Below are 54,166 nucleotides of genomic sequence, written 5' to 3' on the forward strand. Positions count from 1 at the left end.
CAGACAATCTGGCATCTCATGTGGATCCCACATTCCACCGCCCTTCTTGTTTGCTTGTCCTCCTCTCCGCTTATCAATTTCAAATCTTTCAATTGGATTGTTTAGTTCACATAGATAGAGATTATTTTAATAATTTATTTTTTTATTTTTTTATTTATAAATAATTAAAAATTTTATAATATAAAAAATAATTTTTATTATTTTTATTTTAAATATTAAAATATTATAAAAATAATTTTAATTTTATTATAATTATATCTTTATTTATTAATTTTTTTAAAATTAAAAAATCTTATTTTTTGTTAATATAATAAAATAAAAAATATTTTAGAATAATTATATTTAAGAATATTTAACTAAAATAATATACTAGAATCTATTATCTCTAACCAAACAGTAATTATTTATATGTATTAATTTTATTAAATATAATAATAATTTATATCTAATAATCTTCTAATTAATATATCTCAAAGATAATATTTTAATTTTGATAGTAAAATATTACACAAACTAAATGCATCTTAATTATTACAAAAATTCCTCCTTAAAAAATATTATACCTAAACCAGTTAACATATATTAAAATTATAATCTAAAATGGAGAGATTTTATTTATAAAAGAGTATGAGTTCAAATTATGAAATTGATAATTTAATTCAAAATTTTATTAACTCAAAATAATGATTGATTTCAAAGAGATAATTCAATTTGAATAAAATTTTTTGTTATCAAAACAAAAACAAAATTTTATATAAAAAAAAAAATTGATATGTTAACCGAATGAATAAGTTTAAGCCATTGATTACCCCCATGAGCAGCATAAGTGTTATTAGTTTTGGATCCTAAAATGGAGATTTTGGGTGTAAAATTCCACGAATTTATATCAAAATTAAAATTTAATTTATTTAATATAATAATTATAAAAAAAAATTATTACATCATCCAAAGAAAAATTTGCGGTACATCTGGAGGAGGGATCCCGTTAAAAAAATAAATAAATAAATTTAAGCCATCGATGAAGCAGCAGAACTAGAATTCAGTCAGCCATCGAGATTCTCTCTGGAGTGGGAATGTCTGATTCTTTTCTTAACAGAAGATTTTCTGGGCACAGTTTCCTACATATGTCACTTTTACTTTTTCTTAATTATTCAGTGTGTTCTTTGACTGGTCAACATTCTTGACTCCTAGCTCTGGTCCCTCTGATTTCTCCCGGTCCCACCTTCATGTTCATGTTCCACCGGCGCGATCATCAAATTATCCTTATCTTTTAACAAAAATAATTTCGAGTAAATTTCTCAACATAATTTTTAATAGTGCATTAAAATGTGTGCAAAAACGCGAAGCTGTGTCTTCATTATTGAAAACAAACCCATGACAAACAAGGGAAACAAGGAGGGCGCTAGAGATTGAGGTAGCCAAAGGGAATTTCACAGAATCCAAAGGCAATCTAAGTGGGTTCAATGATTGTTTGTCTATTATTTTTCCCACTTCTGACAGACGATGGCCGGGTAGAATTCTGGTTGGAAACATTGATTTTCTCGCCATTCCAAGAATCTTGGTCCATAAATAGAAATTTTCCCGAGAAAAAAAAAAAATTAAAATACGAACCCTTTGATCTCATGTTTGTTTGGTTATTGGTTAATCATGATATGAGTGGATCGCATGTCGATTGCCTAGTTTTCTCTATTGATCCATGTGTGAATAATATAAAATTAAAAATGTGCTTGAATTATTTTCTTATGTTTTTTAAGCCTTTTTATGATTAATTTCTTAAAGAATGGCTCTTGAAAGATTGAATAATATCATTTTGGATGATTGAAAGGTAATAAAATTTCATTTCTCTTGCAATTTACGAAAATATAGAAAGGTTTCAACTAGACATTTATATAGTTATCCACTGAGACTGGAATCAAAGTTGGTCAAATATACTTGTGAAGTGAAACTTTGGCAGTGTTTTTAATGACAAGAGGTCAAAAAACCGTATTTACGCTAGATCAGTTGTTTAGAGTTGAATTAATTATATTGAATAGATAAATTTTGGAATCTAGTTATTACTAATCTTATAACTATTATATCAAATAATTTAATATTCTAAATTAATATAATATCTATAAATCTCAAACCCAAGCCGGTGTGAAACTATTTAATAATTATATGTATGATAGTGGAATTGCATATCGTATCGTATATTAAAAAATTAATTTTCATATCATATATCGAGTATTGTATCGTATTGTATGATACAACTTTAAAAAAATTAAAATAATAAAAAATCTAATTGACATATTATTATTTTTAAAAAATCACAAATACCTTTGAAAATTTAAAATTTTTTATATACACTCATATTATATTATATTTTTCTTAAAAAATATATATATCATATGATATGTTTACTATACATATTAGTTTGATAAATTTAATGGTATATATTATTTTTTATTTATATAATATTATATAATATATATTTGGTATGATATAATATTGTAAATTTAATTCTATATTTCACCGTTCAAACTAAGGCTTAGAAGACAGTGAAACACTAAAAGACAAACAAATTGATGCCCGACCTTGATGAGCACCACGATGTGACCATTTAGATACCCTACCCACATGACTGATTATATTTCTTTTCTCTTTATGAAATACAAATTATCAATCCATTTCCATACAAATTAAAATGGCTTGTCCATCGGTCCTTTATTTATTTGGCAAAAAATTAAGAGGGTCTAAATAATGAATGCTCTGTTGGATTAAACCAAACATCCAAAAATTGTTCTGATTGAACATCAAAATTTATCAAAAGAAGTTTGGTGATATTAACAAGTGAGAAAAAAAAATGTTCTCAAATGGACCACAGACGGTGTGGGAGATGTGTGACACAAAGAATAGCATTAAAGCAAAATCCAGGGTGGGTTGATTCATGCTATAATACATTTTATTTAGGAAAAATACCATAAATTATCTTCCTGTTTTTTAAAGACCTTCAAATTTTGAACAACTTCTTTCATATTTTTATAAAAAAGTCCTTCAAATTTTGAAAATTGTGTCACGATGCTCCTTTATCTTATGTTTTATACAGTATGTTGACGAGATTTTTTGTCCTCAACTTCGAACATTATGTTATCTGTGTGATATAAAATTAAAAGTGTATAATTATTTATATATATATATATATATATATATATATATATATATATATATATATATAAAATAATTTATTTATACAAATTAAAATGACAATATTTAATTGAATAATTTTTAAATAAGAGAAAATATATATAATTATATTCTTAATTATAAATTATTATTTTAATTTATATAAATTAATTATATATATATAATAAAATTATTTGTATCTATTTTAAATATATAAATAAATACATTTTTATATGTATTATCATATAATTAAGTTAATTTAAATTAAAAATAAAATAATATTTAATTTTATATATATATATATATATATATATATATATATATATATATATATAATAAGTATATATATAAAATTTTATTAGTAAAATAAATTTCGTGCATAATTTTTTCGATATTCGTGGAACACAAGGGAGAAGGTAGGGACCACAAAGGCGAGGGCCAAACATAGTTGCTTCCAGGCGATAAAGGGACCCACAATAGAGGGGATAAGCTATGGAGGTGGCTAAGTAAGCCAAACATGAATCCGTTTCGTTTAGTTGCAGAAATAAGAGAGAGAAGAACTGGAATTTTCTGAGGAGAAAATATCCTCGATCTACTCGTACGAAATCTCATCGTTAACCACTCCTTTACTCTCTTCTCTTTCTATGCAAGCATATTCTCACCTCCTCCCCCTTGCCTTTATATATATATTCACAGCTCTCCCCTTATTTTCTTGACTTTCCTTTGCATGAATCTTCAATCAATATTTCTCTTCTAGCTTACTCGTTCTTTTTCTTTTATCTATCTCTCTCTCTATCAGTTTATATCAGCGCAAAATTCTGAGTTTGAAGAGTGTGCGATTTGTATTGTTGCATGGATGGATGCCTCAAATGGACAACACCAAGTAGGAAATATATGAGATTACTAGTTTTCATTTCTTTGTTAACAACTTTACCTTTTGTTTTTTCTTCTTCTTCCTTTTTTCCTTTTTATGGTTCTTTTTAACTTACTTGGTGCTTTGGGATTCTGGGTTTAATTGGGAAAGATGTGTTATTTTGTTATAATGGAGTTATTATTGTTACTTACTTTGGCGTCTATAAAGGGAGAACAAATTTTTGACAAAGAAAAAGAAAATTTTGAGCTTTGTGTTGAAATTTTCGTTTGTGATTTCAAGTCTAACATCAGCGTAAAAATTGAAAACGAATTTCAAGTCTACTAGCTTGTTTTGGTTTGTTTTTTGTGTATGTATAAAATAAACCACTAAATGAGATTAATTTATGGCATTTCTTTGATCTAATGCAAGTTGAATTGTTATTGATTCATTCAGGAAATGGCCTCTCATTCACTGGAGAACATGTTGGCTTGTTCAAAAGCACAACAAGAAAGGAAGCCAAGGCCTCAACCGGAGCTAGCTCTAAAATGTCCAAGGTGTGATTCAACCAACACAAAATTTTGCTACTACAACAACTACAGCCTCACTCAACCCAGATACTTCTGCAAATCTTGCAGAAGGTACTGGACCAAAGGCGGCACTCTGAGGAATGTTCCAGTGGGTGGAGGCTGCAGGAAGAACAAAAGATCATCATCATCATCATCATCAAAGAGATCCCAAGAACAATCTATCACTTCTCCCATCACCAACCCTCTCACCAATCTCAGTTATGACTCAAACGACCTCACTCTTGCATTTGCTCGCCTCCAAAAACAAGCCAGTGGGCAATTAGGGTTTGATGAGCCTGATTTTTCTATTTTGGGCAATCCCACAAACACCCATTGCACTGATACCATTCTTGGAAACCCTAATATTAACAACTCTTGTGCTTCATCTCCAGCCTTCCTTGATGCTCTCAGGAGTGGATTTCTCGAAACCCAGAACAATTATCAGAATCTGTATTACGGGTTTGGGAATGGGCAAAGTATGGGAGATGTAGATAACAATAATGTTGGTGGTGTTGGCTTCAGTGGGGAAATGTTGCTGCCATATCCAGAAATGGCAAGTACTAATGCAACAACAACAGCTGTGACAGTCACAACAATGAAACAAGAGCCTTGCTATAACAGAGAAAGTGAAAATTCTAGGGTTCTGTGGGGATTTCCATGGCAGCAGCTTAATGCAGATCATCATCATGGGAACATGGGTGGTGAAATTGATTTAGCAAAAGAAAGCTGGAATGGACTCAATTCAACTTGGCATGGACTGGTTAATAGCCCTTTAATGTGAAAACAAACAAGGCATAGAAATTCTTGTTTTATCAGATCTCCACTTCATTTTCATTTCCCATTTGTTTTTTAATTAAATTTTTTTGTTTTCTAGTATAAACTATAGGCTCTATAGGAGATATGAGATTTGCTAGGCAAAGAAGTGAAGTGATATAACATGAAATGTAGTATCTTTGAGAAAAGAGTGAATGAGTGAGAGTGATGTTTCATGGTTTATGCATTCTGAACTCTCTGAAATTCTCAAACTGTTGTTGGATTTGTTTGCAGTGAAATTTGGAATTTTCTTTTGGTGTTTTCAATATATTCTACATGATTGCTTCTTATTTTGATGTTGATTCTTAGGATTAATAATAATCATATGATAATGGGTTCGTTGGGATTTCCTTCTATACAAGTATTGGAAATTCTGTGTGGCATGAGCACCAATTTCGGGATGGACTTTTGCCTCTCTCCTCTCACCAAATCCAAGTTAAAAGATTTGGGCATGACTAATTGTTCAGTAATCATCCAAGCAATGGTTTGGATGGTAAATAGGTGAGCTTTCAAGATGGGAAGTTTGGATTCAAGTCTTTCTAAGTGACATATCAAAATAATATTTTTAATTTATTTAATTTAGTGATTATAGAATCGGTTACTAGATTTAAACTTTAACTTATTCGGTTTGTTAAGTTTTAAAGAAACGATTCGATTCGGATGAAATTTCTTGTTAAATATAAATTATTCTGTAATCAATTTAAATATTATTCTAGCCTTCCAAGAAAACGGTCAATATTAAATTTTGCTTTTTGATAAATTTATTGAAACATCACTACTTTTTTAGGTTTATATGAATGTTTAAAAAATAAAGGTGAATTTGAGTTAACTTAAATTTTAATAAGGGTCAATTAGTGCTCCATTGGAATCTAAAATGACTAGCTTCAAACCAAGCTAAAGAAGAAGAAGAAGAATCAGTAGAGAAGGAGTATTGGAGATAAAGAAAAGTCATTGTCAATGAGACAATCTCTGATGCCAACATTGATCTCAAGATAGGTTTAAATTTGATAAATTGAAATTACTTCAATTCGAATTCGACTTACTTCATTCAAATAGTGAGTCAAACTCAAACTAAATCAATTCGAATCTAATATTTTCTAAAAGATTGGTATATAATTAGACAAAATCTTTGATGAAAATTTCCAAAGTTAATATAAAATTGTTAAGTCATAAGATTCCACATTCTTAATTGAAAAGTGGGGCTCGTAAAATCTTCTTTTAGCATTTGAATATGGTAAATAGCTGTAAATTTTGAATTTCACGTTGAGACAACAGAATAGATTTGTCAATCAAATGATCAATTTGAAATTTTCAATTCTTAATTGTTTCGAGATATTGTATAAAGCAGTGATGAGAAGCTTGACACATAGAGTCAGAAGCTTTTCTACTTAAAAGGACAAATTTACCCTTGAAAAGGTGGGCCAACAGGTTGGTAAATCAAAGTCCAACTTAAGCATAGTGTTGGACCCGAACCACACTGACTCAGGCTCGGCTTAATTCGACTCAACTAGAATTCTTATAATTCGAATTTGAATCAAGTTTGAGTTAGGAAATTCAACTGGTTTGAAAACAAACATAATTCGAATTAAAGAGAATTCGACTAGGTTTGACTTACAAGTCAGGTAAATAGTTTGATTTAGTTCGAACTTGACTCGTGATTTGATTTGAATGACGTTAAGTAATTGTTGAATGACGTTGTTTGGTCAATGAATTAGTAATTCGAACCATAAATCTGAACTATATATTCGAGTCATAGATTTAAACTATAAATTCAAATCAAACTCGAATTGAATCATTTTTATTCAAATTGAACTCGAACCACCTTTAATGTTAACTCAACTAATTCAAACCGAATTATTTTTCATTTAAACTAAATTCGAATAAAAAAGTGTTTAAACTCAACTCGGTTTATATCCACCCCTAAAAAGACACTTCTCAAAAACATTTTTGTTATCAATTTCAAGTTTGAGAAGTGACTACTGCTCCCATCTAATATGATTAATAATCCTTATTTTTATTTTATATAAATTTAACCTTAATAAAATTAATAGAACAAATGTTATATCTGTACCCTCTATTGTATTTTATATTTTTGTTTTAATTATTACACAATCTAACTCTAATTTTTCATAATTTTTGAAATATTTTCTTTTATTTCAAATATTCATTTTATCTAAATTATAAGGTAATTGTGATATAATCTTAGTGAAATAATAAAACGATGTGTACATATTTTTTAGTATATAATTAGGTATACAGATAACGTGTTATCATATAATTAAATTATTTTAAATTAAGAATAAATAAAACTCAATCAAATGATGACATATCATCTATGTACCTGATTGTATATTAAAAAAGCGTATACAAAGCATTACTAACATCATATTAAACTTAATTGACCATATTAGATTACATTGTATAAAATTGAACTGTACTGACAGCAATACATTACAATTTACAGTATTGAAAACAAATGCCACCAACCATATCTGCAATTTAGTCATTTGGGGGTCAAAACGGTAGCTCCAATACTAAGCAACAAAAACAAAATAAGACCCCGGGGTAAGCTTTTGCTCCAATACTAAGCAACAAAAACAAAATAAGACACTAAGGGTTAGTTTGAATGCTTAAACGACAAGACCTCTTGTGAAAACCCAAAATTCGACTAACATGATCTCTCTTACATGTGAAGAAGTTGTACTGTTTAATTTTGGATTGAATAATAAAGTGCTACAATAAAATGAAACCCTAAATTATTCGGTGCAGTGGTTATGAGTCCAGTCACTATATTAAGATTTATCTGTCTTATAAAGTCAAGTCGGGTTCTCCGATCATTAAAAAAAAAATTCATCTCGAATAGGAGAACAACTTCGCCTGGAGACTTACCTATCCGATGAAGTCAGATCGGGCTTCCCAGTCATCAAAAGAAAAAAAACAAAAACAAAATAAAGATTTTTCATCTCAAACAGGAGAAACATAAATCTTCATTAAACAAAATTCTCTAATACCAAAAATCATCTTTCAAGAAGCCACTCACATAAACGAAAAGATCAAATTCGAAAATATTCACTTTAAGGCAGTACATATAAAATGTAAAAGGGAAAAATTGATAGGGATTTGGGGAAATAAACTACTCAAATTTGACGTGAATGTTCATGACCTTGGTTTCTCCTTCTTCTCTTTGAAGAGGGCTAGAAGAGACACACCTGAAACTTTTACAACCTTAAATCTGACCCCAGGAATATCTCCAACAGCATGCCCCTTACGACCGAATCCCGCAATTAGCACTTCGTCCTGCATACCCACCATACAAGAAACATCATAATGTGGCTTAAGAAATCGACTTGCTTTCAACTTTCAAACCCAAAGTTACATTAAATCCCAAACAATTCTTACATTTTCTTCAATGTAGTTCAAACAACCATCATTTGGAACAAAAGCTGCAATCTTCTTTCCATTCTTAATTAGCTGGACTCTTGCACATTTTCTAATAGCAGAATTTGGTTGTTTTGCTTCAATACCACTGCAATACTCAGCCAGCCAAAGTACTGTCACCGATTATGTAAAAAAACTATAACTTTAAAGCATGATTTACTACGTGACCAAGAGATTTCACCCTACATTTTCTCAAGAACAATGCCTTTGGCGTGAGAGGAGCCAGCAAATGGCTTCTTCCACTCATTGCCGAGGTTGGACTTTTTATATGCCTTATCAGCCCACCTTTGGTTTCTCCGGTGGGTCTTCAACTTGCGACCAGCTCCCATTCCGCGTGTCTTCCTGCAAACAGTTTATCCATCCAATATGAAAAATGAATGCCAAATTTCCCTATATGACACACTTAGTTTTCTTTTTCTTTTGTTTATTCAAACACAGGAATTAATCAAATCCAAATTGAATCATCTTCCCTTATATAACACACATGAACATCTTGAACACTGCCTTCAACCCCTAATGACCAAACCTAAACAAGTCTTTTCCCTAATTCTGACTTTTGATATGCATTAAAAAATAAATAAAATTAAAAGTACAAAGCGGCCTCAGAGATATTGTTGGATAAGAATCATCAAATGGAGTTAAGAGCACCCCATCAAGTGTAGCAAATATTAACCCGCCATAGTAATTTGATGTTTTCATTCATACACACTCATCAAACAAGTCTAGTATCAAAATATAAAAACATGTTAGATGTTACAATAAACACAAAATTCACAGGCTCTCTATTTTCCATAAACATACATATAAGGAAAATAAACAATTGTTCCCGCAAAGTTGAAAACGGGTTAAGCAAAAATCCTTACCCCATGGTTGCTGTATGATGAAGCCTATGCGACTCTGACGAAAAAGCTTGAAAGGTTGAGCCGTTGAGAGCTGCAGTAAGAAAATACTACTAAAGCCGCGATCACTATGTCAAAAACCCTAATTTTTGGATTTATTAAAAAGCCGACAAGTTCCCTAGGCCTTTTGTTCAGTTGTTTGCAGAGCGCCCCTTACATTTCGTAGTCGTTGTTTGTTTGGGCCTGTTGCAGCCCAGCATGAATGAGACCTGTTTGTTCTTTTGACGGAGTTAATATTTAGAAACTTTTGTGCAAAATAACTGTGTCCCACCAAGATTTGATGAAAAACATTCTAACCCCTTCAGTTTCAAAAAACCAAAAATTTAACCGTCTTTTGCTTTCATTATTGAGTTCTGTTTGGTTTTCTCATAAATGATTATTTTTTTAATTAAAATTACAAAACTATTATCAATACTTAATAAAAATATCAAATTATTAATATATTTTTATTAATTTAAAATTTTATTATTTAAACTCTTAAAAATATGAAGACTCTAATTAAGTTTAAAATGTTAGATTTTGTTAGGTTTTTGAGAGTATAACTATTACTTTTTGAAATTATTGAGGGACATTAAAATTTTAAAATTTTTAAAAGCACCTCAAACATTTTTCAAATTATCAAAAACCCTCATAAAAATTTTTAACAACTCTAATATATTAAGAAAATGACAATTTACCCCAAATATATGTCAGTATGAAAAGGAAGAATAAGTAAAATAATACATACAAAATGACTTTTCTACTCGTTTAATTAACAGAATTCACTAATGAAAGTATAAAATGGATGAAAATTTAATTTTTTTTAACTTAAAATTGGTGGGATTTTGTCATTTCAACAAACCCTGCCTGGGAAATGCGTTTTGGCCAGATTTATAATTAAAAAAATTCTCTTAGGATAAATACCATGTGTCACTTGATAAGTTTTTGCAAGTTATAAAGGCTCCAAATCAATAATGAATTCATGAGCTTGAGTGGGGCTAAATGAGGCCATTGCCTAAAACACTTTTACGAATTTGTTTACGAGGAGAAGTATATACATAAATAATATACATAAATAATAATATATTATCATATGATTAAATAAAATTAAATTAAAAATAAATAATACATAATTATATAATAATATGTCATTATTTATATACAAAATTATATATATTATTTATACATATAGTTTTATTGTTATTTTATATGTATTTATGATGAAATTTTTAACTTATTTATTATTATGTCAATTAAAAGACTCTCAACTAATAAACTAGAAGTAATGTTATATGCACAAATAATGACGTATCATCATATAATTTAATAGTTAAAAATTAAAAAAAAAATACTCAATTGTATAATAATGTATCATTATTTATATATAAAATTGTATACATAGTTTCATGGCTCGTTAAATATACGATAGAGAGATGTACAAGGCCCTTTTGTCTTGCTCTAAAATGTAAACATAATATTCAACCCGTATTCATATTAGCTTGCATTTCGGTATAATTAAAATTAATTATTTCTGAGGAATATCCATCTTATTTCTACACTGAAGTACAGTTTTAATCCCCCATTAGATGCTGTGATTTCTCAAAACATACATATGTTCTACAATCCCAAGCATGTGAAACTCCAGTTCTTGCATATTAATACATTATGCACTACTACAGTAGAAAACATCCATGACTAGGCCAAGAAATAAGTACAATAAGCTAAGTACTGTTAACAGATTACTAATAAGGATATTTGCAGAGTGCCCATTTTCACTTCATCACAAAATAAATTAGCTGTTTGGGTGGATTGAAGTATCTGTCTAAAGTAGCAAATATGGACCATTTAGATAGGATTGGTGAAAGAAAACTTGAGGCTAATGCAACACTGCAAGAAAGTAGGAAACATGTTCTACCTGCTGTGTTGTTTCTATTTCTGTGGTTTCTTCCACAGCACTCCGATTTTCTTAAGCATGTTTCCATTCTTCTTCTTCAGCAGATCATCATCAATATATTCAGACAACGGTGGGCTTATTTTTCCAGTGACATGGTTATAGTTGCTGTCAAATGAGCCAAATGTCCCATTGTTTGCTCCTGAGAGCAGAGCAGCAGCTGCCTCTGCAGCCTTCCTCCATTGATCAGACTGCACTTTTAGCCTTCTCAACTCTGCCTCCGCTTCAGAATTTGCTGCCTGTGCTGCCTCAAGCTCCTCAGTTACTCTTGCAGTCCTCCTGTTACTCTTATCTGCCTCCTCCATCGCAAGCCCAAGCTTCGTGAGAGCCTCTTCCTCTGCAGCCCTAGCTGCAGCTACTTCAGAATCCACCTCAGTATTCACTTTATGCATGTCCGTTTCCCATTTGCTAATTTCCAGCTTCAGCATCTCATTCTCCTCAGAAAAATTCTGTAGTTGTGTCTCCTTATCCATTAAATTTGCCTTCAAATCTAACACAGCTTTCTTAAGTTTCGTAAAGTCATTGTCCAGTTCAGATTCTCCTTGGCCCGATATGGTTTTCTTGAGTTTCATACGTAGGTCCTCATTCTCCTCGGAAATTCCCTGCAATTCAGTTTCCTTATCTATTTGGTTTGCTTTCAACTCTTCAATGTCAGATTTTGTTTTATTCAGCCCGGCTTCCAGTTCAGCCATTCTTAGGCCTATCCCAGATTTTATCTGCTCCACCAGCTCATAAGCACTTTTTATCTGCACTGTGCTCTGGATTTGTTCTTCAAGGAAGTTGGACTCACTAATTTCTAGAGCACACCATAACCGTTCAACCTCTGACTTCAAAGTATGAATCTCATCTTCAAGATGCTTTGATTCCAGGGTCTTTCGGTTTTCTTCTATTTCTTGTTTTGGATCATGAACACCCACAAAATTTTGAGAAGGGTTTCTACCAGCATTATTCTGGTCTGCTTCAAGTTTGCTAACAAGCCCTTCTAACAAGTTTACTCGTGCTCTTGACTGGTCTAATTCTGAAGCAATGGAGTTGTATGCTTCAATGGCTTTCATACCATCTGACCTGAGAGCCTCTACCGTTGATTTAGCAGTTCCAAGTTGCACCAGAGTTTCACTGGCCAATTGTTCGGCCTGAATTTCTGACTCTTTGCCGTCCCTTAGCTGGTTTTTCATGTTCTCCACGAGGGAAAGAGTTTCTATCAGATTTCCTTTCAAGCTTTGAAGCTCCACATGTGCAGATTCTGAGTGTTTGGTCTGTGCATCCTCAGATTCAGCTACCATTTCAAGCTGAGCCTTAAGATGTTGAATCTCATTCAAGACAGATGTCAAGGCATCTGAGTCGATCAAGTGCTGCTTCTGCACACCCTCAAGCTCAGACTGCCATGATTGATCCTGCTCTTGTGATATCTTCTGAAGCTCACTAAGGCGAGCTCCCTCAGATGCAGATAGCTCTAGAAGCTGCTTCTGGAATTCATCTAGCTTTGAAGACACAGCCAACAATTGCCTCTTGGAATCCTCTGCATCTTGCTGTGCTTGATTCTTGCAAGACTCGGATGAACTCAACTGATCCTTTGCCTTCTTCAAATCCTCCTGAAGTTGAGAAATCTGAGATTCCAATTCAGATATTCTGCTTGGTCGCTTCCTCTGGAGCCAAAAAAAAAAAAAAAAAATGAAGAACGCTTAGAATTATTCGGCAAATTCCATAACCAGCTTAATAATATAATATAACTAGCAATGCAAACATATCAACCTCAAAGTCTAAAACCGCGACATTGAAGTTCATTTCAGGTTAAAAAAAAAATGACAGCTTAGATCTTACTTCAGCAACGCTAAATATAATTCATAATCTAAGGAAGACAGTACAGCCAAATCCCATCAATCAAATCACATAACATGAGAAACATATGGGAAAAGAACAAAATGTCTACATGGCCTAAAAATATTCTAAATCTGCATAAAACAACTGGGAAAGATCACTATCGGATGAAGAAATAAACCATTTCATTTTCTTAACCACTTTCAACTACGAGAAGTAAACATTTCACCTAATATAATGAAGAAAATTGACTTCTCAATCTTTAAAAGAAAATGAATGCAACAAATTTATCTCTGTTAAAACTTTCAATGGGAGACTAGATCTAGGAACTGAAAATGTCATTGTTGACCTAAATTTTTGCCCAAGAAAGCAACATTGAGTGACACCTCTAAAATGCAAAATTCTTGATGTTTGGGCTAATATACTATTACAAACCGATGTGAAGATTCAGCAATGTTTCCAGATTATGTAACAATCGCCGCGTGTTAATTTCATAACATATACCTCAGTCACTGGGCTTCTAGGTGTCCTGCGTTCAACAACCTTCGGGCTTCTCTCTTTTGCCGTCCTACAAGTTTGATTTGATGAAGATGCAGACTTAGACTCTAATGCACTTGTATTCAGTTTCTGAGCAGCTTGAGAAGAGACCTTCAGTGGGACTCCTGAAGAGCCACTTCTACAATCAAAATCATGTGAAAATAATCAGAAAATACAAAAAGATAACAGGACTCACATAAACAAGTCACATACCATTCATTTATGAATGATGGAATCAGCTAAGAGTCTACTTTTGGCATGAAATTGGTACATAAATTATACTTTTCTCGAAAACAGAGGAAGCCTGTTCATCTAGTCACCATAACATGTTATGATCCTAATATTCCACAATCAAAACTATGTGTCTTTGAGTGTCAAATTGAGTACCAATGATCATGTATCAATCATATAGTGACATATCATCTGTGGTATCCAATTTGATATTCATTTTAAGTGTACATAGTATTGCTTTTCCATCATTCCCATGAAAATCGATTTTCTATCATATAGTTTATTATAGCCATTTGTGGCATAAAAGTCATGCAGTTGAGTCTAAACTACAAAATGGATTTTAGTCAATCAATACAGATCCCAAAAAGATAATGAAAGAAAGAAGGACCAAAGTTCAGGTAAAACAAAAGCATTACAATTGCCAACAGCAACAAGAAAACTCAAATGACAACTTTCGATCCCAACAAAGTTCAAATCTGAGAATGTTTCAACAAAATAAGTTGATTATACATCATTATAAAAAAATAAATTAGCCATCATAAAAACAGACAAAAATTTAATTAGTTTTGTCATTGTACACAGCCCTTCATGCTACCATAACTCCATCTGCAAGTTCCACCAAGGGGGGCCCTGAACACCCTCTAGTTAATGCAAGAGATAGGGCTATATCTTAATCTTTATTTTCATGCTGAAAGAAGAAAAAAATATTGCAGTTCATGACCCTTTAAACCGAGTATGCTAGTGGTAGCTTGATGAAAGTTGGTTAAATTATGAATTCACCACTCAGTAATAGACGGATAATTCCAGAGAAATGAGAGAAAAATAAATCAGTTATTGAGAATTGAAGAGTGAAAAAGAACAAGTATCAAGGAGAGGCTCAAGCAATTAAAACATAAACACATAAAAACAACAGTCATCCATTTCCAGCAGAGAACTTCACTGTACACCTTGCACATTCATGGAACCAAATTTACAATATATGGTAAGATAAGATAACAATTCACTACTTGCCTCAGTCTACATAACAACAAAGAAGCTCAGGGGTTACCTTGTTTTGGGAGTCTGCATAATGTGAGTGATAAACCTTCTGAGCAGAAAGTGAATATAAAGAAACTTATCTTTAGCTACAACTCATAAGAGATTTGAAAATATCAGAAGCTTAGACAACAGAATCCAATGCAGATGAACACGAACAAATTAAATAGCTTCGTGAAGAACAACTACTCTTATCATCACAATGCCTAAAGCCATAAAAGCAAAAGATTCATTAACCAAAATGAAAGTGACCCAAACAAAAAGTAAATAAAAGTAATAATCAAGAAGAGCAAAAAGAGAAATCTGAAAGAAATGGTCAACAACCAATTTCTTGAACCAGAGAGTAAAAGCATATCACGGTTATATCATGTTCGTGACTCGTAATACTGGGTTCCATGGGGACCTCCATAAAGTCACGAAATCAACATAAATGCCCAGCTAGAAACAGGACAAAAAGGCAAACTTAGGCTCCTAAGAGGGCATTATTATAATTTAGGATGACAAGCTTCCTCCTCCATTGTTGCCGAGAAATGAGGGCAGTAAATAGTGTTAATATAATGTTGTGGGGCTATCAAACTTAAAGTCATGGACGCAAAAGAATTATGAAAAAAACTAAAACCTGTTTATTTTGTCCGACACACAAATGTAAAGATTGAAACTCATGTTACATAAAACCAATTAGCTTGTGTTAAGGTCCAATCCACAACACTTATATACCACTCATTTTACTTAAGCTTATTAGATGTAAGACTCTTCTTTATTTGAGTCTCAACACCCCCGCCGCTTAAGTGCAAACACCTAGGTTATTAGACCTACTTAAGTTTATTAGATGTAAGACTCTTCTTTATTTGAGTCTCAACACCCCCGCTTAAGTGTAAACACCTAGGTTATTAGACATGCCTTTCGGCTCAAAGGATTTTTGGCGCTTAAGTGTAAACACCTAGGTTATTAGACATGTCTTTCGGCTCAAAGGATTTTTGGCTGGGTGCATTGTCTAAACCCGCCGTTTGGCTCGCGCTCTGATAACATATCGGAAATATAAATTGGACACACAAATGTAAAGATTGAAACCCATGTTACATAAAACCAATTGGCTTGTGTTAAGGTCCAATCCATAACACTTATATACCACTCATTTTACTTAAGTTTATCAGATGTGGGACACTTCTTTATTTGAGTCTCAACAAGTAGCAGAGAACATCAGGAATCTGTTTGTTTCCGTCGAAAATAGATTTCCGAGAAACTTTCAGTAAAAGGAAGACTGAACTTCAGAACTTCCGTAAACCCCCGAACAGGATTTAAAGAAAGCAGAAAGCTGGAGTATGTGTGAAGAAGAAATTGTAGCTTAAATATTTAACAAAGATAAGATATCACTACGTTGTACAACCAACCTTTTAGATGTTCCTTTTTTTTCCCGCAATTCTATGTAAAAGACAGAGATTTTTGAAGCTTCGTCACCTCTAGAGCTCCGAAAGACGGTAACCATTTTCCGTAGAACAGAGTTTAAGAGAAAAAATTTCAAAAAGAAGTATCATTACCATCAGCAAAAGAAATAAAACAAACGAAAGCCAATAATGTATAGTGAACAGTATTTTAAACAACAAAGACAAAAGGGAGTGGCATTAGGTAGAGTCTTAGTGAGAACGTGTAAGAATGAGTTTGGTGATGAGCATTATCCGATTCAGAATTTATTGGAAGAAGAAAGGATAAAAATACATACATATGTATGCACAGTTACCAAGAGTTCTATTTTTCAGTGCACACTCTATTTTCTTTTTCTTCTTCGTCACTTTAAACACATTAAAATGAACCTTGATAAATTCTTCTTTTTCTTCTTGTTTTTCTCTCTTCTTCTTTCACCTATACTTCATCGACACAATGCAAAGTTTGAACATATCTGAGCTACGCAACTTTACTAGAAATTGTCATGTTTAATGATTTCTCTTCACTTATCCAAAAACCAAAAAAAAAAAAAAGATTTCTCTTTGGTTACTATTTGATTGTGGTTTGCTCTCTCGTGGTTGACTGTTGCGATGGAGATTACTATCAATTTCATTTCTCTGTGTCATGGTAACCAATAAGCTTCAATATTTGACCTATCTAATTGACATCGTCACATTGCTTAACACCATTGTTGCAATCTTTAAGACTAGAAAAATGAGGGTTTCACGCTTGTCTCACTCGAAGTTTCAAGACTCCAACATGACTTGATCACGACGATGAGCAAAAGGGATGAAGTGACTGTTGAGGAAAGAATTTGGGAGAGAAAGGGGGTGAAATTGGAGGCATCACAGGAAAAACTGATGGGTTGAAGTGATAGTCAGATGAAAGTGAGGGGACACGAAAAATTAGAACTTTTGGAAGTGAGGGACTTAGAAAGAGGGAAATTCATGGTTTTCCAGGGAAAATACCAGAAAATGACCGGAAAAAAAAAAAAAAAAGACGACACTTTGACATCAAAGTGCTCATCTTAATCGTGGGGATTGCAGAGTTATTGAAAGGGGTAACATGATCCAAGGACAATAATTAGGGATTATTGCAAAGTAAAGGGGTGAATGATGATATCTATATTATCTATATTATATTATTTTATATTTATATCCTATTATATTATAAAATAGGCATCATTTATAATAAAATATATATATATGATATCTGTAGCCAGTTACCTAACAAGTAGCACAAAACATTAGTTGAACATATGCCTCTGGAAAATAATTCCAAGATTTGATTGTTTTTGGTTTTGGTTAGGTAACATTCAATTTAAAGCTGGAAAATTGAGACGTTGGAATTTGGACTTATTGATTGGTATCCTAATATAGGAGCCTAGAGTCATAAATGGTGATATTGTTCAAAAATAATATAAGATAAGATATGGGCTGGCATTGATAGCAGTGAGTGACCCATGCACGTTGGTATATTTATATATTTCACATGCTACTCCATAAAATTTCTGAGCTACCTGATGCTCTAACTCTATGCTAAGAATCAACTACTTGTTTCACAAATCCCACCACTTTAATTTCATTTTACAATAATCAATATTAATAATAGAAATATTTAGGTTTTTAAAACTTAATAGGTAAAAATTCAGAGATATATTAAACCTTGAGTGGGAATAAGCCTTTTGGCCTAATCAAAAGTATAGGAATATACAAGAAACTAGTTTTAAAATTAAAGAAAAAATCAAGGCAAAAAAATGAAAAGACAATTGAACAACAGTATAGGTTTATGGCATAAACAAGTATCAATGACCTCGACAATACTAATCACATTATCTCATTGATCATCCCATTAATAATAAGAGATATATGTTAAAAGTGTCATATTAGAATAATAGGAGATTGAAATGACCTATTTGAAGAGATCAGGAAAACAGTTGAGACCCACTAAAAGTTTATCATCTCGTTATTTATAAATAAAAAAACCTTCTATTCACACTTTAAATCAGTTTACAAATAAATAACATATTTAATCACTGATTATATAACTAATTATTGATTGTGTAATTAGTCAGTTCTTCAATACCACTCTTACACATTTAACTAATGTGAAGTTTAACCGTATAGTAGTATTTAATATTGATAGGTGTCGATAGGGGAGTAAATGAAATAAAACCTTTTATATGAATAGGAAGGTATATATGGGTAATTTAGTCTTTTGCACTCGGATTTATTAGGTCAATTAACAAACATTCTTTACCAAATATGATTAACAATGGGTTGATGTTGCTTTCAAAAGCAAGTGTTTAAATTTTGATCTAAATATAACTTAGTATTCATATCCTAAAAAATTACGATAAAATTATGTGAACAGATTTTTTATATATAATTTATATACATAGATTATATATTATTATATGATTAAATAAATTTAAATTAAAAATAAATTAATATTTAATCATATAATAATATATAATTTATATTTTTACGTCATATTAAAAAAATATAAACACGTGATATTAGTAAAAGAAGTTAACATAAAATTCTTAATTTCTTCCCATTGGTGTTGGTATGGGCTTTCTCAATCCTTCTCCTGGAGGCCTGCTTTCTTGTTCAGGATGGCCACTTCATGGGAAGGCTATGAGTGGACCAATATTGGACCCATGCAAATGACAACATCACATTCATAAGAGAAGATTGACGTGACAAGTGATGCCACGGCTCATTTCGGTATGATTAATATGATTATCCATTCAAGCACAAGACAAGGAACTTAACATCCATGATTTTGAGATTTTATCTTGTCTAATATTTAAGATGATATTTAAGGGTAAAAAAGTCATTTTCTAATTACCAAACTTCGTTTTTTTAATTTCAGACTCTAATGCCCCCACCCATTTTATCTACAGCAACACGCTAGCTAGCGCCAAGAAAGACGCAATTTACATTTGGCCATGAATCAGACCGCCACGTACAATTTATCAAGGAGCAAGTTTCCATATCTTTTATTTATTTAATATTTTATACTTTATTTGCATATAAAAAAACAATTATAATAACAAAAATGTGAAAACCAATGCTTCGGCAGTCAGCACCGACAGATATTGGGTATGCAGAAAAAGGGCTATTCTTATCAAAATGGGCGGTTGGATTAGTTTCATTTCATATCATGAACAGTGGTCTACACTTGGAAGATCTTAACGCGTTATTATAAGAATTTCCTCCTATTTGAATTTACTTTTAAGATTTTTTTTTATTGATTCTTATTTATACCAGAATTTAAATAATTTTTTTTTGTATTTTAAGATACTGTTAATAAAAAAATATTATGGGTGTAAATAATATATATATAAAATTTTATGTAAAATAATAATATATAATTATATTATTAAATAATTTTAAATTAAAAATATAATAATATCTAATTATATAATAATATAATATTATTTATATGTAAAATTATATATAATTTTATTATAATGATAATATTATATTTTTGTTTAAAAAAATATAATAAATTTAATTATTATTTATGTCTCTATATATATTAAAGAAAAAATAATATTATATATAAATAATAAATATTAACATACACAAATAAATTAATAAATTATTATAATTATTTATAATTTTAAAATTATTTAATTATATAGTATTAATTAATTAATTATAAAATAAATAAAATAATCAAATTTCTTTTGAGTCGTTTTGTTTCTAAATAAGCGGAGCGTGATGGTCCCACCAACAGGCCCATTTTCAGTCGAGCTTACATAATTATTTAATACGAATATAGAAGGGCAAAAACTTTTCCCGCCCAACATCTCATTAAAAATTTAAATACATATTATTTTTATTAAAATTTATTATTGGAGTTAAGGTAGAAATATTATTTACTAAAAATATTTTTTAAAAATTATATTTTTTTAATTTAAAATTTTAATAATTTTTAATTTAAAATTTAAAAAATAATAATTTCTCTTAGAATTCTTGTTTTTCTTCTTCAATAATAATTTTATCGACTAATAACTTATATTTCCATCCATCATCTTCTTTGACCGATAATTGACGATTCTAGATAAATTGAATTGATTAGAGAAGATTCATTTATTAAGAGATGCCCAAAAAACTGAAGCACTCATCGGGAGACACTCAAACAAAGTGTTGTCGCTAAAGATCATGACAAAGATTAGTCTTCGAAAGGAGACACTAATCCTAAACATCTCTTAATCTTCGTTATTGTTGCGCTTGATGGGTCGTCATCATTGCGCTTCATGGGTCATTATTATCATGTTTTGTGTGTCGTCATCGTCACACTTCAATTCATCTGGAATATTCGATAATTTGCCAACAGAGAGGATGGATGGGAAGGTTAATTGTCGATTAATAAAGTTGTCATCAAACAAGGAAAATAAAAATAAAAAAAAAATTGTTATTTTTAAACTTTGAATAGAGAAAATTATTAAATTTTAAATTTATAGAAGGAATATGATAAATTTTTAATTTTTTAAAATATTTTTAATAAATAATATTTTTATCTTTAATCATACTAATAAACTTTAATAAAAAAATAAGTTTTTAAAAATTAATCACTTAAAATTGAGGATTTCGACAAACTTTGGGCGGGACAACGACTTTTGGCCAAAATACAAATTTGAAGTTCACCATCGGACATCATTTCTTGGCACAAACGTTTCCATGTACGTCCTGACATTCAAATGTCTTAAGAATAATAATTGTTTCGATAAAAGTAGCAGCTTCATAAATTTCTGTATCCACCAAAAAAATACAACATAAATGTCTGTATCCATCAAAAAAATACAACCCAAACAACCGAAATTCCAACCTACAACTGACAAAAATTTTAGCATTTTCCTGTCAGGTTTCTTGTAAGAAAAATATAGTGTATATCTTTACCAAACAAAGAATTCAGTTATAATTTGGAAAAATTAAAAAAAAAATTGCTTATTATTCGTTTCAAATAAAAAATTGAGCAAAATAAAAAGTAAATACTTTTACCTTGATTAATTTTGAAAAATTAAATTATTTACCATTAAATACGTTCATGTATACAAACTTATCATATTTTTTACAAATTAAATATTTATATCACAAAGATAACATAATACATAAACCCCTCTTATCTTTAACTTTGGGTAAAAATAGTGTTGACATCTTGTCAATTTATTCTTTTATAAATATATAATTTAGTATTTGAATTTATTTTTATTTTTTTTTGAATAAAGGACATTTATTATTACTCATTAAACCCTAAATTTAATTAAAAGATTTATCCATTAATAATTAATAATCTAAAATTTAAATTCATTCTTCATAAAATAACAAAAAATATAAAATTATTATGAATCTTATATGAATTTTATATTTTTTTATCAAATATAATAATATTTTTAAAAGAGTTTAAATTTTGTGACATAAATATTCGGTGAAAAAAAAATTGCAAAAATTTGAATAACCTCTTAATTTTCATTGACCGTTTTCATTGACTAGTTTTCTGTGACGTGTCTTAAATGCAAAACGGGTAAAGCCATTCCATCCTTATAAATGGCAGTAATACCAATTACCACCTGCCATCTTCCCGTGTAAGCAGCAAGTATATACATATAATATTCACTTCACAACAAACAGTCGAAGAAACTGAAAGCAGAAAAAGCTTTTATAGAATCCAGAAAGCTAAAAGATCCAAACAAACATGAGAGCCAGCAACCATTTGATTGGTTTACTCAACTTCTTAACCTTTCTGCTATCGTTACCCATCTTAGGGGGCGGAATATGGCTGAGCAGCCGCGCCAACACCACCGACTGTCTCAGGTTTCTACAGTGGCCGTTGATCATCATTGGCGTGGCCATCATGGTCGTTTCTTTGGCCGGTTTTGCTGGCGCCTGTTACCGTAACACCTTCCTCATGTGGCTTTATCTCTTTGTCATGTTCTTCATCATCGCAGCTCTTATTGGCTTTATAATCTTTGCTTATGCTGTCACTGATAAAGGGTCGGGTCGGGTCCTCCTGAACCGGAATTACTTAGATTATTATTTGGAGGATTATTCTGGGTGGCTTGAGAAACGAGTGGCCAGTGATAGCTACTGGGGGAAGATTAGTTCTTGTATTAGAGACTCTAAGGTTTGTAGCAAGATGGGGAGAACTGTTGGTGGAGCTCCTGAAACTGCTGATATGTTTTACTTGAGGAAGCTTAGCCCTGTTGAGGTATCAAAAGTTTCTTCTTTCTTCTTGATTTTTATTTTGTTAAGTATTTTTGGTTCTTCATTTTGCAAGATCAAAGATTGTGTAGATATGAAATGTTTGATTTATAATCCAAAAAATATAGATATTTTTTGGTAAAAATATTAGATACAAATTGAGGTGTTGTTTCTTAATCAGGCAATCTAAGGAAACAATAAACATAGTTTTTTTCCTTGTTAATGGAGGTTGACAAATGGGTTGTCTTCTATGTATTGTATACCCTTTTGGCGTTTGTTCTTTTTAACTAACGAGATCAAAATAATTAAGAAAAAACGTTCTACTTTTTGTCCATTATGATTCCTTTTGGGTGGAATAGGCTTTTTCTTTTCTTTTCTTTTCTCTTTTGTCTGGTTTGCACCTTTGATTTGAATTTTGATCTAAAAAGGCATATGTGTAGATAAAAGAAAGTTTTTTTTTTAATTTTTTTTCCCTGGGTTAAACCTAACTCGAGCGTCCGAATCACTGCAGATTAGACAAGAGTTAATTTTAAAATATCGATGAATTTTATCTTAAAATGTTTGGTTAGAGAGTGGAGGGGATTTGAATCTTTACTCTTTTATGTTTGAAATTTTATTTTTTTGTCATTCAAATTATTATTTGAAATCTTAAGTCCATATCCTATAATAACTTTTTACCACTCTTTTCCCTCTTATTTTCTCAGCTACCAAACACATTTGACCATAATATTCACCATGTTGTAGATGGTTACTTGTGGAGTGAGTAAGACAACTTAGACAAGGTACCAAAACTTTAGGCACCATACCTGCCCCCATGTTCAACTATTCTTCTATTATGTATATATATATATTTTTTGAGAGCGATCTAGTTCGTAGTTTCTTGCATATATAATAATTGACTAGATAGGATCTTTCTTAGTGATACATCAATCAACAGTAACCTTATCATCAACAATGTGCATTAAATTAAGATTTTAATTCTTATCCTCATAGTTTGATTCTCATGAGACGTCATTTAATATAAATCTTCAAAACCTACCAGAAATAATGCAAAAATTTGATGACAAATTGTAACAAACATTTCCTATATGGTGTATGCAGTCTGGCTGCTGCAAGCCCCCAACAGAGTGTGGCTATGTGTATGTGAATGAGACATTATGGAACCCTGGAGGAGGGTTGGTGGGGACAAATCCGGACTGCACTTTGTGGAGCAATGATCAAGAGCAGCTGTGCTATCAGTGCAACTCTTGCAAAGCCGGTGTGCTGGCCAGCCTCAAGAAGAGCTGGAGGAAGGTCTCGGTGATCAACATCGTTGTGATGATAATCCTAGTGATCTTTTATGTGATTGCCTATGCAGCTTTTAGGAACAATCGTCGGATTGATAACGAAGAACCCTTCGGCGAAGCCAGAATGACTAAGGCACAACCCAGTAGGATCCAGCTTTAACTAAGACATTGATTGTGTTACTTTGTCAAGGTTGTAGTTTTAAGGTTTTGGTATTGTATTAGGAGTGGGTTTGATTTAGACAAGGAGCTTGCATTTTTGGTTTAACATCTGAAATGTTGGCTGTAAATTATGTGTTCATTGTTTTTTTTTTTTTTTTTCCCTTTTTCAATATTCAGAAAAGGAATAAATATATATATATGTGTGTGTGTTAAGACAAAAGGAATGAAGAATGGTTTGCTTAAAATTAATTAGGATAAGTGAAATGAAAAAATGTACTATGCTTTTAATGTTGAAAGTATATTACAGGAAAATCCACCCTAATAAGAGGTTGCTATAAATGAATTTTGAATTCGTAAAATTATCAAGATTTTTGCATCGAAGTAATTGATCTTTCATTCATAAAATCTCTCTATATAAAAGATTCTAACAGATAAAACTATATTATATAGGTTTCAAATCAAAGTCTTAACTGATATATGGTAAAATATTAGATCTCTCATCAATGGTCTACATTAGTCTTGTCTATCCACATTATAATATACTTATATTTATATAGCATATTTATAAATTATTATTAGAGTATTCAGTTATTTGATTTTATTTAAACCAAAATTATAATTAATATTTACTCGCGTCACAAAAATTTCTATCATCTTGCTCCCGTGAATTCTGGAAAATGTGAGGATTGAGGAAGAAGACAACTCCAGTTAATATTCTATCGAATTCCGAGAAGATTTACAGTTAAATATTTGATGCAGTCATGGTTGCAAGTTTGAACGTCATGTGCACACATTGCCGAAACTGACACAACACGCAAACGAACATGAACAGCATCCATATGGTCAAATCTAATATAAGATAGCATGATTCATTCACGAGTAATGCAAATAAAGAATCAGATTAAGAAATGGTCATGCAGAGCTGCACAACATAACGCCAAATTGTGCACATAAAGTTGCACAAATTGGTCAAGTCAAGAAGAATAATTAGTCATTTATTTTGGGAGTTGGAGTTTGTGTTCAAGTGCTGTCTAATATGCCATGCGTCCCAGAAATTCTTGCTGAGTTGGTTATACCCGGAACACAACAGGGATCACGGAATTTTCAGCTGAAAATTGATTTACAGTCCTCTGGTGTCTGTTACAAGAATAATAAATATCTATCACAATGAATTTCAGTTTGCTATTTATCAATCTTGCAAAATTTAATGCCACCATATGAATTTTCCGGAGAATTGTGCACATATGAGTCGAGTCGAGTCCAACCAGTGACAGTGAATGTAAACATAGTCCAGTTCAGAACTAACCAGTGATCTCTTGGCTCTTGCTATAAATTTCTTCATCACAGGAAAATCTTTGCTCAAAATCTTCTGGAGTTGTTTTCGAAGTCGTTTTGCCAATTCTCTTTTTCAAAGAAGAAGATACAAATCAGTGTAAATTGATTATGTGGAAGGTTGTAAAGACAGAGAACTCTAAGAGGCTCTGAAAACATTGTGCAGTTGATTTTAAACACTCTGCTTATAGTTTTGATGCTATTAACTACAGAATCTTAGAAATGAAAGTTCCCATTAAAACAAACAAGTTTATTTAGAATAAATGGGCATTGCTCATTATTTACTATGACAAAATTGTAATGTGAAAGTTAACAATAGAGGGTTTGGAACTATCTTACCTGATTTAATGAGGAATCACTTTGTCTTTCAAGTTGACGTATTTGTGGCATTGTCATGCCAAACCATTCATCGATCCAGCCAAAACAATTCCGATGACTTTCTAGAAAAAGAGCCCTTTCACCCTGTCAAAAAATAAAAAATAGATGAGGAACTAACTTTTGTAAAATTTTCAAGCACATATACCAATAGGAGAGTAGCCATTCAACGTAATTTTAAAACATAAAAAGGCACATCAAAGCATTTAAACATGTTCTGCAATTACAATTTCTGTATGAGTTACGACAAGAGAATATATGAAAGCAAGATTACTGTAATTCAGTACAGAAATGAGTTTGGGCGATCATTTTCCTTCCAGTTACTCATTCCTCTTCTATGTTTTACTCTCCTTGCCTTCTCTTGAATTTTATTATGGAGTCATACGGCTTTATTCAGGCAATGGTAATATACATTCTCAAACCGCATAGGAATGTCACCATTTCCATAAGGAATCGTGTATATAGCTTTTAAAATAAACACTGGATTTCTTACACTCGCACACATGCATCAGCCCCCAGTAACAAAAGGTGGTACGGAGCACTAGAAAGGACATTTGTAGAAACAGGAAGGTAGTGGACTATCAATATGCCATGGACTAGCATAATGCTGTTATGCTCCTGGGAAGAAGAACAATATTGGCAAGAACTTCTTTTATAGCAATATTAATTCAAACTCTATCTTGCCTCCAGGACACTCAAATGACAAGAAGACTAAGCAATAATTTCCTTCAATATCTATTCAATGGGCCATACTTCCTAAACGCACCAGTAGAGGTAAAAAAGGATTAATAGCATCGTCATTTCCTCTTCTAGCAATCATTAATTTCTTCAGGTTGGCATTGTTCGCATGTTAAAAAATGAGTATTAAACATCATATGCTCGACTAACAAGCAGTAAATTCGGTTGTAAGAATTCTCAGACTTGTAAAATCAATGATGTCAAAGTCTAAAATGTTTCATTCCTAGGTCAGAAATATGATATCTGTTAGGGTACACAGGCAGAAGCATTGTGCAAATGTTTAAATAAGCAATCTGTACTAGAAGTGCAAAATTGAAAAAATGCATCAGTCCAAGAGATATTACCGCCAACAAAGCTTGTTCAAGTCGATAACCAAATCCCCAGTATGGTGCATCTATAGTCACCAATTTATATGCTGTCATAACAGGATTGCACCTATCCTGCAAATGTTAAGATCATTTCATAAACAACAACGGCATACAACACATTAAATGAAAGGAAATGGTGTTCCCAAAGTAATAGTATCTATGTTTACATACAAACATGAAATTACTGTCCCTGGTGAGAAATAAACAAACCTGCCAGCCCTCCAAAAGTGGACCACGTCCAGTTCTCTTTGATTTAAATGTAGAGAAGTCTGTACTATTACTTCCAATAGCATAACTCCAATAATCCCTTGCAGTTGAAGCTATGTCAAGAACTTCTACTTGTCTGGCAGCCAGTTGTTCCTCACTTAAGTTATGCACCTGTTTGTCAGCTTCACAGTTAAGACGCGCCACAAACTTAAAAGAAAGAGAGAACAGAACGTGTGCAACTTGTCAATATTAATGAACAATTCTATTACATCAGTAATATCTCAACAGAAGTATAGATTTCAGTGAAACTTGGTCCAAAGCAACATTAAATTTATAAGAAACTTACATTTTCTGATTGCCCACTATCAGATTTATGAATGGTTTCAATGGTGAGACTGAACTTCGTAAAATATGGACACTGCAGAAATAAAAAACCAGTGAACATGCAGTTGACTGAAGTATGAGACAATTACATCAATCAGCTAGAAAGACTGTTACTAAATGACTAAATTATTACCTTGATAACTGTGGTACATGGTGTCCCATTGTAGACAACATAAAAAGACATGTCAAAACAATTTCTAGAAGAAACATATGAATAAGAAGAAAAAGCGGCACTAGAATATAATACCTGTTTTACATCTTGGGTATGCATTCCAGGCTTCTTCTTGCATGACAAGAGCATCTGTTGGTGCAAAAGTTGTAAGCCAAGCAGGTGCTTTGCTGCAAAAAGAAGTTAAAAAAATAAATGATTATAGGCCTAAATTTTAAAAATTCTGTCCAGAAGGTAAACAATGGTTCATCTCACTGAAGATAAAGAAAAACTAAAAGGTTAAATGGCCCCCAAGATATTAGGGAAAGCAATGATATGTGATTAAATGAAGAAAAAGAAACAGCGGTTGAAAGAAGCATTCCACAACACAAAATAAGATTGGGTCATTGCTACCATGGTCCATAATATTTTCAGAGAGCTGACTGACCATGCACACTCAAGAAATCTTTTTATCATATTGTAATCATCCAATTGTATAAAATAACTAAATTTTTTTCCTCCAAACTTATACAATTCAAAATATGAATAAATGGTCCAATCACATGTCTCCGGAACGCAGCAATGCATAAAGCCTCATACTCACATATCAATGACCTGCCAGTGACTAAGAACTGGCATATAATAAGAAAACAACAAAATGAAACATAAACATCGGTGCATTAGAATTTAGCTTTGACTTCAAATCATTCAAGTACTAGTTAGCCTGACTAATTATTACCCTTCACTTACAAATGACACAAACAATCAGCTCTTGTCCTGCAATCATTTTTATTTTTTTAATCCTAAATACACAACCCTTCTTAATTCTTTGCAGAAGAGAAGATTCTCATCAGCCATGTTAACCTTAAAGCTAACTTCAACCCAAATTACATCAATTCAAATATATCAGGCAGTAGTATAATCTTTTAACTTCATGGAAGATCAATATAAAACCTTTATAAATAAAGCGTCAAATAGCTTATATTAATTTCACAATGCAGTGGTCAGCGTCAATTCGGCCAATTAAGAACACATACAAAGTCCTGTCAATACATTTCAAAATTTCTCAGCAGTCGGCTACAGAAAACGGTTCAAATTTATGCATAAAGAAACTGATTATCAGACTAACTTAGTGCATTACCTTTGTAACTGATAAACTTTAGATGTGAATTGACCTCTTCCATATAGATCATTTTCAAAAGGCCTGTTCTCCAAGACTTCAACGCCTTCATCACCATTTGAATTTTGCTGCTGCATCTTCATGACCATGTACGCCTGAGCTATCTGATACTGAAAACAAAAGTCCACAATCCAAAAACTCTGTTCATATAAACAAAATATCTAGAAACACAGTATTTTAATTCCAATACACTTCCTTTACCTCTTCTAACGACACGGGCATTACAATTCGACTTCACAAACAAATCCCACACCGAAAAGTTACCAGTTAAGGAGATATACAGAGTCAAACAGAAGACTAAAAATAAACACGAAAAAGGACAAGAAAAAAAATCAATTAGAGAGATACAGATGTTAAAAGCCCAACGCAGAACTGAAAGTAAAAGAATAATAAATTTAAACTTGAAGATAATCTATGAATCCAAAGAAATTAAACAAGGAGGATACAATTCCATAATTTGAACCATTTTCCCAGAAAATTCCTGAGCTGTGCAGAGGCAAGAAACTAATTGGAGTTGCGAGATGAAAACGAGGCAAAGTAAGAGCACAACGTAAATACGCAGAGATGAGACGCAACGCGACAGACTAAAGTTTGCCAGATGGAGAAACCAGGACAGCGCATTTTAGCGTAGCTTTCATGATATGACAAGACGTCAACGAAACGACGCATAGGAAGACGTTTTAGATTACGCGATTAAGGGAAGCCTTTGTTCCATTGTCGACGTTGGGTCGCTTGACTTTTCTACAAGAAGGACGTGGACTATTCCAATTTGGATACTTTACGATAGAAACGATGCCGTACAAGCGTAACGAAACGCGTTAGCTTGCCGACAATGCCGATTTGGACGGCCCTCAAACCTTTTTTTGTCAGTGCCAATAAATGCATAAGAGGAACCGTATATTTAAATAATTTTTTAACTTTATTATTATTATTATTATTATTTTTTAAATATATAATTTGTTGATTTTATATTCTTTTAAAAATATAAATAAAAAATTATTTATATTTATAATTAATTAAATTTAGATATTAACAATAATATATTTTTATATAATTAATTAATTTTATATTAATAATAAATTATATAATAATATATTATTATTAATATTTAACTTGGTATTCATAATACTCATGATTAGATATTTAAGTTCAAAATCACTATAACTAATTGATCGCAAATTGATGAGAATCCCCTATAAATAAATCAAATTTTTAGTCCACTGTCTGTCAATTTCAAAAATCCAGTCAAATTTTTTGTCAACTTTTCTAACCCAAAAAAAAAAAAAAATCTAAAAACAACCAATCATATTAACTCTTCAAACTTTAAAAAGTGAGTTTCCTGTCCTTTTCCTTTGTCTGTCAATCGTATTCTTTTACTATTACACTTTGTCGTTGTCGTTACTCCTTGTTAACATCGTTGGGCATGTTGTTCAAGTTTTTAATAAGTTTTTGATGTAAAAATAATGAAAAAAGTGAGCTTTTTCACATTTTATTGTAATTTTAATACATTTGCATGCTAAATGTTTGTGTGAAATATTTTGGTTTATCTTTGAAAGTTTGTGTTTTGGGTTTCGGAATAAAAGTTACAGTTTTTATGATTATTTAGATAATTAAGTTGTTAGTATACAATATAACTCATTATCGACCAAATTCACAGAATGACAACCTAATAAACGACAAGTTATAAGAACAATAACGACCAATAATTTAACATACGAGTAAACATCTCTCACCTACAGAAAATAACCTATCAATTTATATTTTTTTATCTCATATCAACATGGGAAAATCTTAACTTCCTAGCATAATGGGACACAATCATCATTAGATATTTACATAATAGAATAGGGAGTTAATTTTTGAATTTAAATTTGAATTATAAGGATGCAACTTTCATTATATAAATATATATAAAGGATTGCTTACAAAAAAAAAAAAAAAAGAAGAGAAAAATAGAAATAAAATAGTATGATCATACATACTAAGTCACATTATATAGACGAATAGGCTTTTATAAAAAATCTAGTCATCCTCTTTAGACATCTCTCCTTAAATCGAGGTTTTTTTAAGATAATCTCTTTTATAAATATCATTCATGCTCTATCGAATACTTTCTCAAAGTTAATAATATAACTGTCGACATAGATTTTCAAACAACAGGTCAAATCACGTTAAAAATCTCTTTTGTTTACAAGGTGCACACACTCTCAATCATTTTCATCATAGTGGATAAGATAATTATATCACTAATTATAATCATCGTTATCATAGCCTAACTTGGGTAAAACTAAGAAATGCGTATATTAGTTGATGATAAGAAATTGCAACAACTATAAATTTATTTAGAATTTAACAAGTTTGAAGTGTATGGATTTGAATAAGTTTTGGGTAGATTAAACCAATTTTTTACCTATACACAATACTTTGTACCGAGGAAGTTAGTGATATATATCAAATATAGGGATTTTATAGTGATTTGCCATATAATGCTATAAACTTGTATATATAAAATATCATATGAACTCACGTAAAGAGATAAATTTGATAAAATTCAATAATACAATATTATCAATTAGAGGTATACTTGGCTATAATATAACTTTCCGTTTTGTTAATGGGTGAAACTACTCAATGATACATTCATTATCAATTGTAACAAAAACTTTCATTTCAAAATAAACCACCAAACATTTGTTTATCTAATCGTTACCCATTCGATTACACAAACTAATTTTCCCAAGGTTTATTGTGACAAATACTATTTCAACTATTATAATAGTCATAAGTAAAACTAATGCTAACTTAATATGAAAGAAAACTTTATTGGATGTAATACCTTTTCTAAATTCAACCATTGTTTAGCAAACTCGACGATCCCTTTTACAGTAGTGAAATTGGCATTGATTTTAATATGCTTATAATAGTTTTAAGTTAACTATCGAATAATCAAACATCATATTCAAAAAATTAAAAATGATAAAACTTTGCAAATTTAAGTATTGTATTTTTGTTAAATGTAACAAATTACTTGAATAAAAAGATGTCATGCACCAAAACAACCAGGCGAATTGTATGAATCATCTTTTTAAATGTGTGTTTCGATGAAATATTGAATGAGAAATCGGACTGAAGAAGGAAATAGGTTGTTGCAGTTGTGGGACAAGGTTGGGTTTGGGCTATATTACTAGAAATTTTTTGGTCTACCTTCAAATGGGCTAGTTTTGCCTAAGTTCGTAAGATTTCACACTATTAGCATTAGGCCAAGGGCTATTCCCACCCGACTATGTTTTTTTTCAAATTCTCTCTCATTAAAAAAACGATTTCAAAGGTAAAATCATTATTTTATCTGTAATATTAAAAATAAACTTAAATTTGATTTTTTTCTTTCTAAACCCTAAAAACTAATAATTTCCTCTAACCCAAGTTTTCAAAAATAATATTTTTTCCCTCAGGGTTTTCAAACTTTTGGATTGAATTTTTTGGTAGCGACCGACAATCTCTAGGTGACGTCTCTTCTTCCTTGATATCTCCTCTTTTCGACCGTACAACGTCTCCCCCTCCTCGATGTCATCATTGACAAAGATGACACATCTTCATTGTCGATGAAGACGTCGTCTTTGTCTCTGAACGAAGACAATTTGTCTTTGTCAAAGACGAAGACGAGTCGTCTTCTTATCAATAAAGATGCATCGTGTTTGTTGATGACGACACCACATGGCGTCGGAAGATGTACGATTGGAAGGATGAACCGTCGGAGATGGAGAGTAGGTGCTTAGAGGTCGTTGATTGTCGTCGAAAAAATTGGATCTGAAAATTTGGAAACCCTAGGAGGAAAATGCAGTTTTTAAAAACTTGGTTTGAGAAAAAAATGTTAGTTTTTAGGGTTTGAGGGGGAAAATATTATAATTAACGGACTCAATTAATTTTAACAGTTATGAGTAGGTAAATGACATTTTCAAAGTTAAAGATGGAGAATTTAAAAAAAAAAAAACATACTTTGGGTGGGAAATAGTCCTTTGGCCTTAGCATTATATAAAACATTAAACTTTGCAAAATTTTACACAACCCCAATTTCTAAGTTTTTACATTTACCCACCAAAATTTGACATTAACTCTTACTAGTTCTAAATTCTTATGGTTAGCCTCCAATACGAAGTTTAGTGTGCGTACATGCTAAACTTTTGGAAATATCTAAAACTTGTGAAAACCTCATAATCTTGCTCTCTTTTTATAAGCCATTAACTTAAAGATGAAAAAAAGAGTAAATATCAATCCTGCTTAGATGCAACAATCTTCTTTGTTTGAATTCTTGTTGTTTGTATGAATAAAAAGAATCAATTAGAATTGAGAAATTTTAGGATCTTTGTTGAAAGTTTAGAGGTGGTAATTAATTTTTGAATGCAATAAGACTATATACATATTAAGATAAAAATAATATATTATTATATAATTAATTAATTTTTAATTAAATAAAAAATAACAATTAATTTATAATATAAAAATAAGGGTTTGGGACACAAGCCCCATCAATCCAAAACCCTAATCCAAGTGACTACAAGACAAAAAATTCTCCGTCGTCAGCAATCAATTAAAAGCAAGCTGACAAAGAACCTTCCTCTCGGATTCTCAAAAACCTATTTCTTTCCTCCCTGGCTCCCTCCCAGCTATTAACACTTTCACTCATCCTTTCAGCTGTAGCCTGTAGGATTCTAGCCCTCACATTTCTTTGTTTGTGTAAGTGAAGACATATAACTAAGAAAACAAGAATAAGCCATTGCTTGAATCACTGTGAAAGTCTCTCTTCAGCCTCATTTTTTTTCACAGAGATCTTCCTTTCCTTTATCCAGACACAACAATTTCTAGCTATTCTTCTACCCAAACAACAAAACAACTGCCAGAAACAAGAAACTTTCTTCTTCTTTAACCCTCCGCTCATGGCCACTTCAGTTCACCTGCTAATCCAACTCAAAGTCACATATTCGAGCCAGTTCTGCGGACTCCAACAACAGAGCGGTGGCTGATGCTCCAAAGCTCGGGAAGAGAACTGATATTAAGAAAATTTTAACCCTTGGTGCTGGTCCCATCGTGATTGGGCAAGCGTGTGAGTTCGACTACTCCGGCACGCAAGCGTGCAAGGCGTTGAAGGAGGAAGGATACGATGTCGTTTTGATAAATTCAAACCCGGCAACTATCATGACTGATCCCGGTTTGGCTGACCGGACCTACATTACTCCGATGACTCTGGAGTTGGTTGAAAAAGTTCAAGAAAAGGACCGCCCCGACGCCCTGTTGCCTACCATGGGCGGCCAGACCGCGTTAAACCTCGCTGTGGCTTTGGCTGAGAGCGGCGCTCTTGATAAATACGGCATCGAATTGATCGGGGCGAAACTCGACGCTATTAAAAAAGCTGAAGACAGAGATTTGTTCAAGAAAGCAATGAAGAACATTGGCGTGGTAGCACGCTGGATGAATGTATTGCAATTGCCAATAAGACTGCCGAATTTCCATTGATTATTCGCCCGGCTTTCACTTTGGGTGGTACAGGAGGTGGAATTGCTTATAGTAAAGAGGAATTTGAGTCTATATGTAAGGCTGGGATAGCTGCAAGTTTAACCTCACAAGTAGAGAAATCGTTTTTGGGGTGGAAAGAATATGAGCTTGAAGTGATGCGTGATTTGGCTGACAATGTTGTTATTATATGTTCTATAGAAAATATTGATCCTGTGGGTGTGCACACTGGGGATTCAGTTACGGTGGCACCAGCTGAAACTCTTACGGATAAGGAGTACCAGAGGCTACGAGATTATTCGATAGCTATCATTAGGGAGATTGAAGTGGAGTGTGGGGGTTCAAATGTACAGTTTGCAGTTAATCCTGTTGATGGAGAGGTTATGGTTATTGAGATGAACCCGAGGGTGTCAAGGTCTTCTGCATTGGCTTCTAAAGCTACTAGATTTCCTATAGCAAAAATGGCTACTAAGTTGTCAGTTGGATACTCGTTGGATCAGATTCCCGATGATATTACAAAGAAAACGCCTGCAAGCTTTGAACCTTCTATTGATTACGTGGTGACTAAGATAAGAAAATGTTGCCCTGATTTGGCTGATAATTATTATCATTCTGTTACTGTTTACCGATAAAAGGTTAGCCTAATTATGAAATTACACAATGTTTTTGGTGGTAAGTTCAAAACATTTTTTCTTGGTTTTATAATCATTGGAAATTATATATGGCTATAAAATGGAAAGGCATTACTCAAGCATTCACAGAATTTGTATAGAGGAATTTTCCTCATTTGAAGTCAATTGAATACACTTGTATCTTTCCATGTAAAACCACTGTTTTTTTTTTTTTTTCTCAATTTGTTGAATCTAAGTGTCATTCTTGAATCTTATTCTATATTTTAGTGTACATTTGGAGCCATGTATAATTCTGATGTGGCTGAAATAGCTATGCGTTAGTATGTTATACTTCTGTTGGCCATACTGTGATAAACATTAATGTTTATCATCAATCCTTGTATTTGACTCTTGGAAATATCAATTAATTATTGAGATTGTCTATCCAAATCTTGCAGATCCCTCGCTTTGCTTTTGAGAAATTCCCTGGTTCTCAGCCATTACTGACAACCCAGATGAAATCTGTAGGAGAAGCCATGGCCTTTGGCCGCACATTCCAGGAATCCTTCCTTGGAGTGTGGCTACTCTGGCTAGGGTTGTGCTCAGCTGAAGGATCTTGACTGGGATTGGGACCAACTGAAATAAAGCCTTTGATTGCCTAACCCTGATCACATTCATGCCATATATGCTGCAATGAAGAAGGGAATGGAAGTAGATGGGATTCATGAGCTAAGCTACATTGACAAATGGTTCCTCACTCAGCTGAAAGAGCTGATAGATGTGGAGCAATATCTTCTGTCTCAAAACTTGTCTCATCTTACAAAGGATAATTTTTACGAAGTTAAACGAAGAGGTTTCAGTGACAAGCAGATTGCTTTTGCAACTAATGCATCTGAAAAAGAAGTTCAGGCAAAGCGGCTCTCTTTGGGAGTTACACCAACATACAAGCATGTAGATACTTGTGCTGCAGTGTTTGAGGCTAATACTCCTTGTATGTACTCATCCTATGATTTTGTGTGCAAATCAGCCCCTAGGCAAAGGAATAAGGTTCTGGTTTTAGTGGGAGGACCAAATTGATTTGGTCAGGGAATTGAATTTGACTACTGCTGTTGCAATACGTCTTTCTCCCTTCAGGTTGGTGTGCTTTCTATTCACTACCTTTCTTTTTAAATTCTTTTTCAATAATTAAATTTAAAAAAGAAGAAAAAATTATCCATGCTTGTTTTAAAACCTGGAAAAATTATTGTATCGTAATTGCTTCCCTAATAGATTTTTATCTTTGAGAGCTTGTGAATTGGTTTAACTTCTATATAGTCCAAAATGTTCAGCAATCTGGATATCTCTGCCAGTTATGTACCTTTACAATATAGTGTTTGTTTTCAAGTGCTCATCTACCTAGTAAGAATGTGTAATGCATCTTAAATGAACATGATTATAGCATTTCCTACTTATATAGTAGGAATCAACCTTATTAAATCCCCTGAAGAAGAAATTATAGATTATATGGATGTGATCATTTCCTAAATTTAATTTTAATTGTTCCAAGGCTGCAATCAGAGAGATTTCTATTAACTCAACATCACATCCTGTTTAAATTGAATGATTTATTTTTAAAACCAGTCTAACACATGTTATTTGATATTAGTAGAGAATATATCTTAAAACCTGCTTCTATTTGGCATTGTTGCTGTTCACATTTTTATTTTTGACTGTGACATTTCCTGCTCCATTATTAAATATCTTTTATTTTTTAACCCCTTTGCAGGATGCAGGATATGAGACAATCATGATGAATTAAAATACTGAGACAGTATCCACGGATTATGGTACTAGTGATCATCTCTACTTTGAACCCCTAACGGTTGAAGATGTTCTTAACATTATTTATTTAGAAAGGCCAGATGGCATTATTGTGCAGTTTGCAGGTCAAACACCCCTGAAGCTGGCTCTGCTCATCCAGCAGTACTTGGATGAAAGCAGGCCTAAATCTGCCAGGGGGGCTGCGTATGTATGCATTTGGGGTACATCACCAGACTCCATAGATGGGGCCGAGTATAGAGAGAAATTCAATGAAATCCTTAATGAATTAAGAATTGAACAGCCAAAAGGAGGCATCACCAAGAGTGAAGCTTATGCTCTTGCTACAGCGACTGGCATTGGTTACCCAGTTGTTGTCTGGCCTTTATATGTGCTTGGTGGCCATGCAATGGAGATTGTATATACTGATGACAAGCTGGTTACTTGGAAAATGCTGTTAAGGTAGACCCAAGTCGTCCTGTATTGATTGACAAGTATTTATCTGATGCTATTGAGATTGATGTAGATGCACTTGCTGATTCACATGGTAACGTGGTGATTGGTGTGATAATGGAGCACATTGAGCAGGCTGGGGTCCATTCTGGTGACTCAGTTGCATGATTCCAACTAAAAGTAGTTCATCTTCTTGCTTGGACACTATAAGGACATGGACTATAAAATCAGCAAAAAGGTTAAATGTGTGTGGACTCATGACTTGTCAGTATGCCATTACAACATCTGGGGATGTTTACTTGCTTGAGGCAAATCCTCGTGCTTCCCGGACTGCCCAATTTGTGTCCAAAGCTATTGGCCACCCATTAGCAAAATATGCTGCCCTTGTTATGTCTGGGAAGTCTCTTCATGGCCTAGGTTTCACAAAGGAGGTGATCCTAAAATATGTGTCTGTTAAGGAGGCTGTACTGGCATTTGAGAAGTTTCCAGGCTGTGATGTTTTGTTAGGGCCAGAGATGAGAAGCACTGGTGAAGTAATGGGCATTGATTCTTGTTATGCTGTTGCATTTGGTAAGGCTCAAATTGGAATTGTGTTCATCAGCTTGATTGACTTGACAAAGCCCCACTTAAGAAAATTGCAAGGTAGGATTCAAGATTGTTTCAACTTTTGGGATGGCACACTTCCTTGAATTAAACGGTATTGCAGTGGAACGAGTGCTGAAGATGCATGAGGGACGGCCACATGCTGGGGATATGGTTGCTAATAGGCAAATACAGATAATGGTGATCACAAGCTCTGGTGATGCACTTGATCAGATAGATAGCATAAACCTGAGGAGGATGGCTCTTGCTTACAAAGTTCCTATAATAACAATGGTTTGTGGAGCTTTGGCTAATGCAGAGCCAATGAAAGACTTGAAGTCTAATGCTATCAAGATGACTGCTCTTCAGGATTTCTTCAATGTCAAGGTAACAGAAGGGATTAGTAAAAACTTGCAGTTAGCCTCTTCTTCCATTTGACTTGAGTAGGCATTTCTGGTGAGCATTTGTATTATTTTCTTCATTTACTGTCTTTTTAATTTGTTTGTCCAACACATCTTAACCTATTTATTCTTTTATCAATATTTAGCTGCTTGTCTATCCCGCCTATTTATGTGAGCTGATGAAATCTAATTGTAATTTGGGGAATTTTGAGTGTCAAGTAATGTGCTGTACATATTCAAAGTATGATTATGATGCTACTGCCATCCGTGGAAATTCTGTTTTGTAACAGGATTTAAGCTGAGGAACTTAGTTCAAAGAAGCAAATAATTGTTTTACAATCTCTGTGAAGCATTTTAGGTTATATGTTATCAGATATTAGTTTCAAGGTAAAACTGCATTAGTTAGAAATAAGGCATTATCATTATTTTTTCAAGTAAAAATGAGATTTTGTTGCCCAGACTTTGGTGTTGCTTATTAGTTGGCCTCTCCTTGGCTTAAGTAATATATAGTTTAATGAACTAAGGTGAAGGCCGAATTGCTTGAATGAAAATTCAATCACATGAATAATAATTACAAAATTATGCAAAGTACATAGACTTGTTCCACCATAAAAGGTCCAACTTAACATGTAAATCATTTTTAATCCAAAGTGGTGTGAAGCTGAACCTAACTCAACTTGGGAAGCAAGACTTTATTTATTGTGACACAAGTTAGTCATCAAAATCATTGACCTTGTGCTATCACAATGTTATAATTAAAGATAAGTCGTTATTCTGATTAAATTATAACCAATTATTATGACTTCTCTTCAGTAGCTTTGAAGCATATTAGCTTAGTAGCTAGCAGTCTTCCGTTTCTATGTACCAACCTTTGAGCCCAATTTATACATGGATCAAAAGGGCATCTGGGACCTAAGAGGTGATTCAACTATTTAGAGGCGTGTGTAATTTGCTTCAAATAGTAAAACTAAATTAAATCGTTCAAAAATTATGGTTTGGTTTGAAAAATTTTTAAACTATTTTTTTAGATTGATTTAAAAAGGTTCTCACCTTACATCAAACCGAATTGTGCAAAACATTTGCTTCCACAGATACTTTCCTTGTGTGTTTCGATTAGTAGTAAAGATTCTAACAAATCCTAACTCTATCAGTACGTGCAATACGGACTGACAGGATGACGACCATACTGCCCTTGAGGAATTCCATTTTCATACACATAAACGTGTGGTGGGTTCAAATTTCCACTCATCAGAATAATATTTTCATTCACCTCCGAATTCATGCTTAGCTGTATAGATTTTCAGAAGAATGGTATAAGTGGGAAATTGATTGGATTCTGGAATCAAACATGTTTTCTGCTAAAACCGCGTGGGCCTCTGTTTCTGCAGAAAATTAAAAATATGCAAATTTTCAATGCTAGAAGCTAGAAATAGCATGCCAACTCGCTATATGTTGTAATCCTTATCATTGCATTTTGCTTCTAAATTCTTAAACAATCTAGCTTAGCTTCCACTGAGCTTTTAGTCAACTGGGATTCTTCTGCTTACTTCGCATTTATTTGGTTTACAACTTAGTTTATATCATGTGGGTGGCGTTTGAAAATTCTTGTTCTATTTTCAAGAATTTTGGTCTTAGTCTCTGTCATAAACTTGATGAATATTAATATTAATATTAATGGGACGGTTTCTTTGCCTTAACGAGGAAGGCAACTAGATCATCATCCATATTGGTGGGCAGCAGCAGCAGCAGCATTCAGTGCTTTTGTTAATGCGATGGCAAGGAAGATTGACTGGCGACTGGAGGCTCAAAGTTAGAAAGTACCGATGCCGTATAAACTATGTACTCTTAACTACAAAGCTGATTATGATTTCTTAATCAAGTTGGACCATTGATTAACTGGCAACTGGAAATTTTGAATTTGACTGCATTTTTGTTTCACTGCCAAATTCCCTGCACTTGCCAATTCATTTCATCTTAATTTCACTCAGGCACTATCAGAATGCTGACCTCTGTATTACTGACATAAGCATAGCCAAATTCTATTGTAGAATTGATGATAAAGGAATTTCCATTCATATAATTACAAATTATGACACTTTAAGCAAATTTAACGCAGGAGATATATTAGGATTGTCAATATACGTTTTGAATTGTAAAATTTAAAAATAAAATCATACTAAATTATGTGTTTAAAATAGATAATGTTATGATAATAAATTAAACAAACCTTAACGAGGATGTTAAGTCTTGTAACCTGACTATTAGACTAGAGATGTTACATAAATTATCTGTAAAATCAAATTGAATATTCATTACTCAAAACATTAACGCTTAAACCTCTCTTTTGACCAATATGACTTGATTGGCAGCAGCCCACAAAATTGTCACATTTGGACGCCAAACGAAGCTCCAATTCTGTTTACATTTTAAAGAAATTATTGATATGACAATGCTAAAGGGATAACCCATAAAGGCTTCTGTTTATTACTTTATTATTATTATTATTTTCTTTCAGAAAAAGGTCCACACGGACAGGACCATAGTGGGGTTAGGGGTGGAGATTAAAATAAATAAAACCGAAGAATATTTCAAGTCCAACTACTTCCACCGCAAAGTTAGAGTTCAGATTTTTCCAAAACTTGGAAAATTTGCTCACTTAGAGATTATTTTAAATTCACAATCAAACAAAGAACCACAAAGACAAATCTATTTGCTTGTTTCTCTCCTGGTCTATAATTAATTTAAATATTTAAATATTCATGACTAATAATGTGATTAAAGAAGTGAAATCATGTTTAAATGAAGGTTAATTAGTAATTAACAAAAAAGACTTTTCTTATCAAATTTGGTGCCATGCGGAGTACGAAGGCAGCGGCTCTTGACCCACCCTTTGAGCAGAAAAGGTTCCAATGGGCGGGGACATGGGCTAGGGGTGGCTGCGACGTCGTTCTCACGGGGTGGGCAGGTTATTTAGGTGGTCGTTAAGGGACCAGAAAGGATTGTCCTAGTAGTGGTGGCAGTGGCTAAAGTGATCCGACAATACGTGGCATTCTTGCAGAGGGTGATGAAATAGGTGGTTAAGTGTGGGTCATCGTCTCTTCCCCCACATCGCTGAATCAAACTTCTTCAAATTTAAATCACTTTCCTACCCAAAGTTTGATTAAGCACGCCCCTATCTTATAAGTTTGAAGAAGTCATTTTCAACCCCATTTGTAAAATTTGTTAAAATTTTTTGTTAACCTTTTTATAAAATTGTTAAAAAGACAAATAAAACCTTTTAACTAAATAATACTGTTTCTAAATTTTTATTCAATAATTTTTATGTTCTTAATTTATATTAATTTTGATTAAAAATAAAAAATTTACATATAGAAGTACAAATAAGAGTGTTAGCGATGTATAATAATATGTTTAAAGGTAAACTATAATTTAAAAAGAAATATTAAAGGTATTAATCAAATTTTAAGTGGTTTTGAAAATTTATAAAAAAACAATTTTGATTTTTTAAACTTTTTAAAATTTTAATATACCTCTTAAAAATTAAAAATTATAATTATAATTTCAAAAAAGCTAAATAAAACATAACAAATTAGAAGTGTAAATATCATGTCACACACTATTAACCCTATAAATATTTTCAAAATATATAAGATATAAAAAATATATTTACACCTCTTAAAATTGTTTAAAGTTCAGTTCGAAAAAATGTTATTGTAATATAATAAACCTAGAAAATACCATGATAATTAATTATAATTTTAGGATAATATTGAAATAAAATAACATAAACGTTATGCTAAGGAAAAATAGTTTTTTTTTTAAATTTATTTAAGAGTAATATTATAGATATTCGTTTTAGGTATACAAATATATATATATATATATATATATATATATATATATATATATATATATATTATATGATTAGATGTTATTTTATTTTTAATTTAAAATTATTAAATTATATAATAATATATATAAATATGTAAAAAATAAGTATATATAATTTTACTTTTATTTAGAGGGTGGGAAGAAATTTTATCAAACCTTGGGTGGGAAATAGTGATATGGCCGCACCTTTTATTTGGCCACAGCTTTTGAAAAAGCTACTTTTACTATGAAAAAGCGCTTTCACTTGAGACAGTTTCTGCACAAATACTTTGGACATAGAGTAATCTTACGTGAGTGATTTTTGTATATAATTTGATGTAAAAATAATAATATATTATTATATAATTAAATAAATAAAAATTAAAAATAAAATAATATTTAATTATATTATAATATATTATTATGTATGTGTAAAATTATACATAAAAATTATACTTATAGTTTTATTGTTTGATAAAATTAGTTAACTAAGTAGAATTTAGATTAATAAAACTATATGTATAATTTTTATATATAAATTTATATAAAAATAATAATATATTATTATACGATTAAATATTATTTTATTTATTATTTTTAATTATATAACCATGATATATTATTATTTATTATACACATAACGCGTTTTACAGAGTAAAATAATCAACGGTAGCAGCAAGTCTTATTCACACCCAAACACAATCTGATTGCGAGAGTTTGAGATAAGAAGATGTAAATACATTTCCAAGCATGTGCTGCTAATTCCAGTTTGACTTTTCTGTTAAATGGTTGAAATTGCACTCTGACTTGAGTCCAACAAAGTTGGAGAGAGAGAGAGAGAGAGTAGTAAAAATAATTTAAGATTTCTCATTTGAAAATAGTTCCCTTGAAGAAAGTTAGGCAACCCACAAAGAATTTTTCCATCAAAAACAAAATTTACATTGAATATTTTTACAATGCAACCTTAATATTTCTCTTATCGGCATTGTCAAGAGGAAGAAAATTATTGTTAGGACTAAGTTTCTCCCTCAAATATGTTTGTGTTGTACATTAAACTTTCATTTGGTCAAATTTATAGAAATCATAGTTAAAAAAATACGATTAATCTAGATATGACAACAACATGTATAGCTAATTATATCAACTACTTATATATTATCAGTCACGAGAGATTAATTTGATAATATTTACCCTATCCTATGATTTGATGTGACAAACTTGATATGCAATCATCATAGACTGTATTCTATCTTTATTTTTGATATATATGAGATAATGATAATGACATCATTATCTTCCATTTTTAGGTGTACAATAAGATTTATACATATCTTTTATGTAATTTTGATGTAATTTAACTTTTTTTTGGTCCTGTAAATAAAGGACGAATTTGTCAACTTGTGATGTGTAGATGATAACTTAGGCCAAATAGGTACAATTTCCCAATGTGTAGAATATAACTCATATCATATAAAATATATCTCACTCCAAGAATATGCCAACCCTCGACATGTCGAGTGAGCGTAAAATATACTGATACACATAGTGATATTTTATCTTAATGTTTTTATATTAAATTTGTCAAACCATGTTAATACATTGTTGGATTCAATTTATTAAACTTAAATGGTATTGTATTTTTTATAATGGGGGTGAAATCTAGTAGAGCCAAGATAAATAGTGCTTGCTTTGAGTTTGGTTCAATACCATAAAGGAAGAGTTTGAACTCAAGCTTGTTGGGCTATTGAATACTTGGTTCAAGCTTGAGATAAGATTGATTGACTCGAACTTGGTTTAAAAACTACATTTAAACATCTTAATTTTCAAATAATTACATTTGAATTACATAACTTTTATATTATCTCTCATATTCAGAATTCAAAAAACAAAATGTTAAGGTGTAAGTAAAGATTTGAAAATCTTAAAGGTTTATCGATATTTTATGTGAGTCAAATTATGAACTTATTATATTAACTAACAATAAACTTGATTTTAATTCAAGAGTTGAACTTGAATAGCTCAAACTTGAGCTTGATTTGATATTAATTAATTGAGCTAAGTATGGCTTGACACAAGACAAGTTGTGAGTAGAGTGGCTTAGTTCGATTTACTCCCCTAGGCAGAGAATGCCAACATTATATCATATATCTTAATTATTGCAAGATTCTAATGAATAATTCTTTTGATGATTAAGTATGAACTTAGATAATTATTTTATAATATATTAAGAATAAGGAGCAATACAATTTATACCCATTTTAAGTACGTAAATAGATACATATTTATATATCATCATATAATTGAGTGTTACTTTATCCTTTATTCAAAACTATCATATTATATGATAATATACATAAATATATACTTATTTATATATTTAAAGTGGATATACATACTGTTATTAAAAGACAAAATACTTATTTTTTGAAGAGTAATACTATATATATCTAATTTTAGTATATAAATAGGTATATACTTATTTATATTATCACATGATTGAATATTATTTTATTTTTATTTTAAAATCATTGAATCATATGATAATATGATTATATATATATATATTTATTCATATACTTAAAATAAATACAGATAATTTGGATGTTTTTCTAAACTTATGTCTATTATTTTATTCTTCAGTTTGATCAAATCTTATTCAACACTAATAACAGAAAATGCGTATATAACGCCAAAAGAAATACAAAAATAGAAGAGTTTTATCAAAATAAATCCAAACAAGCAGAACCTAACGGAACTAAAGAAAGTAGTGAACGCAGGAGCAGCCACGCAACTTAACCTTAAAAAATCTCAACTCTTCTTGATGACGAAAATTTTCATCCTTCTGACGTTCTCTTTTTCTCTCTTTTCTCTATATATACTTCTGCCTTTACCTCTTCAAACACCACCCACCTCTTTCTCTCTCTCTCTTTTTCCCTTCCTTTTTCCTCACTATATCTTATCTTAATTAAATAAAAAAAGCATGGAGGCCATTGACAGTGCAACAAATTCAAGTGCTGGTTCATCTTCTCCTCCATCATCTTCACCTTCTTCTTCTCCTCCTGCTCAAAATAACCCACCTGTAGTTCTTACCCCTTGTGCTGCATGCAAAATTCTTAGGCGAAGATGTGCTGATAAATGTGTCTTAGCACCTTATTTTCCCCCTACTGAACCCACAAAGTTTACCATTGCTCACCGAGTCTTTGGCGCCAGCAATATCATCAAGTTTCTGCAGGTACCTCAGCAAGTATTGCTTTCTGTTCTCAAGTTTTGACTAGTTCAATATGTTATTAGTTATTCTTTCTTATCACAAACTAACTTTTTTCGTTTTAAAAAATTAAACAAGTGTCGTTGTCTTTTATCTAATCGTTGAAAAACTATATGGGGGAGTCTTAAATTAAAGCAAAAATCTATGAAACCCAAGTGCCCAACTGATGAAAAATGAAAGGTCAAGTTGATTCTGAAGAGACTAGCGAGCACTAACATGTTAGATAAACGTGGGGTCGAGTTGTATAGCACTTACTGATCAAGTGGGCTAGAAGACTGTGTTGAATTTTTAAATTTTTATCAGAATTATCATCCAAGAACTGGATAAGTGTTTATGGGATGTGAAATGAGAGAGATGCCGTGGGTCGCTGGCTAATTAAGCAAAAGAAAAAGACAACTTTAAATGTACAGGTGTTTCAAAGAGGTTAACTTGTTCACACAGTGGAAACACATCGCTTGTTTTTCAGTCAAGTTTAACTTTTTCAGTCAGATTCCTTAATGCGACTTTCTTGGTAATTTTTAGGAGCTTCCTGAGTCTCAAAGGGCGGACGCCGTGAGCAGCATGGTTTACGAAGCGAGTGCTAGAATTCGGGATCCCGTTTACGGCTGCGCGGGGGCGATTTGTCAGCTGCAAAAACAAGTTAACGAGCTGCAGGCACAATTAGCGAAAGCACAAGCTGAACTTGTCAACATGCAATGTCAACAAACGAATCTTGTAGCTTTGCTCTGCATGGAAATGGCGAAATCTGAACCACAACCCAATTCCCCACAGTCAGTCGACAATTTCATCACCAGCCCAGAAAGCTCTCAGGCCAATCCATTCTTCCTCGACGACAACTTGGGAGCACTGTGGGAGCCTCTCTGGACATAAACCGTTATTATTATCATTAGTTATATATTTAGATTGTTAATCCTTCCAAGAAGATTCTCCTAACTCAATGGAGAAGGAGATCAAGTCGAAACAAAGTAGCTAGCTAGTATATTAATAAACTTGACTTAATGGAGGAAAACATCATTGTAAGATAGGCATCTAATGTTATAGGTCTTTTCCCTCCAAGAAAATCTGCAGGATTTGGAGGGAAAGAGGTTTCTATTTTTAATTATAAAGTCCATTTCTTCTGAGCTTAATTATTATTGAAATCTGAAACTACTTTTTGGTCACCTACTATCATTACTTAACTTGCAATTGATGTTTGATACATAAATTCCATCCTTGTCAATCGGACTTTTGACCATCTCTCGCTTTTGGTTTGTTAAATCTCCGTCAATCCAATATTTAACGCTAGTAATTAATCATCGCCCAGTAACTATACCTTAATTTCTCTCTTAAACTTTAATTAATTTCTTAATGGCCAATGGACTTATTCTCGCCCAAGGTTTGGTGAAATCTCAAACTCATTATTGTTAATTTTCAAAAATTTAAATATTTACTTTTCTGCTAAAATTCATTATTAGAGTTAAAAGAAAAAATGTTATCTAGTTAAAAGCATTAAAAAAACTAAAAATTTATTACATTTTTCTCTTAAATTTAAAATTTTAATAATTTTCTCTCGTTTAAAATTTGAAAAATAACTATTTTCTTCTTAAAGTTTTGAAATCGTATCGACAATTTTTGACTAAAGTTTAAGGTTTTAGACCGGGAGAAAGAGAGAATACAATCTAAAAAGGTAAAGTTGAATGAATTTGTTTTTCATTCTAATTGAACTTGAATTGAGGAGTATTCAAATTCGATTTGGTTTGTTTTCGTCCCAATAATTCCAAACTACATGTAAATTAATTATCAGACTTCAAATCAAATCATCAGTCCGACGTACTAATTAGTAATTAATCTTTTGTCACTTGTCTCCATTAATAGAGAAAATTTTGTTACTGTTGGAAAAAGCCAATTTTACGTGAAAAATAATTGGGAAAATTTACAGCATGGACATTGCACGTGTTCATGTTGATCGCTTCTCCAGAAGTAATGATGACAGATGTCTCTCCCTAAACGCGTTTTCGGTTCTGGGAGGAGGTATAATTTCAAGTCATGTGCAAGGCACGTGTGGTTGATTTTTTAAGAGACAAAATCTCCATCGCTCACCCAACAGGCCATTATTTTCTATGCTTGAAAGGGAACACATTTTGTTCTTTTGACTCAAATTTCTACCTACAAGGAAATCATATTAACCAAACCCTATTTATATTAGTCCTAAGTCAATGTTAATCTCCTGATTTGAAGTTTGGTGTTGATCATGATGCCCATTTTATTCTTCTATGTAACAACTTAACTATTTCTTAGTAATTGTCGTTAAAGAGATTAATCAATAATTAATGCTCCTAAACACGCTCTTATTGGGTATAATAATAATTAAGGATAGGCATCTAAGATCCATTATAAATATCCTTCTTTAGGTGGTGGATTTTAATTACATAAAACATTGGAACAGTGAATATTAATTAAACTAGGAATATTTATTTTAAATATATAAATAAATATATATTTGATGTATGTTATCAAATGATTAGATGATTTTTAATTAATAATAAAGTAAGGTTCAATGATATAATAAAATATCATGTGTGTACTCAAATTAGATACGTATAGAATTGCTTTAGTGAATATTAAAATTAGAGAAACAATAAAATTATATATACCCACTTTAAATACATAAATAGGTATACACTTATTTATATCATCAAGTGATTGAGTGATTTTGAATTATGGATAAAATAAGACTCAATTACATGATGATACATTATGTGTATACTCAAAATGGGCATGCATAAAATTGCTCTACTGAATATCAGAATTACAAGAATAATAAAATTATGTGTATTTATTTTAAATACATAAATAAAATATATTACATATATTATTAAATGATTAAATAATTTTAAATTAAAAAAATAATATTTAATTACACGAAAATATATATATATATATATATATATATATATATATATATATATATATTTATTTATTTATTTAAAAATATATGTATGATATGGTTCAGAAAGGAAAGGTGCGTGTGAAATGCACGTGGGAAAAAGAAGATTGGCATTATTGGTGCAAGACTAGGGGGCACAGTAGAGATTTTCAGAAATGATATAATTCAATATTCCTTTTGCCGATGAAGAAGACTGAATCGCAATTTGAAATGATGAAAGTATTGATAAATAATGCCGTGTGTATGTGTACCTGTTTAATACAGAACATCACCCTCTACTACGTGGTTGAAGGAGAGGCAGACAGAGAACATAAAATGGAAGGTGATAAATTTCATCAAAATAATAATTACGATATTTAGATTAAATGGGGCCATAATTCAGATATTTTTATATTTTTGAAGAATCAAAATATTTTTCAACAAAAGAATTGAAACCCATTTGTTTTGGTTTGAAAATTAAGCAAATTCACAAAGTATTTAGACTCAGGATACTTGAATTTCAATGAACAAACAGTAAAAATAATGTAAAAAATAATAATTATTATAATTTACTATTTGAAACACTTTTGCCGTATAGAAAGGAATACTATTCTACACCCACATAGCAGATACACCTAACTTAGGAATTTTAAATTCCAATACCATATATTATTTGACTGATCAAATTTAATGATTAAAAATAAGCTATGAGTGTAATAATTTAATTTTTCACTAGTCTTTGTGATGTGATTTGATCATTTTATTTAAGTTTTTCATGTTTGGTAGAAGTCCATACACAATAATTCTGAATTATTACTTGGTACTTTACTCTTTATATGCCTTTTGTGAGCCATACACTAAACTTCAATACCTTATCTCTATAAGGGGGAAGAGGGTAGCCAATTATTATTATCAGTATGTTATGATATAATATATATTCTTGATATAAATTGATATACATTTAAAAAAATATATATATATTAATAAGGTGTATATGAAAATTCTTAAATTTTTAATAATATTTATGATATTTTTTAAAATAATGATATATTAATTAATTTTTTTATTATTTTAATTATTATTTTATTTTTTAAAACTATATCATACGACAAAATACTCGATAATGAAAAATTAAGTTTTTAATATATGATACGATACGCGATTCGACTACTATAGAGGTGATATTAATTATATTTTTAGTTTAAAAAATTGAATAACTAAACATTTTAATAATAGTTTACTAATATATTTAAACTAATTAGCGAAGATAAATTATATACAATAATCTAAATAGAGGATAATATAACGGGTTTTATAATTTATTAGAGTTTTGATAAATTCAGTAACTTATTATATATTGATTATATTTTCTTTTTAAAACCGTAACATAACATTTTTATTTATTAAAAATTGTCATTTTAAAAGGTTTAAAAAATCAATCACTATTACATAAATAAATTAAAAAAAAACTCTACAAATTTAGAACACATGACATATAAGGTATTCATGTAACTTTAAACTAATCTAATTTAATATTTTATAATCTCACTCAACATGAAACATATCACCAACTTTGTCTAAATTAATTAACCATAAGCTCCACAATCTTTAAAAAAAAAACTTGAATTTGAACACATACATGCAATTATTGAATTGCTATAGTTATGCCGACATTAATTTCTTTTCCCAAATGATTAATTTTAGGAAATGAAAACTAGATCCATGGCTGCAGAAGCCGAAGTTATCTGTCATTCATGCAAGCACAAGTTGGTCATCTTCTTAATTTTCTTCTGATAAATGATGAACTTCTACATCTAAATGCTAGATAGTCTAAAAAGTATTATACAATTATCTAGTCAAAATTAGCAATAGGTGATAATAATTTAAATAATAGAATAATAAAAAAATACTGTAATATTAGAATTTCTAGATAAAAAAATTTGGGTTCAAATTTTTATCACGTTTGTGAATCCCTGAAAAAAAATATTTATAGAAGAAAAGTCTTAATAATAATAGAAGAAGTTGGACCGTTAATTATTTGAATAATTAATGTATATGTATGTATAGGGAGTTAGGTTGAAATTAAAAATAATTAAGAGGTTACCACTTACCTAACCAAAGTAATTTAATTGACAAATAAAATTTCAAAGTAATAATAAGATAGGGCTAGGCGATGGAAACCCATTATTTGAAATGCATATATTAATGAAAAGACAATTAATCATCATTTCTACCTTAATTAATTAAGAAGTAATCCTAAGGTTTGAAATTTGATTAACTTGTCTAGTTGAAAGATATCTAACCTAAATCACAACTACCGTAGGGACGGAAATGATGGACCAACTGGTTGGGGAATTTGATTTGAGCAAAAAGACATTTGTCAAACTTGAGGATGTGATTTACACTACATTAATGCAATCAATCCATTTATTCACAAACAATTCTTCCGCAAATAGGGTACGAAAGCTTGAAATTAAAAGATTTAGATATTCATACAAATCTAATGCGTTATACTTGATACAAAATCAATTTTGAATTTAATCAATTATTGATATGGTGAAACTACTCTTCCTTCTATGTGTGCTCTCAAAATGGCAATATTTTAATACATGATTTATCATGCGTGTATTAAAAAATTGGCTCTAGCCTCATTTTATAATAGTTTATTGGGCATTCCGTCACAAACCCAATAAACTCAATAACTTATGTTTGTATAATTTTAACCTAAATTTTATTTATAAAATGTATGAGACATTCAGATTGATCTTGATATGCTCACAAAATATATATAACTAAACTATACATTTACTAAGTTTTATTAAATGAAAACAATATCAATGTTGGCTTTTGTTTGGGAAATTTTCTAATATTGTTTTAAGTAAGCTAAATTAATTCGCATAATATAAATTCCATTCAAATCATCCAAGATAGATTAAATTTTTTTTTTCCAAGGAGCTTAATTGATCGAGCTTATCCAGATTCAAAATTTTTCCGTCAGAATCAAAAGTCTCCTTTTTCACAATCGTTGACAAATGATAGTGAAGTCATTGCTCTGGGAATGTGATTTCTCATAAAGGCGCATTCAATCTTAATTAGCACCCAACCCACGACTTGATGTAGCATGTCCATGTTTGAGGACATTTTGAATGAGAAAGCAAGACATTGTTTTTGAAAAGCAGAGAAAACGATAAGTGGAAACACTCTTTAATATCTACCGTGCATGACTTTCTATTCACACCGCACCATTTTAATGCTTTTTGGCAGATTTTGCCGTGGAATTGCACAAAACCACTTGCTTACAATTTAATTAAATTATGTTAAGTTGTAACGCAGCCTTTTGATCTCTAATTCTTGTTTTCTCACTGCAACTAACAGTTATAATAAAGTTGAAACGGGATCAGTTTTGACAAACAGTATTGTTTTGGCTTTAAAAGGGACGTTGACAACAGCGCAATTTGGGAGACAGGTCTATAAAGTTGACGAAGTGGGTTTGCTTTTGTATTTATAAGATTAATGAACGAAGCACAAAGTCTTGAGTTCATGCATTGAAATTAAGCTCATTGAACTCTGATTGATGGAATTGTATTTTTAATGGAATTAAAATGGTATTTCTTATTGAAATATTGAATGTAATTTAATTAAAAGCTTAAGGGAGTTGAAAGTTGAAAAAGTGGAGGAGTTTGAAAGGTGGAAGCTTTAGAATTTAGTGAAATTTAATGTTTTATCCCCCCTTGGAGAAGAATAAAAAGGGGACCCCTCTCTTTTCCATACACAAAAATATATTAATCTCTGAAAGTTTCTCTGCTAGTCCTTAAACGCTCTCTATGCTTTTTTGTGGAAGAGTTTACACTTGATTCAGTTTGTCAAATTATAAAAGTGTTGTCTCTTTTACTATTTTTATGTTGTTTTATTATGAGAAACAAACGTGAGATTATGAAAGTGTTGGAATTTTTTATGTAAATTCCAAAAATTGATGCTTGGAAACATAATAAATTTTTGTTTTAAAATTATTTCAAGAATAATCTGACAAATTCCCTGTACAATGTGTATACTTCGAAGAAATTGGTAAAGGAATTATGGGAGTCTCTAGATTGTAAATATGAAACTAAGGATGCAAAATCTAGAAAGGTTAATGGTGGGACTTTTCCTAGATTATAAAATGGTAGAATCCAGAATGTCATCAATTAAGTACCAGAGATCCAAGTGAAATTACAAGAGATTTATTTTGAGAGAAGTTTTTGAGTAAAATCTTACTATAAATACTTACAAGTGTAGAGGTGTCTTGCTAAAGTAGTCGTATTGACACCAAGAACATAGTAGGGATGGTGACGGGGAGATGTGGAGAGGCAATCTTAATCCCTGCATCCATCCCCGTCCCCAACCCATTGACGTTATGAGGATGAAAATAATTTTTCATTCATTTCCCGTAAAGAAAAATCTCTCCCTTCATACCCATAAGGAAAATTTTCCTCTTTATACCCTTTAAATATAATATAAATATATTAAATAATAAAATTAAGTAAAATTAAAACTAATACATTATTTCAAATGTCACAAATATAATATATTAACCACTTTAATATACGCAACAAAAACCTAAATAAAATTGAAAAACATAAATAATTTAAAACTATAAAGATATGTTAGTGTTTTAAATAAATATATTAATATAAAAAGACGAGAATGAAGGCGGGGAGGGGATATATGTATCTCTATCCTTGATTGCAGAAATTTTTTTCATCTCTATCCCTGTTTTTGTCCTTGTCCTTTTCTCAATTTCTATCGGGGAATCTTCTCCTTGTTAAGGTCAAAGAGGGTCGAAGCCTCTAAAATCAGACCAAAATTACCATCTCTAAGATATAATGATGCAAGTAGGATGTGTGTTATCATTTACCTAAATGATAAATCAGTTCAATGAAATCTTATCTGCTAATCAAACAATAAACAAAATTTCAAAAGGGAAGGTTCAAAGTATAATATCAACATATCCTATGCAGACGTCAAGTGCCAAACTCTATCACTACTTCTTGTAAATGGGTATGTTAATTGAACGGAACTTAATTTAGTTGAAGGTTAAAGAGTTTGAAAGGTACAAAGTTTAGAATAATGGTGAAGTTTAATGTCTTATCTCTCTTAAAGTAGAATAAAAAAGGGCTTATCAACCTCTTATTTTCACACACAAAATTCTAAGCTTCAGATAGTTTTCCTTTTAGTTCTTAATAATTCATTAATCAAGATTCTCCACAGCCTAAGTCAATATGTATAGTTAAAAAATATATAAACAATATTATGTATACTCATTTTTTATATATAAACATATATATACATAGACGTATTATCATGCGATTGAATATTATTTTATCATTAATTCAAAATTATCTAATTATATTATAATATATATATATATATACACATCAGAATCATTTGCTTCAAAAATATTATTTTAAACTTGACATAACACCTAATATTCAACTTTGATTTATTGTTGTTAAGCTAAGATTATAGTCAATTTCCATTTGTTGTGCTTTTGTTTTATCTGGGGCGCGCCACCGCCACCGTCGTCTTTTTTTATTTTTCCGTGTTAGTTTAAAGTCGGGGCTATTTAATTTGAAAGTAAAAGAGATAAAGTTAGCCATGCAATTTGGACGAGTAATTGT

General features: G+C 31.3%; 6 protein-coding genes and 1 pseudogene across 11 annotated transcripts; 4 read left to right on the top strand and 3 right to left on the bottom strand.

The window, feature by feature from the left end:
* Positions 1-3,675: 3,675 nt before the first annotated feature.
* Positions 3,676-5,660, top strand: LOC123225198 (dof zinc finger protein DOF2.1-like). Of its 2 annotated transcripts, none has more exons than XM_044649099.1 (2): positions 3,676-4,054; positions 4,469-5,660. In XM_044649099.1, the coding sequence occupies exons 1-2, from the start codon at positions 4,019-4,021 to the stop codon at positions 5,360-5,362; spliced, it is 930 nt and encodes a 309-aa protein (XP_044505034.1). In that variant the 5' UTR covers positions 3,676-4,018; the 3' UTR covers positions 5,363-5,660. The 2 variants fall into 2 exon arrangements, with proteins under 2 accessions (XP_044505034.1, XP_044505035.1); XM_044649100.1 differs by having other exon boundaries at positions 3,677-4,045.
* A 2,689-nt stretch (positions 5,661-8,349) lies between these two features.
* On the bottom strand, positions 8,350-9,905 carry LOC123225307 (40S ribosomal protein S23). Its single transcript, XM_044649239.1, has 4 exons — positions 9,696-9,905; positions 9,019-9,174; positions 8,794-8,920; positions 8,350-8,691 (listed from the first exon to the last, which is right to left on the bottom strand). The coding sequence occupies exons 1-4, from the start codon at positions 9,698-9,700 to the stop codon at positions 8,551-8,553; spliced, it is 429 nt and encodes a 142-aa protein (XP_044505174.1). The 5' UTR covers positions 9,701-9,905; the 3' UTR covers positions 8,350-8,550.
* A 1,369-nt stretch (positions 9,906-11,274) lies between these two features.
* LOC123225180 (interactor of constitutive active ROPs 3-like) lies at positions 11,275-16,783 on the bottom strand. 3 transcript variants are annotated; one of them, XM_044649067.1, is made up of 4 exons: positions 16,674-16,783; positions 13,984-14,155; positions 11,626-13,307; positions 11,275-11,528 (listed from the first exon to the last, which is right to left on the bottom strand). In XM_044649067.1, exons 1-3 carry the CDS (start codon positions 16,766-16,768, stop codon positions 11,640-11,642), a joined length of 1,935 nt encoding a protein of 644 aa, XP_044505002.1. In that variant the 5' UTR covers positions 16,769-16,783; the 3' UTR covers positions 11,275-11,528; positions 11,626-11,639. The 3 variants fall into 3 exon arrangements, with proteins under 3 accessions (XP_044505002.1, XP_044505001.1, XP_044505003.1); XM_044649066.1 differs by having other exon boundaries at positions 11,275-13,307; XM_044649068.1 differs by lacking the exon at positions 16,674-16,783 and adding an exon at positions 15,296-15,907 and having other exon boundaries at positions 11,275-13,307.
* A 5,522-nt stretch (positions 16,784-22,305) lies between these two features.
* Positions 22,306-24,524, top strand: LOC123225967 (tetraspanin-3-like). Its single transcript, XM_044650367.1, has 2 exons — positions 22,306-22,947; positions 24,042-24,524. The coding sequence occupies exons 1-2, from the start codon at positions 22,435-22,437 to the stop codon at positions 24,384-24,386; spliced, it is 858 nt and encodes a 285-aa protein (XP_044506302.1). The 5' UTR covers positions 22,306-22,434; the 3' UTR covers positions 24,387-24,524.
* A 741-nt stretch (positions 24,525-25,265) lies between these two features.
* Positions 25,266-29,793, bottom strand: LOC123225966 (phosphatidylinositol transfer protein 1-like). 3 transcript variants are annotated; one of them, XM_044650366.1, is made up of 11 exons: positions 29,564-29,784; positions 29,319-29,370; positions 29,079-29,227; positions 28,037-28,128; positions 27,923-27,930; positions 27,752-27,823; positions 27,409-27,576; positions 27,175-27,270; positions 26,057-26,179; positions 25,692-25,788; positions 25,266-25,522 (listed from the first exon to the last, which is right to left on the bottom strand). In XM_044650366.1, the coding sequence occupies exons 2-11, from the start codon at positions 29,337-29,339 to the stop codon at positions 25,506-25,508; spliced, it is 843 nt and encodes a 280-aa protein (XP_044506301.1). In that variant the 5' UTR covers positions 29,340-29,370; positions 29,564-29,784; the 3' UTR covers positions 25,266-25,505. The 3 variants fall into 3 exon arrangements, with proteins under 3 accessions (XP_044506301.1, XP_044506299.1, XP_044506298.1); XM_044650364.1 differs by having other exon boundaries at positions 29,319-29,349; positions 29,564-29,783; XM_044650363.1 differs by having other exon boundaries at positions 27,923-28,128; positions 29,319-29,349; positions 29,564-29,793.
* Positions 29,794-35,664: 5,871 nt separating this feature from the next.
* On the top strand, positions 35,665-38,739 carry LOC123226294 (annotated as a pseudogene).
* Positions 38,740-45,246: 6,507 nt separating this feature from the next.
* Positions 45,247-46,764, top strand: LOC123226169 (LOB domain-containing protein 1-like). The gene is made up of 2 exons (XM_044650677.1): positions 45,247-45,571; positions 46,127-46,764. The coding sequence occupies exons 1-2, from the start codon at positions 45,320-45,322 to the stop codon at positions 46,472-46,474; spliced, it is 600 nt and encodes a 199-aa protein (XP_044506612.1). The 5' UTR covers positions 45,247-45,319; the 3' UTR covers positions 46,475-46,764.
* The last annotated feature ends 7,402 nt before the right edge of the window (positions 46,765-54,166 follow it).

Source organism: Mangifera indica, chromosome 9 (assembly GCF_011075055.1).
Source record: "Mangifera indica cultivar Alphonso chromosome 9, CATAS_Mindica_2.1, whole genome shotgun sequence".
In the NCBI taxonomy this organism is placed as follows: Eukaryota; Viridiplantae; Streptophyta; class Magnoliopsida; order Sapindales; family Anacardiaceae; genus Mangifera; species Mangifera indica.

What these genes read in the sequence shown, in the direction of transcription:
- LOC123225307 (XM_044649239.1), bottom strand. An exon ending in GGCATTGTTCTTGAGAAAAT is followed by an intron (nt 8,921 to 9,018) that starts GTAGGGTGAAAT and finishes TGAGTATTGCAG; the next exon opens with TGGTATTGAAGCAAAACAAC. An exon ending in TGAACTACATTGAAGAAAAT is followed by an intron (nt 8,692 to 8,793) that starts GTAAGAATTGTT and finishes GTGGGTATGCAG; the next exon opens with GACGAAGTGCTAATTGCGGG.
- LOC123225966 (XM_044650363.1), bottom strand. Translation starts at nt 29,175, where the DNA reads ATGGTGATGAAGGCGTTGAAGTCTTGGAGAACAGGCCTTTTGAAAATG. An exon ending in CATGTACCACAGTTATCAAG is followed by an intron (nt 27,824 to 27,922) that starts GTAATAATTTAG and finishes TTATTTCTGCAG; the next exon opens with TGTCCATATTTTACGAAGTT. An exon ending in ATAGTGGGCAATCAGAAAAT is followed by an intron (nt 27,577 to 27,751) that starts GTAAGTTTCTTA and finishes GCTGACAAACAG; the next exon opens with GTGCATAACTTAAGTGAGGA.
- LOC123225198 (XM_044649099.1), top strand. Translation starts at nt 4,019, where the DNA reads ATGGATGCCTCAAATGGACAACACCAAGTAGGAAAT. An exon ending in GACAACACCAAGTAGGAAAT is followed by an intron (nt 4,055 to 4,468) that starts ATATGAGATTAC and finishes TGATTCATTCAG; the next exon opens with GAAATGGCCTCTCATTCACT.
- LOC123225967 (XM_044650367.1), top strand. Translation starts at nt 22,435, where the DNA reads ATGAGAGCCAGCAACCATTTGATTGGTTTACTCAACTTCTTAACCTTT. An exon ending in GGAAGCTTAGCCCTGTTGAG is followed by an intron (nt 22,948 to 24,041) that starts GTATCAAAAGTT and finishes TGGTGTATGCAG; the next exon opens with TCTGGCTGCTGCAAGCCCCC.
- LOC123225180 (XM_044649067.1), bottom strand. Translation starts at nt 16,768, where the DNA reads ATGGTTACCGTCTTTCGGAGCTCTAGAGGTGACGAAGCTTCAAAAATC. An exon ending in AAAAAAGGAACATCTAAAAG is followed by an intron (nt 14,156 to 16,673) that starts GTTGGTTGTACA and finishes TTTTGATTGTAG; the next exon opens with AAGTGGCTCTTCAGGAGTCC. An exon ending in CTAGAAGCCCAGTGACTGAG is followed by an intron (nt 13,308 to 13,983) that starts GTATATGTTATG and finishes TTTTGGCTCCAG; the next exon opens with AGGAAGCGACCAAGCAGAAT.
- LOC123226169 (XM_044650677.1), top strand. Translation starts at nt 45,320, where the DNA reads ATGGAGGCCATTGACAGTGCAACAAATTCAAGTGCTGGTTCATCTTCT. An exon ending in ATATCATCAAGTTTCTGCAG is followed by an intron (nt 45,572 to 46,126) that starts GTACCTCAGCAA and finishes GGTAATTTTTAG; the next exon opens with GAGCTTCCTGAGTCTCAAAG.